This window comes from Aegilops tauschii, chromosome 3 (assembly GCF_002575655.3).
Source record: "Aegilops tauschii subsp. strangulata cultivar AL8/78 chromosome 3, Aet v6.0, whole genome shotgun sequence".
Classification (NCBI taxonomy): Eukaryota; Viridiplantae; Streptophyta; class Magnoliopsida; order Poales; family Poaceae; genus Aegilops; species Aegilops tauschii.
The window spans coordinates 151,628,746-151,700,834 of NC_053037.3; positions in this window are offsets into that span (position 1 = coordinate 151,628,746).

The following is a 72,089-nucleotide window of genomic DNA, read 5'->3' on the forward strand; positions in this document are numbered from 1 at the left end:
TGTAACCTGTGCAAAAAATAGAAATTTAAAAAATAAAAAAAAACCTAATATTCATACTAATGGCGCATCACATCATAGTGCGCCATTAGTATGCCAAAGGATACTAATGGCGCATCACTAAACAGTGCGCCATTAGTATGCCGAAGTTACTAATGGCGCATCCTGTTGTTGTGCGCCATTAGTATGCCAAAGCACCTGGGTATAGATGGCCTCCTGGGAGGCATACTAATGGTGCACTGTTGTATATACTAATGGCGCATCTGGGTGCGCCATTAGTATACCAGATACTAATGGCGCACCAGTGGTGCGCCATTAGTAAAATATACTAATGGCGTGGCACTAATGGCGCACCACTAATGCGCCATTAATGGCCAAATTAGGTGCGCCATTAGTAGGCCTTTTCCTAGTAGTGTGTGTGTGAGATGGAGTCTTAGTGTGTGTGTGTCTAGGGGGGTGGGTGCGTCTGTTTCTTGGGGGGGGGGGGTTTGCATGCGTCTGTGTGTGTGAAAGATGGAGTCTTAGTGTGTGTGTGGGGGAGGGTGCGTGCATGTGTGTGTGTGTGTGTGTGACGCGGGGTCCTCAGTGGCGGATGTAATTTAAGTGTGCGTGGCTTCATCATAGAGAGGTGATGTGTATGGCAGAGGTCACCAATGATGGGGTGCGAGAGAGAAAAGGCCCGTAGAGACGGAAGAGAAGGTGTGCGCGCGTGAGAGGAGTCGACATCGAGAGAACGTGTTTGTTCGAGAGACACCAAGGAAGACTACTATATATCGATGGTGCATGTAGGCGGGAATTAAACGAAGGGATGGTCTTATTAGTTTCGGGGATATAGGGGAAGAGTTAGAGGGTGGATAGCTAGAAGGAGATGTTAAGTGTGAGTGTGTGTTTTACCCATCCAGACGGAAGTTATGTGCACACAAGAAGAGAACGATTCGATGTGGCATTAGGGTTGAGGGTAATTAACTACGTATGGAGACATAGAGACCTTGAGCGTGCATGTGCGAGAGGTATACATGTATACATGGATGTGTGTGTGCGCGCGCGCGCATGATCGAGATAAAAGAAAGAAGACATAAGTCATAAGATCAACGAGATGGGAGAGACGGATCGGTATGACAATATGCATGCATGTGAGAGTGCAGGGAAGAAGGCCCGACAATTGAGCATGTGTTTTTGTCTTTAAGAGATAGTGGCGTGGGCTGGAGCATGCATCTATGGCGAGCAGAGGGAGTGAGACACAACGATTGTGCAAAAGAGATCAACCCATAAATGCATGTAAGGAGAGACATATATAGTGTGGGTCATAGGAAGCAAGAGTGCGTGCGAGAAAGAAATGTTGTCGGCGTTCTGGGAACGGGGGTCCCCACACTTTCCTGCCTGCGGCCCACGGTGTGGCTCCACCACTAGCCTTGTACGGCCCATCTTCACCAGCAAACACTCAAGACCCTCGCGAGGGGCCAAGCCTCGTGAGGCGGACGATGCAAGACCTCCTCAGGGACAGCCTCACCAGGCTAGGCTTGCGAGGGGCGGAGATATCAAGGCAAGGGGAACCTCGCGAGGTTCCCATGACATAAGCCATGACGACCAAGGCCAGGCGGGCGCCAGGCGGGGGCCAGCGCGCAAAGTGTCCTCGCTTCCTCTTTGGTGCTAAAGGGGCAAGCGCAGGCGAGGAGTCCCGAGGCATCAGGCAAAGGTTTCCATATCGGTGCAACAAGACCAAGACCAGAAGGACGAGAAGACGGAGGTCACCGTGAAGCCCAAGACGGCGTCATCACTAGAGCCTTTGGCAGGCGAAGACCACCTTTAGTCAGGATAGCTTGTACTAGTTGTCCCCCTTCAAACTGTCCGTTGTGGAATCCCTTCCCGCTCAATATTTGGGAAGAGGACCAGGGCCTCTATAAATAGGACTAGCCAACACCATAGAAGGCAACTCATCTGGGAGGAGAACCATTCCATCCATAGCCTCACTCAAGCTCACCGAGCACAAGAACACCTCTCCTCGCGAGGCTGTTCTTCCCTTGTAATTGTTCATCCTCAGCCCAAGAGGCAATCCACCACACCACACTGGAGTAGGGTATTACACCACAACGGTGGCCCGAACCAGTATAAACCTTGTGTCTCTGTGTTCTTTGGGTCCGTCGAGCTAGGCCGTGAGATCTTGGTGCGAGCGAGCGAAAGGGAGGAGAGATCTTCTTGCGCACCCCAGTGTTCGAACCTCAAGGGTTTTGCCAGAACCCGAAATCCGACATTTGGCGTGCCAGGTTGGGGTGCGCTGAAGCTTTCCTCTCGTCGATCCGCGTTTCGCCACTCCACGAAGTTCATGGCAGACGCTTGCCGGGCCCGCGCTGAGCGCCGGGCCGCTCTCGCCACTCGCGTCGCTCAGTCAGCCCGTGTCGGCGGGTCTCCCCGTCGTTCTCCGTCACCCGCCGCCAATGCCGCCACTGGTCACTCCAAAAAATACACTTCCATGATGATACGTGTTTGTCACAGTAGGTCACGTTTTCTGTCATGCATGTACATCCATGACAAATTTATGACAGAATCAAGATAGTCATACCTGTGCTGTCGTAGAAGTGTTCCATGACATTACCAAAATTATCATCACGGAAGTGTCCACTTCCATGAAGATAAATTGCGCGTCACATAAGTGCTTTCATCAAGGGTGACCGACACGTGGCATCCACCGTAACGGAACGCCGTTAAGCTATCGGGTCCGGTTTTGGATCCAATAACCCGTTAACAGCCCGGGCCAATGGGGATTTTACACATGTAAAATCATCATTGGCCGGAGGAAACATGTGTTGCCTCACTGTTGGGACATATGTCATCCACTCATTGGATAGGAGGCGCCTATGATAGGTCGACACGTGGCACGACCCAACAGTGGCCATTCCGGTGAAAAAGGCCGGCCCAGTAAAAAATAGCAGGCCGGCCCATATAAGGCCTACTTGTGTCAGGTCCATTTAAGCTCACGGCCCATATGAGATGTGCCAATTCGGCCCGTCAATGGCCCGTTAAAGATTTGACACCATTGCAGCCCATCGTCAGTTCGAGCCCGTTAACAGCCCGCTATATATTTGGGCTCAATATCGGCCCGATGAGATTTCGGCCTGTTAACGGCCCATTCAGTGGATGGGCCCATTTTCACGATGTACATCTTTCGGCCTTTTAGCGACCCATTTAAATGTTGGGCTAATTTCCGGCATGGTGTGTCTCTCAGCCTGTTGACGGCCCATAAATCAGTTGGGCCATTTGTAGTCGGACCTGAGTTTCGGCCTTTTAGCGACCCATTTAAGTATTGGGCCAATTTCCGGCCTGGTGTGTCTTTCAGCCTGGTGACGGCCCATATATCTGTTGGGTCATTTGTAGTCGCACCTGAGTTTTGGCCTTTTAGCGAGCCATTTAAGTGTTGGGCCAATTCCCGGCCATGTGTGCCTTTCAGCCTGTTAAAGGACCATAAATGAGTTGGGCCATTTGTAGTCGGACCTGAGCTTTGGCCTTTTAATGGCCCATGCCCTTCATGGTCCAATACCAGCCCGGTTTCTCTTTCGGCCTGCTAAAGGCCCACAACACAGTTGGGCCATTTACAATACGACCTGACTTTCGGCCACTTAGCGGCCCATGCTCTTCATGGTCCTGTACAAGCCCGCTGTCTCTTTCGGCCTGCTAAAGGCCCACAGTATAGTTGGGCCATATGTAGCCCGAACTTAGTAACGGCCTGTTAACGGCCCGTGAAATCAATTGGGCCCACCTGTTGCCCACTTTGATGTCAGCCTGTCAACGACCCGGGAGTTAAGAGGGCCGACCATTAACTTTCGGCCTGGTGATGGCCCATTAACTTAATGGGCCCACTAAAGTTCATACATGTCTTTAGGCCAAATTAGATAATTTGAGCCCATTACGACGAGCAATTATGCACAGGACCAAAACCGATCAAGCAAAGGTATGACATACAGGGAAAAACGTTGCACATCCAGCATATATTACAGGAAATTACATCCACTTGGCAATCAAAGATTGATGCCAGTGCAAATAAATGAACAGAACCTAACGATCTACAACGTCACAATCTGCAACCTCAGCACGGATGACGCCCATAAGCATGTGGGCAAGTTCTTGGTGCTTTGCTACACTTTCTCTGAAAACATTGATCAGTTGTTGTGTTGCACGACTCTGCACCTCTGATTCCTCCACCATTTCCATCATTCCTTCACCCATTAATTGGTTCACAAACATACATTTTTCCATTGCATTCGAGACAGAGGATACTGAACAGATTCAGATGGAGATTTTGGCAGGCTTGTATTATTGATAGTGGAGAGTGTCTCGATCACTGCATCATAACATAAATTAGGAGGGGAACCAAACAGATTAATCATGAGTTATTGGCATATTACCTGGCCTATATTTATTGGAAAGAAACAATGGGGTTGCCTTGCTGTTTTCAGAGTTTGTCTTCTTATCTTCAGCAGCCTGCACCAAATTAAGACACTAGCATTGCTATCATTGGCCAAGTCAGATAATAGGAAAGCAACATTGGCACAACGAACGTTTGGGCAACTAGCCAACACCAAATTAACACAATATGGCACAGCTATCATCAGCCAGGTAAGGTAATACGAAGCAACATTGACACAATGAATGAATGGGCAACCAGAGCAGCACTACAATTCAGTAATGTGCATGATATGAGATAGTACACTCATGCAGCTCAGTATTCAAAACTACCAGGAAATTTTCTTTACAAAAATCAACATTGGCGCCTTTAACATTTGGCTACAACTAATTTTAGATCAAATAAAGGTTGGATTCACGCCGATTAACAAAATACATGCTGATGTAAAAATATAGTGATATACAACAGGTACTTACATCAGCATTGGAGCACAGAGAATTCCCGCAAGATATTTTCCTCGAATACAATCCCAATGAATGAAGTCTTCTATCATTTAACCTTATTTTCTAAAAGAGAGATGGGTAAGAAACATGTAGAAAATATGATCAGAATGCTATAACATTTCATGATGCGAGGATACACACACGCTTCTTAAAATGGAGTTGACATTCTTTTGCTGGACTGGAGCGGACTAGTTCTTTGGCCACCGGAATCTGCTTATTATCAGTGGGAGTTGGGTTTCTCTGTGCTGGAGCAGTATCTATGAAAAATGGAGTTGGTTTATTATCTCCTGGCGTTTGGATCTTTTGCAAAGACCTGGTTTGTAACCCTTCATATTCAAACATAGCCGTCTTCCCCTTGCATGCCTTATATAGAAGAATGGTGCTTCAATTATAAAACATGCTACAGCAAAGATGGAAGAGGTACTGAAGAATAGAAAGGCATGACATATTGACATGTATTCCCTCCATCCGGAAATAAATGGATGTGTCTAGGCTTATTTCAGTTCTAGATACATCCAGTTTTATCCATTTCTGCGACATGTAATCCGGACGGAGGGAGTATGATGTAAGAGCTAGGGATACGACAGGACAACATAGTAAAAAACACTGAAAACACACTGTAGAACCAAAGTAATCAAACCGACTGATATAAGATAGTACACTCATGCAGCTCAGGATGCAAAACTACCAGGCAGTTTTCCTTACAAAAATCAACATTGTGGCCTTTAATCATACATTTTGCTATAACTAAATTTAGATCAGACAAAGGTTGGATTCACGCCGATTAACAAAATACATGCTGATGTAAAAATATAGTGATATACAACATGTACTTACATCTGCATTGGAGTACAGAGAATTCCTGCAAGAATCTTTCCTCACAGACGATACCAGTGTAGAAATTCTTCTATATATTAAGCTTATTTTCTAAAAGAGAGATGGGTAAGAAACATGTAGAAAATATGATCAGCATGCTATAAAATTTCATGATGCAAGGATACGCACGCGCTTCTTAGAATGGAGTTGACATATTTTTGCTGGACTGGAGCGGACTAGTTCTTTGGCCACTGGAATCTGCTTATTATCAGTAGGAGTTGGGTTTCTCTGTGCTGGAGCAGTATCTATAAAAACTGGAGTTGGTTTATTATCTCCTGGCGTTTGGATCTATTGCAAAGACCTGGTTTGTAACCCTTCAGATTCTAACATAGTCGTCTTCCCCTTGCATGCCTTGTATAGAAGAATGGTGCTTCAATTATAAAACATGCTACAGCAGAGAGATGGAATATGTACTGAAGAATAGAAAGGCATGACATATTGACATGTATTCCCTCCATCCGGAAAAAAATGGAAGGGTCTAGGCGTATTTCAGTTCTAGACACATCCTTTTTTATCCATTTCGGCAACATGTAATCCGGACGGAGGGAGTATGGTGTAAGAGCTAGGGATACGACAGGACAACACAGTAAAAAAAACACTAGTTGAATGTAAAACTGTATGCTAGCGGAATACGTACAGAAAAAACTAAGGCAACATACACGTGTATGATTGGGAAACTAAGATGGCATCGCAATAGAGCACTAGAACAGCACTTCAATGTAAAAAAATATGGTATGGTAGACAGATGAAGTACATACTGATGAATAAAAATGCATAAGATATTCAGAAGCATGCTATCCAAATTAAGCAGATGGCATTGCGATAGAGTAGAATGACAGTACTTGAATTTGAAAACATGTTATCATGAATGGAATAGGTACTGAAAAACAGGAAGGCATGACATATTTACATGCATGATCAGCATGCTAAGCACATGGCATTGCAACAGAGTAGATACATTCCAGGACATTATATGCATGTTGTACCCATATCACGGGCCAAGTTAGAGCAAGGACCTTGTGGGGTGAAGAGGATTCAACATCTTTCTGCAAGTCTTCTGAAGAACTACCTTTACATGTTCCATCATATTGGGTATCATTGACATCAAGTTTATTGGCCTTTACATTGCTCCGTGAGGTTCTTGTGGATATATCAGTGTGTGCAATTATATCTGACATGCATGGATGACAAGTAGTAGTTAGATTTATGTAATGAGTGCCTGTAGGTGACGACATAAATTGTAGGACTGGGGTTAACTAGCAGCAACAGGTCTCAAAAACTAAAGGGAGAACACAGATGAAAGCTACAGAATATGTATCGTTTGTACTCGAGATTAACTAGATGGCACACAAAAGTATTAAAGAACAACATAGGTAATACTAGAAGTGGTATAATACTATAATCACCAGCCTGTGGGATAGCATTGGTTGATGGATGATAACTATGGAACAGCGTTACCTAAAGGACAAGTATCTTAGCTGAACTATGGAACAGCGTTGACTCCTGAACAAGACCCGTAAAGAGATCAGCATGAATATAGAGTGAAATGTGATAATCTATTTTCCATGCTTAGATGAATAACAAAGCCATAAATGTTGCACACAAGTAAGATGAGGGTACAACCTATCTGGCCGCCATCCATAGGAGTGAGCATCATGTGCTGACTTGTCGATGGCCCTGCAGTTGTTGTCGTTGTCCATGTTGGGCACGCGCATTCGATCCAGGGAACTGTTGAGTGGGGACTATAGCTCCCTTCTGGTGTATGCGTCCCTTGTTGGAGCAGCTGCGGTGAGTCGGAAGACGGTGTGGCTGAAGATGCAGATAACGCATAATGTTAAGAACGACACATCTCTTTGATCTGAATAAATACACTAAGAGATCAACAGCAAGGTACGAGAGTGGTCACGCATCTGTTGACTGAAGACTAAATTGGGGTCACACGATTTTATTTTATTTTTGTACTGTCCGATCTACGCCGGATGACTTGATGGCCGTCTTGTGCCTCCTGGCTGACACTATTAGGAATCTTCCCCGAAGAGCCAACGACCAACGGCAGAGCAGCTTGCCTCTGCCGTCCGTGGCCCCGGCCAAAACCCCGCTCCCACCGCACTGTCGCGGTTGCGCCGCCCCCGGGCCAATCCACAAAGACTCCCCGTCATCCAGATCCAGCGGTGGCAGTACCTTCAACCCACGCAACTCAAAGGTAGCCATCTAAGCGCTGCTTCCGCGGCGAACTTGCAGCCCCGCACCCTTACGTTAGACACCAGACAATCGGTAGCCTAGGAGCTCCGCCGCCTTGAGGGGTGCTGCTTCCCATTGGGAATCGATTGGCCCAGAATAAAAATTCAGACAACTGACGCCTAAATAAATTGATTTGAGATGAGGGTGCGACCTATTTGGCGGCATGGTGAAGTAGGCAGGTCCAGCTGCCGAGTCGGTGTGGCTGGCGCGGTTGCGGTGGCCACCGGCGGCAGGGAAACAGTGATGTTCCGATGGTCGACGGCTATGGGGAAGCAGCGCCGGGACTCTGGACGGATCCGAAGTTGGAGCCGCTCCGGCGCCGTGAACAACAACGGGGGTGAATCGGCTCCGATACGGTTCACGCGGCCGTCGTCGAGGCAGCTCCAGCAGCACGGAGTAAGAGGCACATGGCCCAGTGCATGACGGCAAATGGACAGCGTCTCTGGCATTAGGGAGGAGGGCGGCTGTGAAATTGGTGCGGTGGGGGGCGCAATGGAGGAGGGGCTGAGGTTTCGCGGCTCGGGAGAAGGGAGCTTCCGGGGAGAAGGTGATTTGGCGCCCACGAGGTATGAATGGGGGGATTGGGAGGGGAGTGGAACCATGTTTTACGGACGCATTTGTTTGAAATGTGAGGGGGAGTTACAGTTCTACCCCTGCCTTTAGGCTTCTCGGCTTGGGTCTGTGTACTGAGGGTTGGGGATAGTAGAGTAACTTTGCTTCTCCCCAAATAGTGGGCGGGAGCAATTTCGGGCGAGGAGGGTGTGTTTTGAAATATAGTGGGCGCAAGTGATTTCGGGCGAGGAGAGCGTGTTTTGAAATAGTGGGCGCGAGCTATTTCGGGCGAGGAGAGCGTGTTTTGCCGACCATGATTTATGAATTATTCGGCACATGTCATTTCGGCCGAGGAGAAGGCGCGCTTGGATGAAGTTCCGAACCTACCCTCGATGTACAACGGGCCAATTAATGCGTCTCCCACATAAGACGGTAATTTCGCGTCTCCCATTTATTTGCTTGGGCGAATTCCACTGAGCAGAGGATGTTTAACAGTTCATTCAAAATTTGGGAGAACGGGCATCCACGTCTACCTTACCAAGTCGATTTGAATCAAATTTCGAAATATTGGCTTGCCACTTCTTTTTAGATGGAGAGATGATGCTCGGGGGTAATGTGTTTTTACATGCTTGTTGCTAGCGATTTACTATATGACAAATAGTTGACCCACTCAAAAAGGGAATCAAACCCAAAATGAAATATCTCGATTCAATGAAATAGCTCGTTCACCAGGTCAAAATAGTGAACTAAATCCAAAATTGAACACCTCAATCGAATAGCATGTTGTACAGTATTATAGTACTCCATGAACACGTTGAAAGTCAAATTAATGAACTTGTTTGATATACGCATATATCCGTTCATGTGTGGATTGCAGACAACATGTTCTCGAATTTAAATATTTGAATGCAAGTTTATATCGAAACATGGTTTATATCAGTCTTTGATGCATAAAACGCGACCTCCCCCTCTCCCAGACTCCTGCTCTCTCTCTCTCTCTCTCGCCGACAATCTTCAATTCTGTCGCACGCATCCAACATACAAACCTTGTTGGCCCCTCTCACTTTCTCTCCATATCTGTCTCTCTCTCTCTCTCTCTTTGTGTGTGTGCGTGGGGGGGTCTTTCTAGTTCGCATGCATATATACTCCATCTATAGGTCTCTCTCGCACACTATGTATGATTCTCTAGTCCAAGCTAGATATCTTGGGTGCACTCATCGTACGCACACAAATTCCTTGGCTCGTTGCCCGTAAGTCTCTCACGCACCACTCTGTTGTCTCGTAGCTCTTCCCCCTCTCTCTCAAACTCTCCATCCACCTGGGTCACACATACACATGCATATCTCACTCGCACTCGATAGGCCCATCTAAAACTCTATCTCTCTCCATCGTTCTCTCTCCATCTCACACGCACACACACACACACACACAATCTCATGCCTAGCTAGCCAAGTATGATGGTCTCTCACTCAATTGTACGCACACGCAGTCCCCCCTATATGTATATGACTAGCTAATCTTAGACTCCATCACAAACATGTGCATGGTCTATCTCGATTTCTCTCGGGGCATCTTTCTATCGCGCACGCACCTCCCTCGATCTCCCACCCATATAGTCCCCTCACGATCTCGAGGGGGTCTCTCTATCACAAACACACCCTCTCGCCCTCCCCATGCGTCCATGTTCTCCATGTGTCCCTCTCGACCTTTGTTCCTTGTTGGCCAGACCTCTATTGGACATGTGCTATAGGGGTGTCTCTCTCCGTTGCAAACAATCACACACTAGCTATCTTCGTGTATCTCCTCGCCTCGCTTTTCTATCTCAGCGATGCATGCGTTATATGTTCGCCTAAGAAACGAAAAAAACACTCTCTCTCTCTAATTTATCGTTTGTTGTCACTTTCTCTTTCACACACATACTCTTTTTGCACACTTACTCATTCTCCTTCACACGCACTTGATCCCTCTCGACTTAGGCACTCTCCTCGGTCCATAGCATATTGATTTATTGAAAAGTCAAACATCACAAAGTTTGACCATGTACATGGAGAAAAACAATTACATCTAGAACAGCAAACATATACCATTAGATTCACCATGAGATGTAGTTTTGTATGATGTATCTTTGGTATTGAAGATATAAATAACATTTGTGTAAACCTGATCAAAGTTTCCAAAGTTTGAATTCTAAAAAAATTACATGCACTGCATTATCGAGCGGATGGAATATCTCTTTCCCCCTCTCAGCTATCTGACGCACCACTCAGCCTTATCGGGGCTCCTCAATCTCTCTCAAACTTTATATCTCCCTAGTTCACACATACACATGTCTCGCTCGCGCTATACATATAGAAGCATCCAATACATGTCTCGCTCTCTCTATGTGACACGCACCCCCCTAATAAGTACCATAATCCCTCACTCCATCATAGGCGCAAGCACTCCCCCCCCCCTAAGTATGATTATCTCTCACTGGCCATCAGGAACACACGTATTTTCTCCTTCCATCCATACGTCTATCTCGATATCTCTCGGGGTATCTTCTATCGCGCACACACCTTGTCACTCAATCTCCCACCCATGTAGTCCCATCACGATCTCCAGGGGATCTCTCCATGACAAACATACACTCTCTCCTCCCCATGTCTGCATTTTCTCCGTACGTCTCTCTCGACCTCTCTCCCTTGTTTGTCAGACTCCTCTTGGCCACGTGCTAGGGATCTTGCTCTCTCGGTTGCAAACAACCACACACTATCTCCTCACCTTGCTTCCGTTGTTGAAGATGCATGTGTGATATGTTTGCATAAGACACACAGGTTTTTTCTCGACTTTTATCGAGTGTTGTCCATGTCTCTTTCACACACGCACACACACTTTTTTCACTCACTCTTTCTATTTCACTCTCTCTCTCTCTAGTTAGGGACTCTCGCACGTCCATAAGCATATGGATGTTTTGAAAAGTCAAACCTTAGCAAAGTTTGACCAGGTATATGTGGAGAAAAACATTTACATCTGGAAAGATCATTAGATTCATCACAACATGTACTTACTTCATACTATCATTTATCGTTGGTATTGTAGATATAAGTAATTTCTTTATAAACTTGGTCAAAGTTTCAGAAGTTTGACTTTTAAAAAATGTTGGAACTACATTATCGAATGGAGGGAGTAGCTCTTTCTCTCTCTACTATCTCTCACGGGCATCCCCTCTCACACGAACACACTATACCGATGGATATACGCTCACTGTGTCAGCGTATTGCTCCGTATATTGTTTAGTTGACCGGTCAACCAGTCCACATGCTGCCTTGTCAGCTCGTGTTCTGTATCTTCGTGTGCTGGCCCATGTGGCAGTGGGTGAAAATAAGTAAACTAGAGGCCCATCTGACACGCGGTGAAGTAAACAAAGTTGACACCACTCGGGGTAGCACCCCGCACGCTAGTAAATTGAGGGTGCATTGAGGACACACTTCTTTCGCGTGGAGGACGCGCTCGTGCACAATTCACCACTGCACGGCGGCATGCACAGAAGGACGCACTCGCGCACAGCCAGCACACAACACACACCAGCACACGTGTACACCGGCGTCGCCGCCGATTAAGATGGACGGCGAGGCAGCCAACAAGCGGAGGCGGCTCGAGCCAAAACCGCATCCAGCGAGCCTGGACTTCATCAGCAGCCTCCCCAACGACATGCTGCTCGTCATCATCGGCCTCCTCCCCACCAAATCTGTCGTGGACCGCCCTGCTCTCCTGGCGGTGGCGCCCCCTCTGGCGCCGCGTCCCCCTCAACATCACCATCAATAGCTGCCTCTGCCACGGGGATTGCAAACGCATGGCCATAGTCTCCAAGATCCTTTCATCGCACCTTGGGCCAGCCAGACGCCTTGACATCCGCATGTTCAGTACCAACTGCAAGGTCCAACCCAAGTTCGACGAGTGGTTCTTATCCCCCGCCCTAGATCAGCTTGAGGAGCTCAGGTTTGAAGCTAGACGATGTCGCTCTCTGCCTCCGTCTGCGCTCCGCCGCGCCAGCTCCTGCTATCTTCCCTAGATTAATGCCGCGCCCGCCCTTCTTCTCCCTCAACTCAAGCAGCTCGACCTCTTCGATGTTGTCATCTCGAAGAAGGCTATGGAGCACCTGCTCCGTAGCTGTACTATGCTCAAGTACCTTCGTCTTGAGAAGATCCACGGGTTCATTAGCCTCCACATCGCCTCGACGAATCTCCGATGGATTTATGTGTCTTGCTGGCCCCGCAACAAGACATCAATTGGGAAGAGATCACTCCAGCTGTTCCATGTTATGGTCATTGAGAATGTGCCTTTCCTTGAGAGATTGCTTGTATCGGATCTAGAAGGTCCAACAAAAATTAGGGTCATTGACGCGCCGAAATTGACAGCGTTGGTGCACTTGTCTGCCAAATTCTCTGAACTCTTTATTGGATCCGTAATCGTTCAGGTACAGCACTCATCTTCTTCTCCGTCTTCTTGAAATTCACATTTTTAAATTTCTTCTTGATGTATTTATGACCGTCTTCCAGAAAATGATTCCCACAAGCTTGACCTAGTCTATGCGCACAGTGAAGATCTTGGCAATAAAATCTATCGGCCCCAATCTGGATCAAGTTGTTGGATTCCTTACATGCTTTCCGTGCACGGAGAAGCTACTCATCGAGGTGAAACTTCTTTCCTATTAGTAAACGATAATCACAACGTAGCTCAAATTTTTTGTAATTTTCCCAAATTACGATGACAAGTGTAATGTTCAAAACTGCATCTACGCACTGCACCGAAAGAAATGTTTTTAGTATTTTTTCTCACGTGATCACCTGCATCGTTTTTTTGTTGTACTACTATAGTAGCCTAGGCTAGTCATAGTGGAAAGTAACTTAGACTACTCCAGTAACACTATGGTTACCCTAAGAGCAAGTACTACCTCCGTCCTGGTTTACTCTTCCTATTTTGTAGTATCAAAATTTGACCATATATTTAACTAACAAAATGTTAATGCATGTCACTAAGCACTATATCGTTGGATTCGTATTTGAACATAATTTCAAATGGTGTAATTTTTAGTGACATGCATTGGCATTTTCTTACATAAATATATGGTCAAAATTTTATACTAAATAAGAGGTAGTACAAAAGTGGGCTATAACGGCCCTCCACTATGTAGGCCAAACACGTGCCAAATTCACTTGTGATGCATTTGGCATCGATGCCCCTCCATTGCTCACCTAGTGCCCCAATCTGGATCACCTACTTTGCTCCGGTGCCAAATTAACTCACGCAATGAAAAAACACTTGCGTGGGAGAGAGAGAGGACTGAGGCAATAAAAAAACACTTGTTTGGGAGAGTGAGAGGCTGGTGTAGTTGGTTTGATTGATTTGTTTATACATGTGGGTCTGTGTGCACAGCGGTGCCAACTCTCTCACATCGCGAGAGCGGTGCCAAAATCTTTTGATTTGACATCGATGCATATTATGTGGCATAGTTTTGCGAAATATGGCATCGGCCACATAGTGGAAGGCAACAAATGCCCAAGCTCTTCACGTACTCCTAGGTAAATGAGAGGAAAGAGAAAGAGAGAGAGAGTGAAAAAATATCACTAGCCAGCCAACCCTATCGTGTGAGCGAATGATATTGGTACCTCTTGATGACACGGCAATCTTATACAGCCAGCTGCTCTAATATGTTCTCTTATTTTGCAGATAAAAAAGACCCGAAAGTGAAAAATGTGCTGCACTATAGCAATCTCATCAAATTCCTTGATCTCCATCTTACAGAAATTGATTTGATCGACTACCGAGGCAGCACATCTGAGATTAAATTGGCCAGGTTCTTTGTTCTGGAGGCAAGTGTGCTCAAGGTAATGAGGTTTGGCGTTCTCTAGCGCAACAATGAATGGCGTGCTGACCACCGCAAGCGTCTAAGCCTAAATGACAAAGTCTGCGCAGAAGCTGAATTTGTTTTTGAAACATCAAGTGGCCAGAGACTCAAAAACTTATTTGCCCATTAGTGACTTGTCAGGGCGTTGGATTTTAGTTTGTACGATAATGCTGCATCCACCTAAAGTAACGAAAGTTCTTACGTAAACTTCCTAGTAATTCCCTCTTCGTAGGTGCAGTTCCTAACATTTGTAATATCAGTTTGAAACTTGTAATATTGCCGTGTCCTATTCCTGCGTTTTCAAAATCCTGCGAATCAAACAGTACCTGAGTTGGTGATGATGTTGTGCCTGCCATCATTCACCAATAGCCATCGGATCTAGATCTGACGCATACAAACCAAACTTCTCCAGTTTTGCAAACAGATGCCCGCACTTGTTCCCTATTTACAAACAACTCGTTGTCTCTCACAATCAGCCTTATCTCCTCCCCACCACATCTAGAAGGCCATGGAAAAATCTGGCGCGATGGCCGCTGCCGGCGCCGTCCACCCCCCAATCTTGGTGTTCCGTGCAATGCACGGCCATCTACGCACGGGAAATTATGTCGAACATGGCTAGTTGTAAGCAGGCTAGGTCTATAGCCATGATGATAGTGACTGCAAACGGTGAGGCTGACTATGGTATGCCGAACATGGCGCCTATACTCAGGTGTCATCTCCGGCGTAGGGTCTTGTCACTTCACTGTGCGGAGCAGCACGTAATAGTTTGACCAACGGGTAGTACAGTGCTACTACATTGGTAGTACTACTACTACTAGTACTAGCACCACCGTCTGGATTTAGTAGTACTACACGTCCATCTAAATTTAGTATTTGACTAGCAATATCTAGTAATGCATGTCACAAAAATTGTACTACTCCCTCTGTAAATAAATACATGGTGTATTGTTTTATTCCTATCGGCGAGATAACTTAATGTCTTTTTGCTACTTAATAGGATTACATGCAATGAACTAACCACTGCATGTGATGTTTGGTAGTCTCAAGTCATTGAAAGCATGCACGGGCACGGAGGGGGATGCAGCTTCATTGACTTACTACACCTGCCTTTGGGTGTATGACACGTGGGCCCAACGGGTGGCTGGCCAACCTGTCATATAGCCAAAGGCAGGTGCGGTAGAGGGGCGAGGAGTAGATGGCCAACACGCACGTGAATTCAACGCAGTCTGCACTTCTCATATAAAGGCTCCCACCAGTCCAATCTACGAAATCCTAAGCACCTACGCACCCATGGGCAAGAGTGATCACTCCAATCGCAAGATCAGTTGACTAGAAGTAGACCCATGGAGGCGATGAGCGCGAGCATCAGCCAGCTGTGCCAGATGGTCCATGACGCCGGCCTGCGGCCCAGCACTGAGGAACGTCTCCAGGTAGTGCTTGAGGCCGCCAGGGCGAGGGGCCGCTTGGACGACAGCTTCGTCTCCTTGTTCGACGAGGTCCTCGTCGGCTTACTCGACAAGTTCACCGTCGTCAAGAAGCTCGCGGACGACCTTGACGTACGCCTCCAGCCCACGCGCCCAGGCTCTGTGATGCCTGCCACCCTCAACGGCCTCTATGGTGACAACCTCTTCGATGCACTGGTGGCCCTGCGACTGCCCGCCGTCGCACCGAAGAATGTCCACCTCGAGGTCGTGCTCACCGCACAGCGCCTGGCGCAGCAAGACACCATCGACATAATCACCCACGTGTACGCGCAAATCGTCCACAAGGACTACTGAATGCAAGAGGAGGACGATACGACACTGGCCTTCTTGGACCGCAGGGCAACCTTGGACGGCATTGTTCAGAAGCACGTTGAGCTTGCCGCAAATGCCGCTGCTCCTCACACGTCGGTTGGTGACCCGGTGCACTAGGGTGTGAGGATGTCGTTGATGGATCCGTATGTATCTTTATCTTTCTGTCAAATCCATGTAGTAGTATATGGTACTACTAGTAATTATCTTACCTTTCACATCAACTTCATAATTTTCCTATGTACTCCATGCATGAACCGCGCCAGAACCAAACTTATCATTACTCTAGGGAAAATCATTATTTCTATCTATCGGTCGCGCCATGGAGCAGAACCAAATTTTACAAGTTACAAGTTCAAAAGGAAAAGTCTGCCGTGTTCGCGTCGCACCCCCACATGGTTGGTCCGGCACGCTGCTCAAGGGGGAATGCGTGCTATGTTGCATTTTCACTTACAAGTGGGATCGCAGTTGAGCAAACCGGCTATCGGCAAACCCCCACCCCGCCCACCGCGCGATGGCTAAGAAAACAGGAGGGAGAAGAGATGGTTGTAGCACGGACTCCAAGAAAATTGGTGTCGGATGGGACTCATGTGGGTGGCGTGTGCCGTACTGCTAGACATGAATGCTAGTTATGGCCCATGCCACCCCACTATATCGAGGTGTTGGTTACGTAGAACAAATTTCCTGGAGTCCGTGCTCAGCCCTCCTCTATCTCTCTTCTTAGCCAGCCAGCAGACGCGCGGAGCCCATCGTCTGTTTGCTCATATGCGGTCCCACATGTCAGTGAAAATGCAAGAGGACCCACTGAACCTGCACATCTTTCACCTCGACGTGCTGGTGATGAAAAACAAATCCAATAAAGAACTTCAGTGGCCACTTTTGGAGTTACTCAAGAGTAGTAAGATTCTATTTACAGTTTAACCCAAGATGCACATCACGTGGCTTCAACTACCACTCTATTTTCTTGCATGACACGACCTGGATGCTGGATGTCCCACGTGTCGGCAAAAGGAGGAAGAACTCGACCAAATCTTCGGTTGTGCTCTCGGATTAGACTAGTTGTGCTAACTTAAAATTTAATTGTGTAGAATGGATGCAAGTTTTGGTATTGGGCAGAAGAGTACAACGATATATTGATAGAGCGCAATTTAGTAGATGTTCTAGCACTTTTAGCTAGCATAGAGGCTAGAGATGAGACTAGTGCACTTGTTGATAGAATAGAGGCTAGACACGTCTACTTCTTTACACTCGAAGAAGAAAGAAGCACGCAAGATTGAGCCTCCGCAAATCAACGATGAATGCATCGAGAAGGCACTAATCCAACTTACAGGAGAAGTTATGGAAGTTGGATATCTTCTCAAATGTATTCTTGTGGTTCTTGTTTTCTTTGGTCTTGCTTTTCTAGTCAAAATTTTGGTGATGTATTTCCATGTACCAAAAAATCAATGATGAAAAAAAGATATGTGTTTGCAAAGAAAAATGTACGCGGCCGGGATGCGTTCGCGCGTTCGGCGCACGGCCACCGCATCCGAGAAATGGCCCGGACATGACCCCATTGCCCTACCCAAACGGACAGAATCCGGGCAAAATGGAGGTCCATTTGGGGTCGTGCATTGGAGTTGGCCTTACAAGCGGGACTGCAGTTGAGGAAACCGACTATCGGCAAACCCCCACCTCGCCCGCCGCGCGATGGCCGAGTTAGAGAAACGACGAGGTTGAAGAGATTGCTGTAGCACGGACTCCAAGAAATATGGTGTCAGATGGAAGTCGTGCTGGTGGTGTGTGCCGTACTCCTGGACGTGAATGCTTGTTCCGGCCCATGCCACCGTACTACTCCTACTACTTATAGTAGTAGTATCGAGGATTCGAGGTGCTGGTTACGTACAGCGAACACATTAACATATGGCCCACCTCACACTGTGGCCAAATTTCCTGGAGTTTGTGCTAGGTTAAAAACTGTTCTTTGTGAGGATGGGTGGCTGGTCTCAAGTTTAAAACTTGTTGTATTACGTACGTAGACGTAGAGATAGTGCAGCATGCGAAGCTAGTACAAATAGTGTACTATTGTTTATTGGCCTCATCCGGTAACCTGTTGCACCGTCGCAGCACCCACTCAGAGAAGCGACTCAAAAGCCATTCATAAATTTAGTAAGTTTATCGCAGGCATATCATTTTATTACATACAACTGGTCATCAACCCACAACGACAACGAGGATACATTATAAATACTAAAGTTTTCATCACACAACAAATAACAAGCAATGAAATGAACTTCAACTCAACCAATCCTCGGCGTTGGAAACGCTTGCTTTGATCCACAAGCGATTCTCTGGGAAGAGCCAGCTACTATCAATCTCGAGACCAACGCAGGACTGATCATCTAGGCTGAAGCGGCCTACTATATCACGACTAGGGTAGGGAACCACCGCAATGTCCGAGGTATAGATACATTTGCTTCTCATAAATGGTAGTAACATTGTGTCAATAGTAGTTGGATTGCCTTTCACCATCATTGGATAGTTTTATCCAAGGAAGAGCGAGTTTGCTCCAAGACTATCAATACTATACCAGGGAGAAGGTGTTGGCGCTAGCACACTAGTATCCATCCCGAATACCATGCAACGGGTGTTGGAATAGGTCCGGAGAGTGTGACCATGGGAGACAACACCTGCTCCCTTAGTAGTAACATCAGAAGTGGGCTATATACAGACAAGAAGTGGTGATCCATTGGAATTAGTTGCCAGCCGCCAGTGAGCATATGGGACCTGCTCGTCCTCATGCTCGTGATCATCACCATCGTCATCTCCCCCTTGGTTATAAAATTTTTCAAGTATAGGTGGTGGAATGTTCACAGGACCTTGGAAACACAAGTAGAAGGTTAATTAGTAGAGAAGGGAAACTTGCTAACTCGCATGCATGTGGATGAAACAATTATAATTACGGTGGAAGACAAACATACCCAAACTACGAGGATCCCATGCAAAAACAGTGCCGAGAGTGGTGGCAGCAAACACAAGACCCTCGTATTCAATTGCATCACAGTACACATCCGTGTATAGAAACTGATTTTTGAGCAATATCCATCCAGTCGAACCACGAAGGACGGCAACAAGCTTGTCGAAGATAGCAACAACTTGATAGTTCTTGTAATTCCAAGAGCGGTTGGGAACTCGAGAAATTGCTATCTTCCGTAGACGACAGTCACCATGATCATATATTAACGTACGTAGATCATCTGTGTGCTCAACCTCAGGGCACTCGGAGATTTTTCGAAGTGGAATCCGCTGACGAGTGTACACATTCACAAGTTCCCACTCGCAATTGTAACCAATATAAACAACCAAATCTCCAGTTGCACCAGCCCAGGCCTTACCCTGAAGCGATGGCATCTTGACATCACACGTATCATTATCAAGCGGCATCAACTTGCACAAGGCGAGGCCTCCGTCGTCCGCGCCCATGCGAACAGGCTTATAGCAAAGAAGATAAGGGAGATCAAACCGCTCCTTGACCCTTGGGTTCCTTGTAATGATGTTATTAGTTGAGTAGAGAATGGTCTTGAACGAACCTGCCATGCTAGCCGAGGTGATGACGTCGAACCGATCAATGAGTTCCCCCACCACATCATCTTTCAGATCGGGGCAAGAATAACGGGGTCGTTTCCGGCATGTTCCCTCCATGGACAAGACGATCGAACAATGGCAGAAGGAAGGGTGAAGGCAAATGGAGGAGGGAGGAAGAGCGTGCGACAGCAGTTCCAAATCGAGAGGGAAAGGCGAAGAGTCGGTGGACGGTTGCCATTTTGCCACAGTACACGAAGAGGCGCCCCGGCCTACATGTCCTTTCAGAAATTGTACAAAAGGACTCGCGTCGTCTCACTGACATGTTGGAACGGGACCACATGTCAACGAAACATTTGTCGTGCAAAATGCGATCTGGCCGCGTTGGCCCGAGGTGCCGCGTTAGTTATCGACCTTTATTTTTTTAACATACAATCTGAGTGGATAGCTCCTGTGGTCATCACACGTGAGTGGATATATAGGTGGGCTAGGTGGGCAGGCAGCAACAATCTAAGTGCTAAAAGAGTTGATCTCGAAAAAAGAGTTGATCCAATGCTTGGTTTTGTTCGGATTTTCCAACTATGACCATTGGATAGAGTGAATCAATGGCTTACGTTCAAAGTTATTCTCATACTATAGAATGGTATAGGAACGTGGAGAGATTTGGTTGATTTTATATCGCTGAATAATATAAAATATTATGAGTGCAAACGCTCCACCCCGAGGTTTGTAGCTCCTTATCGGTCATCGGGAATCTATGTTCTTGCACTCTTTTGTTTAAGACATGAGCTTTGTTCATCCTGTTGCCGACACGCGGGACATCTATATGCCTCCATTTTACAAAATCATACTATATGCCTCCATGACACGCGGGGCATCTAGCATCAAGGTGGCGTGTCATGCAAGAAAATGGAGATATGCAGTGCGTAAGTGAGTCGTGCACTTCGATGGCACCTAGTACTACGCAATATTTTTCTCCTCGATGGCACGTGAATAGTGCACGTACTCAATGACAGAGCATGGGATGGTAGCCATGGACATGGCCGGCCCTTTTTGAAGAGAGTACTAATAAATACGTAACTTTGATGTGTCCCGTCAACTCGCAGAACAACAAGAAGCTTGCTTACTACGCCTTCTCCCTCGTCAATGCGTGCACGGTGGCTCACAGCACAAGGAGAAACTTTTGCTTACAAGTAGTGGACGTGCAGCAGTTCATTTGGTGTCAGCTTGCCAGAAGTAGTACAGTACCATCGTTATTGTTCGACTTCCGGAAGAGGAGAAGAGCCAAGCGCAAGGTCACCTACTAACCTTGTACAGTACTACTACAGCCAAAGTTGGTCCACCTTTTTAGAGCATGGTTAATTAATATAGGCGGCTCTTGCAGCGGCACATCATTTAGAGCAAGTACTCTCTTCGTAGGATCAAAGGAAGTGAAACAAAATTTGGAGTGGATGCTAGATTGCCAATTAAAACATGATTACATAGGGAAAAAATCCTATAGCATTCTATCCTATGAATCAAACGACCAATGTAGGAAAATTATGAGGGGGGTCTCTCCAACAGTGTTCCTCGGCTCGCACCTAGCATCACAGTGGTCGAACTTGGAGTCATTCATCTGGTACACGTGGCTTCTCATTTCTGGTACTCCAATTTTAGGTTGGCTCTATGTGATGTGGCAACTTCATATACTAACCGGATGCTGGCTATACTACTACGGTACTCACACTCCAAGAAGTGACTCGAAAACCATTCATAAATTGAGTCTATGACACACATTTGCAAATGTACCATTCATTACATACAACAAGTCATCAACACACAACGACAATGATGATACATGTTGGATCATAGATTATTTGCAAGAATACATTCCAGTAAATACTAAGGTTTTCATCACACAACAAACAACAAGCAATGAAATGAACTTCAACTCAACCAATCCTTGGTGTTGGAAACGCTTGCTTTGAACCATAGGTGCTCTGGGAAGGGCCAGCTATTGTCAATATCGAGAGCAACGCAGGACTGATCATCCAGGCTGAAGTGGCATATATCAGGAGCAGGGTAGGGAACCATCGCAATGTCCGAGGTATAGATACAGTTGCTTCTCATAAATGGTAGTAATGCTATGTCAACAGCAGCTGGATCGCCTTTAACCATCATTGGATAGTTTGGTCCAAGGAAGAGCGAGTTTGCTCCAAGACTACCAATACTGTACCAGGGAGGTGTTGGCACTAGCACACTAGTATCCATCTCGAATACCCTGCAGCGGGTGTTGGAATAGGTCCGGAGAGGGCGACCATGGGAGACAACACCTGCTACCTCAGTAGTAACAATCATAGTGCACTGTATACAGACAAGAAGAGGTGATCCATCGGAATTAGTGCGCAGCCGCCACTGAGTATATAAGTTCTGCTCGTCCTCATGCTCGTGATCATCACCATCGTCATCTCCCCCTGGTTGTAAAATTTTTCAAGTATAGGTGGTGGAATGTTCACAAGACCTTGGAAACACAAGAAGAAGGTTAATTAGTAAAGGGAAACTTGCTAATCCGCATGCATGTGGCTGAAACAATTATAATTACGGTGGAAGACAAACGTACCGAAACTATGAGGATCCCATGCAAAAACAGTACCACGAGTGGTGGCAGCAAACACAAGATCCTCGTATTCAATTGCATCACAGTACTCATCCGTGTACAGAAACTGATTTTTGAGCAATATCCATGGACGAACCATGGAATCAGTAATGACGGCAACAACCTTATCGAAGATAGCAACAACTTGATAGTTCTCATAATTCCAAGAGCTACTGGGAACTCGAGAAATTGCTATCTTCCGTAGACGACAGTCACCATGATCGTATTTGAACGTACGTAGATCATCTGTGTGCTCAACCTCATGGCACTCAGAGATTTTTGGAAGTGGAATCCGCTGACGAGTGTAGACATTCACAAGTTCACACTCGCAATTGTACCCAATATAAACAACCCAATCTCCAGTTGCGCCAGCCCAGGCCTTACCCTGAAGCAATGGCATCTTGACATCACACGTATCGTTATCAAGTGGCATCAACTTGCACAAGGCGAGGCCTCCGTCGTCCGCGCCCATGCGAACAGGCTTATAGAGAAGAAGATAAGGGAGATCAAACCGCTCCTGGACCCTTGGGTTCCTTGTAATGATGTTATTAGTTGAGTCGAGAATGGTCTTGAACGAACCTGCCATGCTAGCCAAGGTGATGACGTCGCACCGATCAATGAGCTCCCCCACCACGTCATCTTTCAGATCGGGGCAAGAATAACGGGGTCATTTCTGGCTTGTTCCCTCCATGGAGAAGACGATCAAACAATGGCAGAAGGAAGGGTGAAGGCAAATGGAGGAGGGAGGAAGAGCGTGCGACAATAGTTCCAAATCGAGAGGGAAAGGCGAAGAGTCGGTGGACGGTTGCCAGTTTGCCACGGTACACGAAGAGGCGCCCCGGCCTACACGTCCTTTCAGAAATTTTACAAAAGGACTTGCCGTTGTCTCACTGACATGTTGGAATGGGACCACATGTCAACGAAACATGGTGTGTAATTTCTCGTGCAAAATGCGATCTGGCCGCGTTGGCCCGAGGTGCCGCATTAGTTATCGACCTTTATTTTTTAATGGTGTGCCGTTCAGTTTTGAAGCATGACTAACTGGTACTGTTTGCAGAGAAAATATAAACTACTCTACCAATACTCCACCTCTAGTACTAGTAGTATAAAAAAGATATATAGGCTGGAGCTTTAGAGCTTTCTTGCTAAGGGCTGCCCACTTGCTTCTCACACTATCACCCTCTATCCAGATCTAAAAAAGACGGCCTCTCTCTCCCTCCTCATCGGCGGTCACAGATCCGCCGGGGAAGAAAAGGACGTGCAGCGTTGACGCACTCATCGTCGGTAAGCGAGGTCATGCACTGACGACAAGGCCGTCCTCTCAGACCTAGCGCCCTCGCGGGATGGCCTCCGTCCCCAAGCTCGCTGCCGTAGTGCGTGTGGAGGACGAAGACCATGAGCGAAGCCACTTCCCGCCGACCCTCATGTATGCTACCTCTTTTCGAACCATACCCTTGTTCTATTGCCCCATCTGCCACGTCGCTGCATGTGGATCTTTTTCCACTCCACCATCTTCCCAATTTGCTATCCTCTACTCTGCTGGTCACGCAGACGAAAGCCTTAATTTGCACTGTTAAAGGAAACCCTACTTCATGCAGACTAATCCATGTCTGGGTTGAATAAGGAAAGGAAGGGAGACTGCACTGTCCAACAGAGTAGGCATCGAACCCGCATCTAGGTTGAAAGAGGAAAATCAGTAGCTAAGGAACGAGTCTCGTATCTCTTGGTTGAAGAAGGGTAGAAAGGCATGACAACGCAATAGAGAATGACCAGGTCGATCGGTTTGTTGTCCTCACATAGGAAAAAGGTGGCTAAACAGAACAAAAATGGGACGTAATCCACATATGCTGCCTGGATATTTGTTGCTCTAGGCAACCATACCTCACTCACCACTCTATGCGTTCGTGGAGGTATATCGTACTGGTGCGGCCACTGTCCGTATGGGCCTCCCATGCTCTTATTGTCACTTTTTTGCTGTTAGTATAACGGCAGCAGTCAAGTCAAGCAATGCTATTGCTAAAGTGATGCCACATTTAACTAATGCCGCACTCAGTCTAATGCCACCGATAAATTTAAGCAATGCCATTTAATGTCACTGGATTATTTAAGGGTTTGATGTTGATTGTGGATGTATTAAAGATTTTTCAGCTAAGGCATTCTAATGTTGTTGCACAGCCATTATACCAACGATGAAACTTGTTACTACCTTTAGATTTTTGCACTATTAATGCTTATAGATTACATACCTCACTTTCATGAGATAAGTTAATTTTTTTGTACAGTGTCACCAAAATGCCAAGGCGCTGATGTCATATTATTTTGGTTAAACTGCACAAAAAATTATGAAGACAAGAGGAAAGGTCAAGAGTGGGCACCTCCTCCTCCGGTTGTTCTCTTGATTCGTTCGATCAAGTTTTTATGTTTGATCGATTATCAAGATTGGGATAGCAATTTTTAAGGTCCCTCCAAGTTCGAAATGATATTTACCTTGGAGGTACATGGTTTGCAATTTTTTTATACTGTCATTAGTTAATAATGTTAGTTACCTTCACACTTTCGTATTTGGTTTAATGCTCATGTACTGCTAGTATACCAATGCTGAAACGTGTTACCTTTACATTTTGTATTGTTAATTCTTATAGAAATCTTCCAGTGCTAGAGTTTATTGAAATCTGTTCAGTAAAACCTTTGTATTGTACCTTGTAATAAAATAACTACTCTACTGTTGCACTAGCCACTGGATTAGTGTATATTTGTAGTATTCGAAATTTCGAATGGTGTTGCATTAGCGTATGGACATAATTAAAGTGTGGCAAGCTTTCCCAGATATGTGCTCAAGAAAACTACTACTTGTTTTTCTAAATACTAGACGCTTGGGTACTTTAAATTGAACTGCAAAAACGTCTTATATTAAGGAACAGAGGGTGTAGAGTTCACTCAAATTGTCCCGGTAAAGCTAGTCACACCTTTGTTATTAATGTTCATTATGTTATGGGAGGAGGTCTATAAGTTTGTCTCTAATGCCTGTCGACTACATACCTGACATCATGATGTAATGTTAAGTCATTTCCTTTTGTACAGTGTCACTGAATTGTCAAGGCGGTGATGGCATTTTATTTTAGTTGAACTGCACAAAATATGCTTAAAATAAGAGGAAAGGTCAGGAATTGATCATTCTTTCAGAAAGAACTATATATGCCTTTCTGACATCAGCCATTGTTGCCTTATTTATTCCTTCAAACAGGTGGTTAGAAACAGTCTTGCTACCTTTACCCATTAATAAATTGGAATGCTTATATTTGTGAGTCTATGCTTCAACTAGTGCCACTATTATAGTAATCACACTTTCAATATCTATGCAAACAGGGATGCTCGATTTTAGTGGAACTGCACAAAAAGTCCAACTGGTTCAACATTAGGAGCATGTTTTCTTGCAAACCTTTATATCCAATTGGTGGCACTATGAGCTGTTCATTACGAAGGTACATGGTTTGCGACTATCTTGCTACTCTTTTTGTATTGTCATTAGATAGTAATACTAGTGGTTTGCCTGTGAATTTATTGGCAGGGTGGACCTACATTGGAGGTGCAGGACAGGATTCAATGATTGGATGCTCAATTTCGGTTGTATCCATTTCACCTCTTCCATCACTGCGAACATGGATATCCTTGGTCTGATGAAGAATATGCACTATATTTCTGCTCTGAACCAGCAAATCAATTCAGTATGAAATTGTCCAGGGCAAAACATGACTGTATCAAATTATCTAGTGCAAAACATGACAGATGCTAAGCGAAAGAGACATGTTTAAACCAAAAATACAAGGTGGGGTATATGTTTACTAGCTGCTTAATATTTGTGCAGACAGAGATGTCTGCCCCTTGCTATTTGGCAAACACACAAAGTGACCGCAATTTTGGTTGAACTGCACAAGAGAATAGTATAGTCACTGCATGCAGTGCCATTTGAAAATAGACACAGAAAGATTGGATAATCACTTCATGGACTGCAGAAAAGTAGTACTGTACTATTTATTGGCCAACACTAGGTGCTTCATTGCTTTGGTTTGATTATACAATGGGCATCATTTTGCCTAAGTTAAAGTTTGTATTCCGAAAATAGTCTCGCCGTGTGATCGAGAGAAGACCAAATCATATTGCAGTGGATGTTCCTCCATCATGTGTGGTTCATTCTCATGGTTCCAGCTGTTAGTAAAACCACTTACGTTTGCAAGAGGAATTGTAGACTTCACAAACAAATTTTTCTTTCAGTCTGTACTGAATGTGCCAAGAGAAGCATCCATGTTAGTAGGCAGAACAGATGTTTTTTCTAGATCTTTGCTTTTGGAGCCACATATTTGTATATGATCTGTGAATCATTGAGATGCATTAACATGTTGATCTTATGTATGGGAATCATACTAGTTGGTTTTAGTTCCAACGCAAGATCCGAAGTGGCTGATCTTTGCTTTTGGAGCTACATATTTGTATATGATCTGTGAATCATTGAGATGCAGTAACAGTTCCTTATTTCTGTTCGTTCAGTGTTTACAAGTTACTGATCGATCACTAGCTAGCCTACTAATGCGCTCCTGGCAGTTTTAGTTGCGACGCAAGATCCGAAGTGGAAGTTTTTTGAATGAAAATTCCTACCTCTGAAGAAACTGACAAGCTGCTCTGAAGAAAATGCCATGCGAATCTGAAGAAACTGCCAACGAAAACGTTCGCAAATGCCTTATCTCCCAGCTAAAGTTCATCAACTAATGCCCTCGGTTGCGACTCGTTGCATGCTTCTCCGCGTACTGGCCGCGAGTGATTTTGAGTGCCTGCATGCAGCCGACCATAATTAAGACAGCTAACTGATGCGAAAAAAGATGCGCTTTAATTGTTGCGGGCCTTTTAAATCTGTGGAATCATTATTGACAAGGAGGGAGATGATTCGAGTGCACTCGTTTGACCGTCATGCCGGTGTGTGACCCAGCACGGACGGGACGGGACGGCACAGTCATAATTTCAGTTTCTCTAGCTTTCCACGGCAAGCTGGCGCGCTAAGCCATGCCTGCTTAATTATGCATTGAATTTCAATGACCGTCGCGCTACCTTCCGCCTATAAGTACTGTTTCCCGGCCTTCTATGGTGGCACCATGACCCAACTCGTCCTATCCTCATAAGCCCCCACCGGACCGACGTCGCTCGCCACTTATCCTCACTCTCGCCACGTCCGCCATTCCCCCGCCCGTTGGAGCGCGACCGGAGGGAGGAGGCATTCTATCTGTCTTTAGATGGCAATGCGGAACTAGAGGACATGTTGGAGCGCGACCGCCTAGCAGAGGAGCAGGAGTTGTTGGAGCGCGGCCGCTTGGCGGAGGAGCAACGTATCGCCGATTTGCGCCGCCATCGGGACATGGAGCAGCAGCGCACCGACGCTCTGAGTCGCGAGCAGAGCGCCCGCAACTGGGCCGACTACGTGGAGGCCGGCTCCCAGCAAATAGCCCTGGAGGCCTTCGGGCACGCACGCGTTCGCGATGCTGATTTTTACTACCAGCTCATCAAGTGGGTTTCCCGCTGAGAAGCCGAAGCTTCGGTGGACCACGCCGGCATGGAAAGGGCCAACGCGCGCGAGCAACGCGCCCTATCGCACCTCTGGCAAGTCCGAGGCGAGGCGGAGGACACCGGTGCCGGCGTTTAGCGTGTACCGCAGATGGCGGTCGGCATCGTCTAGTTAGCTAAGTGTAAGTTAGTACTTGTATGGTACTAGAGTATTAGTGGGAGTAGATAGTTAACTTGGCTATGATGGTTGTCAACGTGGAAGTTCAGTACTCTATATGTGGATTGGACCTGTTACTTTGCTATGAATGTTGAACTTTCCGTTTGAACGTATGGAATGGGCTGTTATTTTTTTAAATGGGTTGTATTTGTCCTCCACGGGTTTAGAGGCTGACTTGTGGGCCTACCAAGTTGACGTGTACACAATCAGGAGATGATTGTACGAGGAGAGGATGACAGCAGGGACCCGCCAAGGTCATGGCAGTACGCAAGCAAGTGCCTCCTTATTTCAAGCCAATAAAACAATGGCTCCTCCTAATGGATTTCTGACATCTGGTACCCATGCCATTGTCAACGTAGTCAATAAACGAGAGAATTGCACAACGAGCGGCTGACACTAGGGACCCAGCAGCTCACCCAGTTATTTTTGTTTTGGGTTAATTTGATAAATGCCACTCCAAATCTGGTGTTTCTGAGAAATGCCACTGCAATTTCTAAACTTTGAAAATTGCCATTTCATGCCATTTCCAGTGGCATTTTTCGAAGTCTGGAGTGGCGTTTTTCAAAGTATGCAAATTGCAGTGGCGTTTTCCAAAGTTTGCAAAAATTGCAGTGGCATTTTTCAAAGTTTGGAAATTGCAGTGGCATTTTTATGAATCGCCATAATTGGAGTGGCATTTATCTAATTTGTTTTTGGGACGGAAGCAGGGTGTCAACTGGGCTGTGCGGGGCACTCAGGCCTGTCTAGACAGCCTTCTCTTTTATGTTTACCACAGACTAGCCCAGTATTTTTTTTTCTTTCTGAACATGGCTAGCCTAGTTTTTTTTGATTTGCCAAGTAAGTCTCTTTGTCAGGCCTGTTGGGCTGCAAATCTTTGAAGACGAGGAGAGCTTCATTCGGCTGGCCGAGAAAATGGCCTATCAGTAATGAGAAATGGGTTGTACATTTTTTAAACACACCAAACCGGCTATTAGTTTCAAATTTCTTTTTTTTCATTTCGAGATTTTAAATTGCATGAATTTTTATGCATGGACAATTTGTTGGATTTTATATTGATATACATTTATTTTTAAAATCAGTTTGAATGTGACTCAAAATTTTGGGATTAAAAATAGTTCGGACCGTACCGAAATATGCAAAATTTCGTATAATTTTTTAGCCATGGCCACAATATGGGCTGTAATGCCAACAAAAAGAATATGGGCTCCAAAAACACCTTAAGAATTAGCAAATGGGCTGTAAATTATTAGAAATAATGGCAGATGGGTTGTATGATGTTTTCCACATATTTGAGGCTTTCCTAAAAAAAGGTTGACGCACAAGTAGTGACTGTTGGATGTCCATCCAACAGCCGTCGTGCTTCTTCAATCTCTGCTCTTCCTGCTCCAGCCGCTGAAACAAGCGCCAACGGGACTGCCTGCTCTCTCCTCCCCGCGGTCGGCTGTGCTGCCGCACAGGCCTCACCGCCCCACTGTACTCCCATCACTAGCCTAGCCATCCCGCTACTCACCCACACCTGCTGTTATTCTCCGGCGACGGCAAACGAACCAGTCAACCCTCGTACAGTCGTACTCCCCTCCGCGTGGGAAACAACTACCGAGTCTTCCCTGCCTCCATGTCGTTCCCTTCCTAGGCCTCGCCGTCGTCCACCGCCCTGGTGCTCTCGGCGCGGCCTGGTCAACGTGGTCAACGACTGACATGCATCTGAACTGGACTGTACGTGGAGAGGCTGACAGCTGGGTCCACGGCCGCACGCAAGGAAATGCCTCCTTATTACGCGCAAAATAATGATTCCTCCACCTGACATCTGGGACCCACCGGAAGGGCCTCTGTATTTTTTGAAAAAATGTTACCGCCGCTGACAGCTCGGACCCACCAGCTATATCTTCGCACGCAAGGAAGTGCCTCCTTATTACACACACAAAAATGAATACTCCCCCTGCTAGCTCAGACCTAGTATAGTGGCAGGCTGACTTGTGGGCCTACTAAGTTGACGGGGATGGAGGGCTTTGTCAACTTAGTCAATATGCGCGATTCTAGCTCCAGTGACCGTACGATGTCCATCCAACGGCCGTAGTGCTTCTTCAACCTCTGGTCTTCTTGCTCCAGCCGCCCAAACCAGCGCCGGTCGTGCCTCGTGCTCCTGCCTCCCGTGGCCGGCTGCGATGCGGCGGAGGCCTCATCGCCCCTACTACTCCCACCGCTGGCCAGGCCATCCCTCTACTCACCCACACCCCCTGTTATTTTGTGGCGACGGCAGCCTCACACCGCAGCGAACCAGTGAACCCTCATACTCCTCTACGCAAGGGCATCCACTGCCGCGTCTTCCCCGGCTCCATGTCATCCCCTTCCTAGGCCTCACCGTCGTCCACCGCCCTGGTGCTCTCGGCGCGGCGTGATCAATGTGGGCCACCGTATTAGGCGGAAAAAAAAGTTTCCCCCCTGACTGCTGGGACCCATCGAACGGGCCACCGTATTTCACGTAAAAAACGTTCCCCCGCTGTCAGCTCGGACCCACCGGAAGTGCCTCCTTATTACGCACAAAAAAAGGAATACTCCCCCTGCTAGTTGGGACTCACCTTGGTGGGTGGCTGACTTGTGGGCCTACTAAGTTGACGAGGATGAAGTGCTTTGTCAACTTAGTCAATATGAACGATTCTAGCTCCAGTGACAGTGCGATGTCCATCCAACGGCCATAGTGCTTCTTCAACCTCTGGTCTTCTTGCTCCAGCCGCCCAAAGCAGCGTCGGTCGTGCCGCATGCTCCTGCCTCCCGTGGTTGGCTGTGCTGCCACGGAGGCCTCACCGCCCCCTACTATTCCCACCGCTGGCCAGGCCCTACGGCGACGGCAGCCTCACACCGCAGCCGAACTAGTGCACCCTCATACTCCTCTCCGCGCGGGCTTCCACTGCCGCTTCTTCCCCGGCTCCGCGTCGTCCCCTTCCTAGGCCTCGCCGCCGTCCACCGCCCTGGTGCTCTCGGCGCGGCGTGGTCAACGTGGTTAAGGAACGACTTTCATTGGAAGAGTACTATACATTGAGAGGCTGACAGATGGGTCCACGGCCACAGCAAGGAAGTGCCTCCTTATTACGCACAAAATAATTATTCTTCCACCTAACGACGGGGACCCACCGGACGGGCCACCGTATTTCGTAAAAAAACATTTCCCCCTGACTGCTGGGACACACCAGCTACATTTTCGCATGCAAGGAAGTACATCCGGGCAAAAAAAGAACGATTCGCCCCCCTGACTGCTGGGACCCACCAGCTACATCTTCGCACGCAAGGAAGTGCGTGACAGTCGGGACCCACCTGGTCAAAGCGTACGTAGCGTTGTCATTCTGGTCGCGAACGTGTACGTACATAATGGTTGATTTAGAGGCGCGCACGTGTCGTAGTAGAGGCGCGCACGTGTCGTAGTAGAGGCGCGCATGTAGCATGTACACGTACGTACAGCGGCCAGTGTGCAAGAAAGAAAATACGGCCACGTACATACATACGAGCAGGGTCTCAAACGCCTACTCGCGCATATGTACGGCCAGGGCTCGTGTACATGGCTGGGTCGGGACGGAGAAACTGCGTCGTCGTCGTGTTCATGGGGAGCCAACTGGCTGGGTCAGAACGAAATGCGTCGTCGTGTTCATCGGGAGGGCTTGGATGGAACAGCTGATGGAAACGAGGCATGTCGTACCGCAGAACGGAGGAAACGGCCTTGTGTTCGACCGGCCACGGTCGAAACGGGATCCTATTCATCGGGAGGGGTCTGGCATACCGCAAAACAGAGGAAACTAACCTCGTATGGTCGAAACGGGGGTCCTGTTGATCGGGAGGGGTGTGGCGTACCGCAAAACGGAGGAAACGGACTTGTGTTGGAGCGCTACGGTCGAAATGGGGGTCCTGTTCATCGGGAGAGGTGTGGCGTACCGCAAAAAGGTACTCACAGGATACTGTTCATCTCCACCATCGACCCCCTCCAGCCTCCACGGGCTACTGTTCATCCACCATCGACCTCCTCCAGCCTCCACCTGCGACTGTCCATCCACGGGCTCCTGTTCATCCAGCCTCCACCGGGCGCTACTCCACCGGCTACTGTTCAACCAGCCCTCTCCACGGGCTCGTGTTCAACCAACCCTCCATGGGGTACTGTTCATCCAGGCCTCCACTGTCTACTGTTCATCCATCCCTCCACAGGGTGGTCCTGTTCATCCAGCCCTCCACGGGGTCCTGTTCATCCAGCCCCAACCGGCTCGATCGATCGGGGTCCTGTTCATCCAGAGGCAACACCACGGGGTCCTGTTCATCCACCCCCACCGGGAACTGTTCATCCAAACCCCCCAGCAACGCTCACTGTTCATCCAGAGGCAGCATCGATCGACTTCAGTTAGCAGCAGTTATGAAGGAATCGCTCGATCGGGTTCAGTTAACAGCCATCGATCGATCGCTCGGGTTCAGTAACGCGTAGCCTGCAGTGCAATCGCTTGGGTTCAGTTAGAGCCCAACGCCTCGCACCCACGCGCGTGTGTGTACGAGAGAAACGCGCATCGCTCGGCCCCAACCACCCACCGTAACCGGGAACACCCTGATATTTTCCTCGCCCTCGCTTCTACCATGGTTTTTTCCATCATAGACGGCCCAAAGAATGTCATGCAGCTGTGTCTCCGACCCGCCCAGGACGAAAAGCCCATTTTCTGTCATGATTTTTTGTCATAGAAGTAGGACCCCACCACATATATGATGATACTGGGTTTTGTCACAATTATCATCGTAGAAGTGTCATAAGTATCAACAACAACAACAAAGCCTTTAGTCCCAAACAAGTTGGGGTAGGCTAGAGATGAAACCCATAAGATCTCACAAGCAACTCATGGCTCTGGCACATGGATAGCAAGCTTCCACGCACCCCTGTCCATAGCTAGCTCTTTGGTGATACTCCAATCCTTCAGGTCTCTCTTAACGGACTCCTCCCATGTCAAATTCGGTCGACCCCACCCTCTCTTGACATTCTTCACACGCTTTAGCTGTCCGCTATGCACTGGAGCTTCTGGAGGCCTGCGCTGAATATGCCCAAACCATCTCAGACGATGTTGGACAAGCTTCTCCCCAATTGGTGCTACCCCAACTCTATCTCGTATATCATCATTCCGGACTCGATCCTTCCTCGTGTGGCCACACATCCATCTCAACATACGCATCTCCGCCACACCTAACTGTTGAACATGTCGCCTTTTAGTCGGCCAACACTCCGCGCCATACAACATTGCGGGTCGAACCGCCGTCCTGTAGAACTTGCCTTTTAGCTTTTGTGGCCCTCTCTTGTCACAGAGAATGCCAGAAGCTTGGCGCCACTTCATCCATCCGGCTTTGATTCGATGGTTCACATCTTCATCAATACCCCCATCCTCCTGCAAGATAGACCCCAAATACCGAAAGGTGTCCTTCCGAGGTACCACCTGGCCATCAAGGCTAACCTCCTCCTCCTCACTCCTAGTAGTACTAAAACCGCACATCATGTACTCGGTTTTAGTTCTACTAAGCCTAAACCCTTTCGATTCCAAGGTTTTCTCCATAACTCTAACTTCCTATTTACCCTCGTCCGACTATCGTCAACTAGCACCACATCATCCGCAAAGAGCAGACACCATGGGATATCTCCTCGTATATCCGTTGTGATCTCATCCATCACCAAAGCAAAAAAATAAGGGCTCATAGCTGACCCCTGATGCAGTCCTATCTTAATCAGGAAGTCATTGGTGTCGACATCACTTGTTCGAACACTTGTCACAACATTATCATACATGTCCTTGATGAGGGTAATGTACTTTGCTGGGACTTTGTGTTTCTCCAAGGCCCACCACATGACATTCCGCGGTAGCTTATCATAGGCCTTCTCCAAGTCAATGAACACCATATGCAAGTCCTTCTTTTGCTCCCTACATCTCTCCATAAGTTGTCGTACCAAGAAAATGGCTTCCATGGTCGACCTCCCAGGCATGAAACCAATCTGATTTTTGGTCACGCTTGTCATTCTTCTTAAGTGGTGCTCAATGACTCTCTCACATAGCTTCATTGTATGGCTCATCAGCATAATTACATGGTAATTAGTACAACTCTGAACATCCCCCTTGTTCTTGAAGATTGGTACTAATATACTCTGTCTCAACATAGCCGGTCCCAAGCCCGGGTAAAGGAGGAGGGTTGTGATAGGCTTGGCGAGCCAACGTAAAAACTCAGCTACTCTTATGGAGATGAAACCCAAAAGAAGTGTCATAAGTATGACAGAAAAAAATCGTTCGGCCCAAAATATCACGGATGTGTCTTTTTTTGTAGTGGGTCCCGCGGGAAACGAGCAGCAGGCGTCCTCTCTGCACCCCTCCGTGCGGCGGGATGGCTGCACCGCCACTCCATCGCTGACCCCAGCCGGTTCGTCGTCTCACGCTCGTCACGCTCCCGCAGACGTGCAGGCTGCGCTGCTCATGGCGCGCGAGCTCCTGCGCTACCGCCCCGTCGATGACCTCTATGTGGCCTGGCTGGACCGCCTCACTGAGCTCGTCAGCGCTGCAGGGGGATCCCCTGCACCATCCCTCTCGCTGCCTCGCCCTCCGCCAGCTGCGGGCGACGCAGCTCATGGAGCGCCTCCACCACCTCCGCACCAAGACGGCCTTCTGGCGCCAAGGCGTGTGGTCCCCCGGCGAGACCCACCGCGCCGGGTGCCCGCGCGAGAAGAAGAGCTGGCAAGAAGTTCCCGGACCGCAATAAAACGCTCCACCACTCCTAGCACCGCCATGTCAGGACCGCTTGCCACGGCAAGGCCATGTGCCACTTGCCGTGGCAGCGCGGGGACACCAAGATCAAGCTCCACTCCCTCAACAGGCCCCAGTGGCCACGGCCGGCTGCCGCGCTTTCACCCCTGAGTTGTGTGGCGTCGTCTGGCCGGGCAAGTTTAAGCCGGACCTGCCTCCCTGCTACGACGGCACCCCCGACCCCGCGGAGTTCTTGCAGCTCTATGAGCTGAGCATCAAGGCGGCTAACGCTGACGAGAAAGTCATGGCGAACTGGTTCCCCATGGCTCTCAAGGACGGTGCTCACTTGTGGCTCCTGAACCTTCCCCCGGGCTCGATCTCCTCCTGGGGTGAGATGCGTGACCGCTTCATCGCCAACTTCCAAGGCACTCGCGACCGCCCCTTGGCTGCGGGTGACCTGCGCCGTATCAAGCAACAGCCAGGAGAGACCCTGCAGAAGTACATCCAACGCTTCAACAGCGGTCGCGTCAAGATCCCCAAGGTGACGGACGAGGCCATCATTTCGGCGTTTTCTGACGGTGTCCCCGACGTCAAGATGAAGGAGGAGCTCGCCATCCACGAGGAGTTGTGCATGGCTCTGGAGCTGTTCAACCTGGCGACCAAGTGCGCGAGAGCTGAGGAAGGGCGCCTTTCCCTCCTCGAGCTCCCAACTGCTGACCTGGAGGAGAAGAAAGCCAAGGCCAAGGATGTGAAGCGCAAGGGGTGGCCGTGCTCGTGGCGGAGCCGGACACGAAGCGCGGCCGGGATCATCCCGAGTCATCCAAGAGCAGCCGACCGTTCTGCGCCTTCCACAACGTACACAGCCACAACACCAATGACTGTCAAGAGCTCAGGGCCATTCGAGAAGGACGCTTCAGTCGACGCCCCGAGCGCAACGACCGGGGCTACAGCCGAGGAGGAGGACATGGCGGAGGATGCTGGGACGACCGTGGCCCCCGCCAGGAGTGGCATGACCGGCCTCGTGAGGACCGCTAGCAGGACCAGCCTCGCAAGGAATCCTGGAGGGATCAGCCTCGTGAGGACCGCCCTCAGGGAAACGCTGGTCTTCCTCCGCTGCCGCCATCGCCCAGAAGGAACGACGACCACCATCAGGACGAGGGGGCTGGGGCTTCCAGGAACCGTGTGCCATCGTCTGCATCTTGGGCGAAGCCCAAGCCCCAGCATCTCAGCGTATCTTCAAGCAGTTTGCTCGTGAGGTGAACGCGGTCCTTCCCAGGCTCGAGGCCATGCGCCTGCTCAGGTGGTCCAAGTACGCCATCACCTTCAGCTCGGCGGACCAGCTCAAGTGCGCTGCGACCGCTGGTGCTCTCCCAATGCTCTGCTCGTCTGTCATCAGCAACGTCCAAGTCACCAAGACCCTCATCGATGGTGGAGCAGGGCTCAACGTCCTGTCCATCGACACGTTCGATCGCCTTCAAGTACTCTATGACCAGCTACAACCAACCAAGCCTTTCTCAGGAGTGACCGATGGTTCCACCACCCAGATTGGGCAGGTCCGCCTTCCTGTCACCTTCGGCGGGCACGACAACTACCACACCGAGCTCATCGACTTCGACCTCGCCCACATTCGTCTGCCATACAACGCCATCCTTGGGTACCCAGCGTTGGCCAAGTTCATGGCAGTGACCCACCACGGCTACAACGTCCTCAAGATGCCAGGGACTGGCGGTGTCATCACAGTCACCTGCGAGGAGAAAGATGCGGTGTGCTCCCTCGAGTGCGCCTTCCAGGCCGCAGCAATCGAAGCCCCCGACAATGAAGGAATCTTATAGCCTCCTGAGGCCATCCCCAAGAAGACGAAGCAGCTGCTCCGCCAAGGGCCTCAGGAGAGCGGCGTCACTAGCAACACCACCTCAAGACCTGCACCCTCAGATGGGGCGCCTCCCTCCCGCACATAGGAAGGCACGCCTGGTGCCCTCCTTGGGCAGGGCTCGGGGGCTCTCTTCTGGAGGGCCTCACACCTTGCCAACATCACGAGGGAGGTGCTCGGGCACCACCTGGAGGTGTGCTTTGCGACACGTTCCCTCAGGAGGGCGCCAGGCGGGGAGTGCCTGGCGCTCAAGATTTCATCACCCAGACTACCGAGGAGCTTCAAGAAGTAAGATCCATGCGCGGTGACCGCCGCCTGCCTGGCGCAGCTCCCCATCCAGACGAGGATGGCGGGCTGCGCATCTGCATCGACATCCAGGGCTCAACAGGGCCGCATCTCAGGAGCTTTTTTGGCCTACGCGCGTGGGACGTTGCGAGGGCCCGCCCCATAGCTACATCTGCATGCCGTTCAGCCTGCCGAGCGTGGCATCCGCCTTTCAGCGCCACCTACGGAGCGTCCTGGCGGCTCGGGAGGCCAGGCACCATGCAGTCTTGGAGGAGATGGAGACGGTCCTCAAGGAACCGCCTGGGCCTCCAAAGCCTCCCGAGGCTCAGGGTCCCTGTGGCTCGTGCGGAGCAACCCCATCGCCACGCGTCCTCAGCTACCACAACACCCCTTCAACAATGGAACCAGGTGACATTTTCCAAGTTTGTTTAGTTGGGAGCGCCCGTCGGGCTGCATCATTCCCAGGTCGCATGGGTCCGTCCTTGTGGCATGTATCCCTTTTTTATGTCTTTAGCTTACTCTGCTGGGGGCGCCCCTCCGACTGCATCATCCCCAAGCCGCTCGGGTCTAACCCAGTAGCATGTATCGTTCTTGCGTTTACCTAAGCTAGCTTGCTTTCCATGCGCATTTTGTCTATGGTTATCACCTTCTTGATTGTCACCCACCATGGAAGCCGTGCGCCGATCGTTTTTTCTTCAGGATCCTTCGCATAAGAAGGCTAGGCACGGCATCTGTGCTCGGGCCCGTCCCTACAGCGTCGATAAATCTAACGGCTAAGCTCTGTCTGGCGGGCCGGCCCCGTTCACGCCACCTCTTGGGGTCGTTCGTGCTTGGCCTTCTCATGTGATAACCTCAGGAGGTTCGTTCGGCGCAGGTTGACTAACCATCTTGCAGGAACACCACAGCTATCAAGAACCAAGACCAGGCGCAACCCGCCTTGAGGTAGGGCCTCGTGAGTCCCGCGCTGGCTCACGGGTGCCCAGACACACCTCGTCTAGCCCTGTCGTGCAAGCCACGTGTCAGGGTGGGGCTGTACACGCCCCGGGGGCTCTCCGCAGTAGGGCGTCCCCTCCCACGCACCTCTGGAAGCACCATCCTCCACACTGGAAGTCGACACTACCGAGGAGCGATAATGCCCGTGCAAGTGCGGAAGTGCTATCCTCCGCGCGGGTGATAAACAACTGAGGGCGGCCCCTTGGCCGCATCAACCTCAGGGAGCCCTTGAGCTTAGTGTCTAGCCTCATCGCAACGCCTCCCCTCGGGAGAGTCGCGCGAGGGGGCTGGGCACGGGGGCTACGCTTGGGTCACGCCCAAGCATACACCGCCCTGCCAGGTCCCCAAGACCTGGTCGTCGCGCGCCCCTCCCGAGCCGAGCCTCAGCGAGGGAAAAGGTACGAAAGTTATTTGAGCGTCAAGGGGGACTCCTGAGCATCACGACTCAGGAGCCTAACTGACCACGTAGCCCCTCACTCCTTGGTCCCGTCCTGGTCTCCGGTCGGCCCAACGGCGGTTGAGGTATGCGCGGGGTCGGGCCCTGCCAATGTAGAACACTAGACCAGCCCCTGCGTCTCCTCCCCGTAAGTTGTTTGCACGTCAAGGGGGACTGCTGAGCATCGCGACTCAGGAGCCTAACTGGGAACGTAGCCCCTCACTCCTTGGTCCCGTCCTGGTCTCCAGTCGGCCCAACGGCGGCTGAGGTATGCGCGGGGTCGGGCCCTGCCGACGTAGAACTTAAAGCAAACGGGAGGAAATAACAAAATCTCAGGCAAATATTACAAGACATATTGTTCTCCCAATACCAAACACAAGTTTAAATGCCTCCATGAGGCATGGTGCATGTTGCAGGAGTTAAACAGGAAAGGAGCCGCCAGCAGGTCACCTCGTCATCCCTGGACGCCGTCGTCACCTGCAAGGGATGCTTCTCCCACAGCAGCGTCGCCCTCACCCGTGCCGCCTGCTGGTGTTGCAGGCTCAGCAGCACCACCAGTTGGGGTGCAGGGTCGAAGGAGCGGAACTTCTTCAACAAAGCTTCCACCTGGCCTACACAGCCTCGGCAGCAGCTACGCGGCGCTCGTCATTCACAGGCTCCAGCAGCTCGTCGAGGTTGGCGGTGGGATCGCAAAGATGGAGGTCGCTGAAGACGCGCGTCAACGCGGCTGAGGAAAGAACACAGGCTTCAGCCTCTGCCATGGGGCCGATACCGCTCACGACTTCCTCAAGCGCCTCGACCAAGTAGGGAAGCAGCTGGGCGGGGCCTTCCTCGTCGGTGGTCAGCGGCTTCTCCAAGCCCTTCTCGTGGAGTGCCTTCAGTGCCATGCGGGACCTCTCCTCGAGGAGCGCGAAGGCCATGCGGTCCTCGGCCAGGACCTTCGCCTTGGCGTCAAGATCGGCCTTTTCCGCCTCCACCTTCTGCTCCAGCTCCTCCAGCCGGCTGCATTCTGCGGCATGCGCCTTTGCCAACTCTTCCAACTCGGCGTCGCGACCCTTGGCGGTGTCCTTCCAAGCCTTCATATTCTCCTCCTCTACCTTGCGGCCACGAGCTTCCTCCACACGCTCGTTGCGCAGGGTCTTCAGCCCGGCCTCCAGCACCCGGCAGCGATCCCGGGCGGCCTCGACATCCTTCAGCGCCACCTTGCGAGCAGTCGTGGCCTGGGCGGTGGCCTGCTTCTCCTTCTCGGAGGCTACCGCGGCCTAGCTCAGCGTCGCCCGAACGGACGCGTCAGAATGAAGCCAGCCAGAGACCAGCTCCAAGCGCCCGGCTACCAGGTGGGAGTCGGCGCCCTGGAGATCTTCTCGCAGCCGGGTAATCTCAAAAAGAGCGTGCTCCAAGACATCAGGGGAGTCGGAAGGACCTGGAATCAGCGGTGCAGCAGGAGGAGGAAGAGGCGACATCGTCACCATAGCCTGGGAGACCGGAGGCTCCTGAGCTTTGGGGACCTCACCAGTCGCGCCAGACATCAGCGCCTCCGAAGCCAGCGGGGCCACGGGGCTGACTCTTCACGAGGATGCTCCTCTATGCCTCACGAGGATGACCGGGCCGGGGAGGTGCGAGCGCTGTCGCTCCCCTTCTCCACGGAGGGAGGTGTGACTGCCGCGGGTGGATCGGTCCCGGGCAGTGTCTCCGTATCCTCCTTCCCCTTCTTCGCCGCAGGCGGCGGCCTGGCCAATCAACGGTGAATGTCAAGAATCAGCAGCATAATCGAGAACAAGGTGGAGCACAAACACTTACTACTCCAGCACGGTGTAGTCCACCCTCCGCATGCTAAGCTTGAAGCCTAAAAGCCTCACAGCCTGAGGCGCGGGCGCGCGAACCCCAGAGGCAGAAGAATGAGCAGCGGATGGGCGAGAGGCAGCTCCAGGTGGACTCAGAGCAGGAGCGTCATCTCGGGAGATCAGCGCCGACCTGCCCCTCGTCGGAACCGCGGACGGAGACCCCTGCTGGGGGCTGGCCCTGGACATCGTTGCGCCCCCAGCTTCGGGCGGTTCCTTCCTCGCCCAGCGGCCATCAGCACCATCATCATCATCGGGCATGGAGCTGAGGATGTCGGCCTTGCGTGGGGGAGAGGTTTCTCCTGCCCCCTCATGGGTCGCCTCCGAGTTGTGCTCCCCATCTTCCTCCTCCTCTCCCTCCCTGCGGGACTCGTTGGAAGACACGTCCACCAGCATCGTTGCCACCAGGGGCCCAGAGGGTGCCGGCGGCACCAGCCCGCGCCCGTCAAAGGTGGGCATGGCGGCCGTGACCTGCGCCCCGTCCTCGCGAAGGAACAGAGGAACGAAGATGCTCAGCGGATACCCGACCAGGAGGCGGAGACCACAGCTGCTCCTCTTTGGGCAAGGCCGTCAGACTCAGGCGAAGCTTGTCCTCCGCGCCCCCAAGCGTCCACAAGGGGAGCGAGCATGCCTGGAGCGGGGCCACGCGTAGCATCAGGAACTCCCTTAGGAGCATGGCCCCCGTCAGCTTCGCCGCCTTCGCGTTGCCCGGCTTCCGGTCGGCAACCATCTTCTCCAGCACGGGCTTCGCCCGATCATCAGTAAGCTTGGCACAAGACCACCCTTCGTCGGACTGGGGCATCCCCGTCGGCAGCGCCAACCGAGGATGGATGCACTTAGCATCCATCATGACCCACTTGCTCCTGAAGCCATCGGCCTTCTTCCCGGCCTTCGAGATTGCGTTAGCCTTGCCGGCCACGATGAAGTTGGCGCACCCAGAGGTATGACCGTCGTTGATTCGGAGGAAGAAGAAGTGGCGCAGCAGAGCCACGGACGGCATCACCCCGACATACGCTTCAGAATAAAAAGCGAAGATCGACAAGAGAAGAACGGAGTTGGGATGGAGATGAAGGGCCTGCAACCTGTAATGGCGGAGGACGGCATAGAAGAAGTCGGAGAAGGGGGGACCAGGCCCACGATGACGCTGCTCATAAAGAAGGGGTAGAAGGTGCTGCCCTCGGGCTCCGGCTCGGCGGAGCCGCCCCGGAGCTTGGTCTCCCCCCTCTCGTTGCTCTCCCCCGCCATCAGCAGGCGCGTGGCGGTGAGGTTCTTCTCCGAGACATTGGGCGCGTCCATAGCTGGCTCATACCAGCCGGGCGACGAAGCAGCCTTGACCTTGCGGGGCACCATTGGACGGAAGCTCGGAAGGGATTGAAGCAGATCTAGAGGATTCGGGGGCAAGGATCGAGAAAGGGGATCTGGAGCAAGGCAAAAGGAAGCAATGAAGGCAAGCGTTGCCCGCGCCAGTCTTTTGTCAGGCGGGCAGTTGCCGAGGCAGCGTGGGGAAGCGGAGACGCCCACGTCCAATCAATCGCCACGCGTCGGCCAAGGCCGCAGGCTATTGGGGCCCGCGGCGCTCCGCACTTGTCCTTTGGCTTTGCCCCAAAGCCAAGTCCGAGCGCGCCTTGGGCACGGAGGCTACTGTTGGTGTTCTGGGAATGGGGGTCCCCAGACTTGCCTGCCTGCGGCCCATGGCGTGGCTCCACCTGCGGCCCTGTACGGCCCATCTTCACCAGCAAACACTCAAGACCCTCGCGAGGGGCCAAGCCTCGCGAGGCGGATGACGCAAGGCCTCCTCGGGGACAGCCTCACCAGGCTAGGCTCGCGAGGGGCGGAGAGATCAAGGCAAGGGGAACCTCGCGAGGTTCCCATGACGTAAGCCATGATGACCAAGGCTAGGCGGGCGCCAGGCGGGTGCCAGCGCGCACAGTGTCCTCGCTTCCTCTTTGGTGCTAAAGGGGCAAGCGCAGGCGAGGAGTCCCGAGGCATCAGGCAAAGGTTTCCATATCGGTGCAGCAAGACCAAGAACAGAAGGATGGCAAGACGGAGGTCACCGTGGAGCCCAAGACGGCGTCATCACCAGAGGCTTTGGCAGGCGAAGACCACCTTTGGTCAGGATAGCTTGTACTAGGTGTCCCCCTTCAAACTGGCCGTTCTGGAATCCCTTCCCGCTCAATATTTGGGAAGAGGACCAGGGCCTCTATAAATAGGACTAGCCACCACAATAGGAGGCAACTCATCTAGGAGGAGAACCATTCATCCATAGCCTCACTCAAGCTCAGCGAGCACAAGAACACCTCTCCTCACGAGGCTGTTCTTCCTTTGTAACTGTTCATCCTCAGCCCAAGAGGCAATCCACCACACCACACTGGAGTAGGGTATTACACCACAACGGTGGCCCGAACCAGTATAAACCTTGTGTCTCTGTGTTCTTTGGGTCCGTCGAGCTAGGCCGTGAGATCTTGGTGCGAGCGAGCTAAAGGGAGGAGAGATCTTCGTGCACACCCCAGTGTTCGAACCTCAAGGGTTTTGCCGGAACCCGAAATCCAACAAATGTTGACGGAGAAACTACAGATAGATACAGAGATGGAAATGCTAGCTAGAGGGACATCGGCTAGTTTGAGTGTTGGAGATGACCACCGGGTGGTTCAGAGGGTGAAGTTATGTGTGTGTGAGAGAAAGATAAAAAGAGGGCACTTGACTGCATGTAGAGAGAAACATACATAGTGTGCATGATAGGAACCAAGAGTGAGGGCGAGAAAGAAGGTTGATGGAGAAACATATATATATATATATATATATATATATATATATATATAGAAAGGTAAAGATGCTAGCTAGTGTGCGTTAGGGATAGGAGTCGAGTGGATTAGAAGGCTAAGTTATGTGTGTGGGTGTGAGAGAGATGGAGAAAGGGTGCATGTGATTCACATACAAACAAATATCGAAGAGAAATGAGATCCCAAGAGATAGAGTTTTGTGTCTGCGAGAGGGAAAGATATTTCACAACGAGAGTGGTAGCTAGAGAGACATATGAGGGAACGCAAGATATATCTAGGGAGAGAGAGTGTGTGTGAGCGACATACAAGAGAATGGTGGAGAGATATGAGACCCTGGGAGACAGAGTTTGTGTTCGTGTGTGAGAATGAGATATTTAAGAGGAAGAGTCGTAGCTTCTCATACCTAAGGAGTGAAGACATGTCTGTGTGAGAGGGTGTGTGCGAGTGGCACACAGGGGAATATTAGAGAGAAATGAGACCCCGGGAGACGAAGTTTGTGTTTGTGTGAGAGAAAGATATTTCACATGGAGAATCATAGTTAGAGACACATAGCAGGGAACGAGATATACTTAGAGAGAGATAGAGTGCTGGAGGTCGAGGGAGAGAGTACCGTCAGTGTGTTACGAAGATAAAAGATCATTGTCGATATACAGGTAGCACGAGAGATACCTGAGAGACGATGAACGCGTATAGGTCTAGAGAGATACTCCTATATAAGCATGAGTGATAGCTATATGAGACGAATATCTGGATTAAAGGGGACTCAAATATTTAAACTGGAGATGATCACGACATCGATAATATCATAACGCAAATTGGTGTATCAAACATGCATATTCATTTGAATTTGGGGACACTGTAATGATATATAGTTTATCAATATTAGTGATCCATAGATTCTTTAATTAGAGACAATGCATGGTTTATATGCAATTAATGTCTAAACGGGATTACACTATATGTTGCGTGTGTGAAACACATTATACATGTTTGAGAAGTAAAAAATTAAACCCGCATGAAACACACATTAATTGGAGACAGTTAGCGAGGAATGCATACATTGGATTTCAACATAAAGTGGTTTCAAATATTTGAAAATCCAAATTAAGATGGATACAGCCTTATGAATCTGAGATCATGCCATTTGTAAACCATATTTATGTATAAAGGGTGTTGTGCTTTTGGAAGTATATATATAAAAAATGATGTATATAGAATTTTATTCCAATCAAAAACGGATCCTGCCCGAACAAAAATAGAATACAAACTGGATTTGAATTGAGTTGGCACGGTAAACGTGCACTCTTGCTCTGCAAAAATTTGAACGAAGCGGGGAAAGTCGCAGTAACCGCCCGAAACCAAAATCTGCGAGATGGAAATTACTGCCTATACCTGCCACGCAAAGCATATCGGCTCGATTTCTATAGGTTTCGAGAGGGGTAGGTTTGTAATTTCACTCAAACGTGACATAACCGCCTCTCACCCGGATTCATACACGGTGGGCGCCAAAACATGAATATTAAGTCTAGTACTACAGTACATGCAAATGTTGTGTTTAATTAGGTGGAGCTATGATTGTCGGGGGTCACCCCCTCGACCTTAGATAAAATTGTGAAGCTCTATTTAGGGTTGTTTAGATTATATTTGTCCCCACCCTCCCAACCACCGATTGGTTGTGCACCCCCCACCCCTCCTCCCTGGGAGAATATCATGTGCCCCCATACCTTAGAGGCTATATGCCGATACGAGTTGCTTGGAGCTTGTAGATCTGAGATATAGCAGCTCACATGATGTCTTAATATTTTTACAGGAAACCTTGATGAGTTTGAGAATTGCACACAATTTGTACAAAAACTACTCAGATGCCCTTGGATCCCATATCCAACGACCTCGAAGCTAGTGTCACTGTAGCATCTAAGATGAAGGAGGACATCATATTCTCCTGTATGTAAGAATATCATGTGCTACCACACCTTAGATGCTTTGGTGATACAAGCTCTTCGAAGCCGTTGGATTTGTGACCCAACGCCTCCTCGGTGGTTCGAATGGTTTTTTGCAGAAAAGCCCCCAAAGAGTTCAGCCACTGCTTACAAGCACAAAGACTGCTCAGGTGCCATTGGATCTCAGATCAAACAACCTCGAAGCTCGTATCACTATAACATCTAAGATGAAGGAGGACATCATATTCTCCTGTATGTAAGAATATCATGTGCTACCACACCTTAGATGCTTTGGTGATACAAGCTCTTCAGAGCCGTTGGATTTGTGACCCAACGCCTCCTCGGTGGTTCGAATGGTTTTTTGCAGAAAATCCCCCAAAGAGTTCGGCCACTGCTTACAAGCACAAAGACTGCTCAGATGCCATTGGATCTCAGATCAAACGACCTCGAAGGTCGTATCACCGTAGCATCCAAGCTGCGAGAGCACCTTATGTTTTCTCGCACGGGAGAATATGAGGTGCTCCCGCACCGTAGATTCTATGGTGATACGAGTTCACGGAGATCTAACGGCCCAAAGTAGGAGATTTGAATGTTTTTGCAATATACGGCTGAGAGAGTTTAGGAATTGCGCAGAAAGTACAAGTACGACGCATGTGCCATCTGATCACTGATCATATGACCTAGATGCTCATATCACCGTAGCGGGTAATTAAGCTACGGGGAGCACCTAATATGAGCAACGGGAAGCCGTTGGATCCAAGATGCAGCGTCACACACGAGACCTGAATGTTTTATTTGCAAAAAAACCATTGGAGAGTTTGGAAATTGCGCATAATTACAAAGACTACTCCCAAGCCATTGGATCTCACTTCCAACGGTGTAAAAACTCGTATCACCATAGCATCTAGCTGCCGGGTGGATGTGATATTCTATGCCGCTGTCATTTTTGTTCGTAAACTTGCAAAATACGTGTAACTTGTGTCGTTACTTGTCTAACCGCGCAAAGTGTTTGTTAAAAAAACCATCCTACACTGAAATATCGGAACAACACACGGGGGTCCCACTTGTCATTAATCAAATTTGGACCTAAAACTAACAAATCTGAAAGACGAGATTCGGACTGGCAACCTGGACTACAAAGCATAAGTCGATAGCCTGAAACAACAACGGTTGTTGGCTTTGTCCCATAACTTGATTTTATACAGTATTACGTTGAGTAGAGTAGAGGAAGTGCCTCGTCTACACGTGCATGACCGTTGACTCACTTACTGGTGGGTCCCAGGTCTGCGATCTCTCTCTTCTCTCCATCCTCTAACCTTTGCACGGGTACACACGAAGAGCGGCGCTAGCTTGCCGTGGTGTTATTACAACTAAAAAAGCTTGGAAAATAGAAGAATCGCCTAGAACAAGAGACGTTGTGGCTGGTCGAGTCGGAGCTAACCACACCTATCCTCCGTGCCATGTTAGCATGATGAAGCTGTGTGCCTAGTGGGGTGTTTTCGACCGACTGGCTGGGTCCCGAGGTCGAACCATCGGTACTACGTCTGATACAGTAAATTTTTACACGCACATTTTTCCTCCGTGCCGAGACATGGCACACCCTACCGCGTAGTTTCGGGGTCCTCCCGGGTGGTGCACGCATATATTCTTCCTGACGTGGGACGCCTTACCGCGCCTTTTCGCTGAAGCAACTAAATAAATGAGTCGTCAAATCACGAAAGACCACTTTTCCCGCCGAGTACATCAGTGAAGCACGGTGGCTAGCTAGTTGGGCTAGTTCGACCGATTAGCTAGGCCGCCGCCACATTTGTTTTCCCCCCTTTTTTATCTACTTGCCGGCAGGTAAATTTAAACATCCACCGCGGCGTTGCTCTGGTGTTTGAGTGCGGTAGGATTTTTAATTTTTTGATTGATGGGAGCAGCCGCGGCAGGAGTTTTAATTTTTTGATTGACGGGAGCAGGCGCAGCAGCAATTAGTCACGATGACTCCGCCTGTAAACCCACTGCTCCCTGATGTGAGAAGTCGTCGACTGGTGTTTTACCATGGTGAAAACCAAAAGATCCCCCGCTCCTCGGCTGGCTCCCTCCGCCTTCCCATAGATTGCATTGCCTTTCAGCCGTTTCGCCCCCTGCATCACCAACGTCGTGCGCCTCGAGAAGCAGAGGGACTTCGGTGGTGTTTAGGCGCCCTCTGCATGGGCATGTCCATGTCGCGGCGCAACATGACCATTGGATCAAACTCAGACGGTGCAGATCAGTCACTGTAGCACAAAGCGTGTGGGTGTGTTTGGTTGCATTCTCATCTCAATGTAGTGTGTAAGTTACCTTACGAAAACCAAATAATCCCAAAACACTTAGGCACGGTACATTAACTCCCTCCCCGTTTCTTGTTTTGTGACATATCAACCAATAAGAGACATGGGCCGTGCATGCTTTCAATGACTTGAGACTAATAAACATGACATGCAGTGGTTAGTTCGTTGCATGCAATGCTATTAATTAGCAAAAAGACATTAAGTTTTCTCGTTTTACTCTCCGCCTTGGTCGTAGTGCACAACGTAAGATGACTTACACACCTAGACGGAGTAGTTGTTTCCTCTTCGTGTATTTGTGTTAACCTACTAGTGTGGACTCATGCACCCTTCATGCACTCTGCCAAACACCCAAAATTGGGTCGAGAAGGAAACTTTTGCTCCCATCCTGTGCACCCTTCATACACCCTGCCAAACACTATTCGTGCTTCATATGGTTCATGTTTCGTGGAGTACTGTAGCACCATACTCTCCGTTCGCTGTAGACCTAGTTCTGTTAACATTGACCTCACCGTTCATTCTCGACCGGACAGTCGAGAAAGCGGTACTATGTTACTAAATTACTGTTCATATAGTTGACATGCGCACAACATCATTTGTCGTCGTCATATATTACTACACTAGCAACAAGATTATGTAGTACTGACGTATGAACCACTGCACATGCCTAGTAGTAGGAGCACTGTGTATGTTCAAGTGGTTGCCGTGTTTCGCACTCCTCCGTCGTAAGAGTGGAAACGCTTGCTGTAATCATTTTTTTCTTCAGAAAAACAGTGGACACGCTCTACCGTGCGGATCCTCCTCCAGCCATGCACTAAATTACTCACTTTCGCCGACGTGTGGGACAGCCAGCATCGGGGTCCACCAGCCATGCACTAAATTACTCCGTAGTAGAGTGACGGTAGACTACCCCGATCGAAGCATCGCAGTAATGCCCAATGAGCCGTCAAATCACAAAACTCCCTCCTTTCCAGCAGTAAGTTGGACGGATGAAGCAACCATCATTTCACTCTTCTCTCTCAGCTTCCTCTCTACCCAACCCTCGCTTCTCCCTCATCTTGTTCCTCATTTCTTCAAGAAAACCCCGACCTGCTTCTGCCATTGTTCTTCTCTCCCAAAGAAGGAAAGGTGAGCGCATCAATGGTGTTGATTTTCTCCAAGGCCCGGTCTTGCAACCCCGAAACTGATCCTATAACTCCCTCTCTTTTCTTCTTTTGGGTTTGTGATTATGGTTTCTTTTCTTTTATTTCTATTTGACAGTTTCTTGATGGACGCTGGAGCACCGGCCCAAGTGATGTCTATGGCTCTGGCCAAAACGTCGAGGCTCATGGTACGAAGAAGTGCAAGCACCCCGCCGAGACTACCGCAGACAAGCTCAAAGCCATCGCCCTGTCCAAGCCCCCCTCTCCGGAGTCCCTCATTAAGCAAGTCCAGGTAATATCTCTTCTTGACGATCTTTTTCTCGATCTTGATCGTGTTTTTTCATCTAACATGCAGTACTAGTACTAGTAGTACAACTTTCTGGGTGATCTTGCATGTGATTTTTGTGTGCCAAATGACGGTTCTAAATTCCTATTTTGACCAAAACATGCGAGAGGTTGACACTGATTTCTTATAGATTACTTTCAACTACTCCCTCTGTCCCAAATTTCTTTTCTTAGATTTGTCTAGATACAGATGTATCTAATACTAAAATGTGACTTGATACATCCGTATCTAGACAAATCTAAGACAAGAATTTTGGGATGGAGGGAGTACTTTATGAACATCAATGCTACCTTTGAAGAGGGCATATTTGCCTCAGTAACTTGTGTTATGGATATTGCAAGTAATCCCTCTACTCTCATGCCTTTGAAGACATGTTCTAGTGTCTTTGTTCACTCATTTCTGTGCGTATATGTAGTCATATATGGAGTATAATATCGAAAATCATCTTATATTTCTGAACGGAGGTAGTAATAAAATATGGTTTCTGTTTGAATTAGAACTAGGTCCGCGGTGGAGATGAAGTTCTCAAAGTCATGCCATGTGAACTGGAAGACCTGAGGATGAGTTCTACTGCTAAACTATCCAGCTGTTGTGTCCTTGTCGCCACATGTCCTGAACTAGTGTTTTCCTATAGCATTGTTGTCAGGCGTGTTCTCGAGTCTGTACTTGACCACAACAATGTCCTGGTTGTGCCTTCGATTACGAAGGGTGTGGTTCTTGTAAAGCTTTCCAACAAATCTGATGCGGCCTGTCTTCATGATCATGTTTATGAGTGGAAAGACCACTCTGTTAGGTTCTCCAAGGTTGACAAGATGGTGATGGTGCATGTAGACATCTCTCACGAAGTCCATGGCCTAGTCAGTTATGCGGGGTTCATCCCGTAGGTCGGTGGCAAGAATAGTCTGCAGAGTTTAATTAGTGCAACTTTGCTTGTCTGTAGTAAGTACTATTGTTCAGTGCTTGATTTGTGTTTGTGAACCCTGTATTGTTTATTAGTATTGCCGCTTTTGGTGTGTGGTCAATCCTGAGAACGGTCTATGTTAATGTCTGTCCACTCAATTCAGTCTGTATATTTTGAAGTATCCAGATCATCTTTTTTGTGAGGACGGTTTATCAATTATGGTTACACTCCAATATCTGTATGCATTGCAGGGTTTATCGCACCCACCAGGATTTCTAGTCCCATGGATGTTCGGTCCATACGATTTGTCACGACCTTTGGACTATCCTGCTTGTGGGAGTAGGCGGGGCCCCTGCATGCCACCCGTAGTTGGACGATCAATCTTCTATTTAGTACTTCAACATAGTGATTTCCTGGTAAGGATTCACTCGTGTCACATCAAGTAAATCTTATTGATTTACTGTCTAAATCTTATTGATTTAATGTCATGTTTTCTTTCTTTTCCTGCAATTTTATGATGCAGGTTTTGCCATGTGGCATTCATCATAGAATAAACCGTTTGGTTTGCTCTACGATGGCTATTTTTGCAGGTTTCACTTCTTATGTCGTGTCAGTAACGAAGGCACTGTCCATCACTTATATCACTGGAAAAAATTGGGTCAGTCTGTTGTCTGAGTACAAGTTGAATCCCTATGATGAACTGCAGTTTGGTTTAACAAAAACGCCACAATTAGTCCTTCTCGCATTTAAAAGAAATCAAGAAAAAAAACTGGATCACGGTCATGAAGCCTAGTCAAGTTAGAAAGCTGATCATACTAGACCAGACACGATCGCCGCTGTCTCGCACATCAGTACCACCTTCAGCAACGGATCGAGCACCGGCAGTTGCTCTAGCACTAACAGCGGTAGCAGCTCAGTCTGATTCAGCTGAGGATTGGGCACCGACCACGTCAGCGGATCAGGCTGATCTACCGCAGGATCGGGCATCGACACCGGCACCTGCTCCGACACCGGCACCAGCTCTACAAGGAGCACCATATCCGGCAGCGGTGGCGGCTTCGGCACCTGCACCAACACTTGCACTTGCATCTGCTCCAGCCCGTGCAACGGCAACCGAACGAGCAGTTGCACCGGCAACAGACTGGGTTGCAGTTCGCACTTCATATACCAAAGTCCTTACAAAAACCGACATGTCCACCTTCTTGGTAAGCATTGGCCGCTCAAGGGTTTCAGTCTTTTTTATTTCCATGTTGTTTCGCATGATTCACTGTGTTGATCTAACTGTTTGGGTATGTCTTCTTGTTTGCAAACAGAGAATTCCTAGAGCAACGAGGGAGTCGTTCAACAATCCGGGCGACAGTGGCCAAGTTTCTCTTACCATGCGCAACCTTGGTGTGAATGAACTTGCTCAATATACCGTAAGTACAAAGGATGGTCGCATGATGATTGATGCTAAAGGATGGTCAAGGTTCAAATCTAAATCATATCTTGCGGTAGGGGATGATGTCAAAATCGAACTTTCTCGGCAAGGAGAGCTGGTCCAAATCAACTTTGAAATTCTTCAGTACTGCCGAACTGATCTATCCGCCGAGAGATTTTGAGGTAATACTCTGGCATGGTGAAACAAGTGTCCTGTGTGTATAAGTAGTACGACAGTATCATTGATAGAATTGCAACTCTGATTGCTGGTTAGGAACCGTCGTTTGATTTCATTCCAACAGCTGCTGTGCTTCATTCAATTTTGTCTATTCGCCTTGCGACAGCATCTAAAACCAATGCCGTACCGACCGCTTGCAATATGAAAAGCGCTGAGGTAGAACACATGGCCCCCAAATATGCAGGCCCACCGGCCTATGGCCCAAAGTCCAGAACCATGAGCCTGTCTGAGTATTTCTCAGCTGAACCCCCATAATGCCCGTGCGTTGCACGTAACATCAAGATGCATTTGTATGAGTATTTTGTCTTGTGAGAGAAAAGGATGAACGAGGGAAGGCCTTAATTGCAAATGCGGAGAGGTGTGTGTGTACCTTTTTGCAAAATTGCCATAGTTTCCTTCCTATCCGTCAGATATAAATCGTACGGCCTATATTGCAGGATGAAAAAGCTTTATTGCTATCTCTAGAGGTAATCCACATTGATGTAATGAAAGCGAAGGACCCACAACAATGACAGAACGCCCCGAGTAATCGACCCGTTTCCCAAGCAGAGTCTCGCGAAACCTTCCCTCTTTACCTTCAATTACATCTGAAAGTGATTTGTATACTTTATTGTGACCATCCCTCGTCGGTTGCCCGCGGGGCCCACTATCAAGAAGTGTATCCACGGCTTCTTGTACCAATTTTTCCTGGCACATTACTAAATCTACTGGCGCTAATTCACTTCTTTTTAATATATAGGCAAGATTGTTGTTCCGACGGATAACTCTCTTATAAAGTTCATTAATGTCTGAAGTCACTACTTTATCTCTAGACCTATAAACAATAGGTCTCAATTCGGGAGGAAGAACTGGTAATAAGCACAAAACCATCCATTCTGGTTCTACATTTGTTTGAATAAAATGTTTCGCCAATTGCATGCGTCTAATCAAAAAAACTTTTCTTATTCGTCTTTTTGTATCTTCCCACTCATCTCCACTATACCCCTCGTCTTATAATTCCTTCCATTCGACCAAAGAATTCTCTATAATAATTCGCAAATCCAAATCTGCTAATTGTTCTCTAATAGCACCTGCTCCTGTCGCAATTTCCCGATTTCAAAATGTTGCAAAGCCTGGGGTAGAAAAAAAGGGAGAAATGTTGTGGTTACAGGATGCAATTTCCTCTTCGAATAAACCTCGTAATCGTAAAAAAGTGGGTTTTTTAGTGATGGGCCTAGCAAAAGAGAAAACGACGTATACTAGGCCCTCCAACTTCTTAAGAGGTTTATCTAAAAGATTCGCGATATAACTAGGAAGACCTTTCAAATACCACACATGAGTCACGGGTTCCTGTTTCTAGAACATATGTGTACATGATGAGCACATCTCCCCTACTCCACCATCACAGGTGCTAGCTCTAACTTGGCACTATTATATGTGGTTGCATGTTGCGTATGATGTCTAGCTTGTATTGCTTCTAACTTTGTTGAATTGTATCTGCTTACTTTACACATAATGCATGTGAATATGACACGTGTTCCTGTTTCTAGGACATATGTGTACATGATGAGCACATCTCCCCTACTCCACATCACAGGTGCTTGCTCTAACTTGGAACTGTTATATGTGGTTGCGTTTTCCTTATGATGTCTAGTTTGTATTGCTTTTGATTATGTTGAATTGCATCTGCGTAGCTTACAACTTATACCTGCAACGATCACTTACCCATAAGACACATTTAACTTGGGACTATGATGTAGGTTGCATCTTGCATTGTCTTCTAGCTTGTACTGCTTCTAATTTCTTGAAATGGCACTTACGACGAGACACTTTTTACCTGATAGAGTGATATTGGTTGCATGTTCATATGGTGCCTAGCTTTCATATCTTCTAATTTTGTTGAAATGCCTTCCGCTTACTGTTTTTTCATACATATTCCATCCTCCTATAGTACGTGTGAATATGAAACGCTGTCTTTTTTTGTATATATTCCATCCTCCTATCCTGCGCTTGCCTTACATCAAAGTAGTGTTCGTCTGTATCATGCATCAACCAGTTATGCAGAGCTAATTTTATTCATCTTATTGTGGTTTTGACTTGATAAGGCGATATCAGAAAATAGGAAGGAAAAGAGTAAGTTAGGGGATGTTGGTGGTCCTCCGCACCGATGCAAACAGAGACTCTCTAGATTTGCCACTGCTACTGCTAATAAAGTTGAAGTCCCAAGTCTACATGATGAGTTCATCTCCCGTACTCCACCATCGCAGGTGCTTGCTCTAAGTTGATAGTGTGATAATTGGTTTCATGTTGCATATGTTGTCTAGCCTGTATTTCTTCTATTTTGATTAAATTGCACCTGCTGAGTTTATACGTTATACATGTGCATATGATATGGCGTTCTGTGTCTAGAATACACTGCATCTATCTATCATACCATGTTCTTACATCAAAGTACTGCTGTTGTGTATCCCGCATCAGTCACTCATGATTGGACGCTTTTAACATGGCAGTTTGATAGTGGTTGCATCTTTCATTGATTTATAAGTTGTACTGCTTCTAATTTTTCGAATTGCCACTTATGACAAGACACTTTTAACTTGGCAGAGTAATATTGGTTGCATCTTTCATATGGTGTCTAGCTTGCATTACTTCTATTTTCTTGAAAATCCTTCTGCTTAGTTTACACATCGTAGCTGTGAATATGTCTTGCCGTCCAGTTTTTCTTACATATTCCATCCTCATACGGTTTTCTTACATCAAAGTATTGCTTGTCTGTATCATCCATCAATGAGTTCTGAAGAGCAATTTTATTCTTTTGTGTTGTGGGTACGGCTTGACATGGCAAAGTCAAAAAAGAGCAAGGAAAATAATATAGTAGGGAGTGGTGTTACTCGTCGGGTGAAACGGAAAAGGATCTGCCGTCCAGATTCTGCTGGTACTTATAATGCAGTAGAAGGTCCAAGTCCACCGGCTAAATCTACAAACACAGTATCACCTGCTCCACCAGCTGCAGCATCCGCTTCAACTGTACCAGCATCTCAATGAGTTACTTGTTCGTTTGCTCCGGAACTAGCCAGTTCCCAAGCTGCCTTCACACCTAACACTACTTCCGAAGCACTGCTGACACAACAAGACTTAGCAAGGTCAGATGAACCTCATAAGCATCAACACCAAAACGGTACCTCACCGAGTCAAGTTGCAGTTGCATGCTCCTTTATATGTACTCTCACAGTTTGATGTACACTAACACTTTCCATATTCGTTGTTGAACTAGCACCACGGCGCAAGCGGAAATAGACATCAGGGATAATGCTTGACAGATTAACAAAATCTAAAGGAGGAAGAATGGAGATCCATTTTGAGGCAGGTTTAAAAAGGCCACGTGATGCTACAGAGCCAGCCAAGTTAGTATCAGAGGCAGCCGTTGTCGTTAGGTGTCATGCACGTATCCTCCCAACATGGATCTAGTACAGGAATGAGAAAGACAATACCCAGTTTAACACCTTCTTTGACCATTTATCCATAAGTAATGTTATTCATCGCAATTATTAATATTGTCTTGCTCTGTCCCATACTTTCTAGCTTCCTCCTAATAAGACTCACATTCTTTTTTCAACAGATGAGGTTCAAGTTGGATCCGAAAGATGATGCAACTAAACAAGCATGCACTTATGTTTTTCAGTCTGCTCTGCGACAGTATCGGTACCACCTTATAAAATCTCACTTTGAAGGCAAGGCTAACAATGAAATTGCCCAAACATCTCCAGTGGAATATATTACAGATGAAGACTGGACAGCCCTCGTTAAACACTGGTCTGATCCAAAGTATCATGTAGGCTATATGTATTTGATCAGACCACATATTGAACTTGTATTTATGTATGTACCTTACAAGTGTATCTTCTTCTAGGCTAACTGTTTGAAGAAAAAGACCAACCGTTCTAAAGTGAAATTCCAATAGACAACAGGATCTCGTAGCTATATTGCACACTGCGAGGCTCTTGTAAATAGTTGCTACTTCCTTATTTTTTCTGTGCCATATTATCGTATCTATATTGACTTGTTCCAAATACAGAGGAAAGCCTGTGCGGACCAAAAAGAACCAGAACCGAACGCAGTGCAAATCTTCAAGGATTGCCACACCAGTTCAAGTCACTGTTGTAAGTCCTTACTCCTCCTGCCTTTGAACTGATTGGTACTGTGATGTGTTCATTTAACTACTTGGTTTGCAGCCAATGTCAGTTACTCTGTTCACTTTCATACACAGTTGTCTTAACGTATCGTTTCACCTTACATGGTTTAAAAGAGATGAAGGATATTCTTTTGGTCTTGATTTGTAATCTAGTTGTTATGTTCACGTGCGCACACAATGATAAAATAGCTTGTTTGTTTTATATCTGTTTGCCCATGATATGAATGATGTCATAGTATGTTCATCCTACTTTTAACCATGTCTCTTTATCCTTAGATGTCAATGAATGTGAGGAAATAGACAATACAGTAGGCATGCTACATGGACATATGTTCCGAAAGTGATTTTATTATGTAGTTGGCACTACAATACATGCTAATGTATTACAGTAGTTCACCAAAATAAGTTATGTATAAACGTGTAACCTACTTTGTTTGTTTTTGTCTCATTAGTAACTTAGCTGGTACACTAATCTACAAGTTCAAACTTTCAGGAAGCTATGGAACAAATGATTGAACAACCACAACCACCTGAAGGTGACGAGGCTACCACAGGCACAATGTCATCTCTTGCTGCAGTGCGTCAGTATCTCTCCACTAACAATGCAAAAAGCACCTTCCTGTGTAATTCTGGGTTGGTTGTCAAGGTAACCTCGTCCAAATCGCATACTGAACAAAATCTTCCTGCTAGACAGAGTGATATATCTATGCTCCAGACACAAGTCCAATACCTAATGGACGTCGTTTTGGAAACAAGAATAGTGGTTGACAAATGTCGTCAAGATATGAATGGTTTCGAAACCAGACTATCAGACATTCGCATCGTTGTTCAAGAGCAATGGCGGAAAAAGGTGAAGATCGTGCTGCTCCATCAGATTGTACAGCATGAAACATTAGCACTCAGGTCAAATGATCTGTGCTTCTATACATCTGATGGTGCTTTTATCTGCAGGGACTATAAACTTTATGCCAACAGGCCTTTTGTTGTATGGTTGGAATTTATTTTGTCGTGATACAGCATTTATGATGCTGCCAAAGGCTGCAATAATTACGACGCTATTTTTGTATAGTGTAGGTTTATCTTAGTAATGTATTCGGTCGAAAGCTTCGTAGGAGCCCAACATGCCAACATTCGTCGGGCCCATTCAAATTGGGCTAAAAACGATTATGGGCCGAAATTTGCATGTAGCCCACTAAAAATATCTGGGCCTAAATCAGCATAAGCTTCCATATTTTTCTGGTAGGCCTGTGCCCATAGTGGGCCTTTAACAGGCCTAAACATAATTTGGGCCCTCGGTAACAATAGGCCGTTTATAGGTGTAAATATCTCGAGCCCATAAAAAAACATGGGCCTTTAATAGACCGAAAGTGAGATTGGACCCTGATTGTGCCAAATAACCCACTGGTCTTAGCAACCGAAATGGTGGCCCATTTACGATGCGGATCTTTCACAGGCCAAAATTCGGACGGGCCGTAAATGCGCCGACCTAATACACGGGCCTTTAACAGGCCAGAAGTTTGGTCGGGCTAGATTATCATCATTTTTATATAGGCCGTTAATGGGTCCGATGTGACGTTGGGCCACATATGGCCCATGGATTTCGTCTGACGTTAATAGGATGAAAATCACAATAGGCCAAAAGTGGCCCAAATCTATAGTGGGCCTCTAACAGGCCGAATGTCAGACATGGCCGAATATGACCCAAATCCTTCACGGTCATTTATGGGCCAAAAGTTTCAATGGCCTGTAAATGGGCCCAAATGAAGCAGGACCTTTAACAGGCTGGAAATACACCAGGCCGTAATTCGGCCCATATACTTAGCGGACTGTTAACGGGCCAGAAGTGACCATGGGCCGCGATGATGACAAGTTTAGGACAGGCCGTTGACGGGCCGATTTGACACTAGCCGTAGGGGCCTTAACTGAGAATGTTGGGCCTTTAGCTGGGCCGGCCCATTATGGTCTGCAAAATCTTGTGGGACTTTAGCTGGGCTGGCCGATTGTGGTCCGCTAAATATTGTGGGCCATTCGCTGGGCCGGCCCATTATGGTCGGCAAAATCTTGTGGGCCTTTAGCTAGGCCGGCCCATTTAAACTTTATGGGCCACTTTTGGGCCCGTCCACGTGTCAACATATCATAGGCCCATCTCGACCGTTGGATGAGTGACACCTGTGCCAACGTGGAGCTGACGCGTGGTTCCGTCGGCCAGTGAGAATTTTACACGTGGAAAATCAGCATTAGTCGTGGCTGTTAGCGGGTTATCGGATCCAAAACCGGACCCGATAGCTTAACGGCGTCCCGTTACGGTGGATGCCACGTGTCAGTCACCCTTGACGAAAGCACTTCTATGACGCGGGATTTATCGTCATGGAAGTGGACACTTCCGTGATGATAATTTTGGTAATGTCATGGAACACTTCTACGACAGCACATGTATGACTATCTTCATTCTGTCATAAATTTGTCATGGATGTACATGCATGACAGAAAACGTGACCTACTATGACAAACACGTATCATCACGGAAGTGTATTTTTTATAGTGTGGCTTGTCTGTTTTTTGATATCTTTGCTATGCTAGATCATTGCACATCCTGGTACACCACCGGAGGCATTCATATAGAGTCATATCTTTGTTCTAGTATTGAGTTGTAAGTAAATAAAAGTGTGATGATCATCATTATTAGAACATTGTCCCATGTAAGGTTATCAAAATAAAAGAGGCCAAAGAATCCCAAATAGAAAAAAGAGGCCAAAGAAGCCCACCAAAAAAAGAGAAAATATATATAAAAAACTGAGAGAAAAGAGAGAAGGGACAATGTTACTATCCTTTTACCACACTTGTGCTTCAGAGTAGCACCATGTTCTTCATATAGAGAGTCTCTTGAGTTATCACTTTCATATACTAGTGGGAATTTTCATTATATAACTTGGCTTGTATATTCCGATGATGGGCTTCCTCAAATGCCCGAGGTCTTGATAAGGAAGCAAGTTGGATGCACACCCACTTAGTTTCCGGTTTGAGCTTTCATACACTTATAGCTCTAGTGCATCCGTTGCATGGCAATCCCTACTCCTCACATTGACATCAATTGATGGGCATCTCCATAGCCCGTTGATTAGCCACGTCGATGTGAGACTTTCTCCTTTTTGTTTTCTCCACACGACCTCCACCATCATATTCTATTCCACCTATAGTGTTATGTCCATGGCTCACGCTCATGTATTGCGTGAAAGTTGAAAAGGTTTGAGAACATCAAAAGTATGAAACAATTTCTTGGCTTGTCATCGGGGTTGTGCATAATGTGAATATTTTGTGTGGTGAAGATGGAGCATAGCCAGACTATATGATTTTGTAGGGATAACTTTCTTTGGCCATGTTATTTTGAAAATACATGATTGCTTTATTAGTATGCTTGAAGTATTGTTGTCTTAATGTCAAAAGATAGACTATTGCTTTGAATCACTCGTGTCTTAATATTCATGCCATGATTAGATTATGTGATCAAGATTACGCTAGGTAGCATTCCACATCAAAAATTATCTTTTTTATCATTTACCTACTCGAGGACGAGCGGGAATTAAGCTTGGGGATGCTGATACGTCTCCGTCGTATCTATAATTTTTTATTGTTCCATGCCAATATTATACAACTTTCATATACTTTTCACAACTTTTTATACTATTTTTGGGACTAACATATTGATCCAGTGCCTAGTGACAGTTCCTGTTTGTTGCATGTTTTTTGTTTCGTAGAAAATCCATATCAAACGGAGTCCAAACGGAGTAAAAACTGACGGAGATTTTGTTTGGAATATATCTGATTTTTGGGAAGTGGAATCAACGCGAGACGATGCCTGAGGGGGCCACGAGGCGGGGGGGCATGCCCTAGGGGGGCTAGCGCGCCCCTGACCCTCGTGGACACCTCGTAAGGCGGTTGGAGCCCTTCTTTCGCCGCAAGAAAGCTAATATCCGGATAAAAGTCGTGTTCAAATTTCAATCCAATCGGAGTTACGGATCTCCGGTTATAAAAGAAATGGTGAAAGGCCAGAATCAGGGAGCGCAGAAACAGAGAGAGACAGAGAGACAGATCCAATCTCGGAGGGGCTCTCGCCCCTCCCACGCCATGGAGACCATGGACTAGAGGGAAACCCTTCTCCCATCTAGGGAGAAGGTCAAGGAAGAAGAAGAAGGAGGGGGGCTCTCTCCCCCTCGCTTCCGGTGGCACCGGAGTGCCGCTGGGGCCATCATCATCACCGCAATCTACACCAACAATTTCACCGCCATCATCACCAACTCTTCCCCCCTCTATGCAGCGGTGTAACCCCTCTTTTACCCGCTGTAATCTCTACTTAAACATGGTGCTCAACGCTATATATTATTTCCCAATGATGTATGGCTATCCTATGATGTTTAAGTAGATCCGTTTTGTCCTATGGGTTAATTGATGATCGTGATTGGTTTGAGTTGCATGTTTTATTATTGGTGCTGTCCTATGGTGCTCTCCGTGTCGCGCAAGCGTGAGGGATTCCCGCTGTAGGGTGTTGCAATACGTTCATGATTCACTTATAGTGGGTTTCGTGAGTGACTGAAACACAAACCCGAGTAAGGGGGTTGTTGCGTATGGGATAAAGAGGACTTGATGCTTTAATGTTATGGTTGGGTTTTACCTTAATGATCTTTAGTAGTTGCGGATGCTTGCTAGAGTTCCTATCATAAGCGCATATGATCGAAGGAGAAAGTATGTTAGCTTATGCCTCTCCGTGAAATAAAATTGCAATAATGATTAACGGGCTAGTTATCGATTGCCTAGGGACAAATAACTTTCTCATGACAACAAGCTCTCTACTAAAACTAACTTAGTTGTGTCTTTATCTAAACAGCCCCTACTTTTTATTTACGCGCTCTTTATTTTCTTGCAAACCTCTCCAACAGCACCTACAAAGTACTTCTAGTTTCATACTTGTTCTAGGTAAAGCGAATGTTAAGCGTGTGTAGAGTTGTATATCGGTGGTCGGTAGAACTTGAGGGAATATTTGTTCTACCTTTAGCTCCTCGTTGGGTTCGACACTCTCACTTATCGAAAGAGGCTACAATTGATCCCCTATACTTGTGGGTTATCAAGTATAAGAGCATATATAGGCGAAAGAAGTACGTCGGTGGAGCTACGAGGGGCCCACGAGGGTGGGGGCGCGCCTACCCCCTTGGGCGCGCCCTCCTGCCTCGTGGCCGCCTCGTGGAGTTCCAGACTTCGACTCCAAGTCTTATGGGTAGGTTTTGGTCCAAGAAAGATCATCGTGAAGGTTTCATTCCGTTTGGACTCCGTTTGGTAGTCCTTTTCTGCGAAACTCTAAAATAGGCAGAAAACAGAAACTGGCACTGGGCCTCCGGTTAATAGGTTAGTCCCAAAAATAATATAAAAGAGCATATTAAAGCCCATTAAACATCCAAAACAGATAATATAATACCATGGAATAATCAAAAATTATAGATACGTTGGAGACGTATCAAGCATCCCCAAGGTTAATTCCTGCTCGTCCTCGAGTAGGTAAATGATAAAAACAGAATTTTGATGTGGAATGTTACCTATCATAATTATCAATGTAATTTTGTTTATTGTGGCATGAATGTTCAGATCCGAAATATTGAAAACAAAAGTTTAATATTGACATAAAAATATTAATACTTCAAGCATACTAATAAAGCAATCATGTCTTCTCAAAATAACATGGCCAAAGAAAGATATCCCTACAAAATCATATAGTCTAGCTGTGCTCTATCTTCATCACACAAAATATTTAAATCATGCACAACCCCGATGACAAGCCAAGCAATTTTTTCATACTTTTGATGTTCCCAAACTTTTTCAATCTTCACGCAATACATGAGCGTGAGACATGGACATAGCACTATAGGTGGAATAGAATGGTGGTTGTGGAGAAGACAAAAGGATAAGATAGTCTCACATCAACTAGGCGTATCGATGGCTATGGATATGCCATAAATAGATATCAATGTGAGTGAGTAGGTATTGCCATGCAACGGATGCACTATAGCTATAAGTGTATGAAAGCCCAAAAAGAAACTAAGTGGGTCTGCATCCAACTCGCTTGATCACGAAGACCTAGGGCATTTTTAGAAAGCCCATCATTGGAATATACAAGTCAAGTTCTATAATTAAACATTCCCACTAGTATATGAAAGTGACAACATAGGAGACTCTCTATCATGAAGGTCATGGTGCTACTTTGAAGCACAAGTGTGGAAAAAAGACAGTAGCATTGCCCCTTCTCTCTTTTTCTCTCATTTTTTTATTTGGGCCTTTTTATGGCCTCTTTTTTTCTCCCTTTTTTCCGTCCGGAGTCTCATCCCGACTTGTGGGGGAATCATAGTCTCCAACATCCTTTCCTCACATGGGACAATGCTCTAATAATGATGAACATCACACTTTTATTTACTTACAACTCAAGAATTACAACTCGATACTTAGAACAAAATATGACTCGATGTGAATGCCTCCGGCAGTGTACCGGGATGTGCAATGAATCAAGAGTGACATGTATGAAAGAATTATGAAGGTGGCTTTGCCACAAATACGATGTCAACTACATGATCATGCAAAGAAATATGACAATGATGAAGCGTGTCATAATAAACGGAACAATGGAAAGTTGCATGGCAATATATCTCGGAATGGCTATGGGAATGCTATAATAGGTAGGTATGGTGGCTATTTTGAGGAAGGTAAATGGTGGGTTTATGGTACCGGCGAAGGTTGCGCGGTACTAGAGAGGCTAGCAACGGTGGAAGGGTGAGAGTGCGTATAATCCATGGACTCAACATTAGTCATAAAGAACTCACATACTTATTGCAAAAATCTATTAGTTATCGAAATGAAGTACTACGGGCATGCTCCAAGGGGGATAGATTGGTAGGAAAAGACCATCCCTCATCCCCGACCGCCACTCATAAGGAAGATAATCAAAAAATAAATCATGCTCCGACTTCATCACAAAACGGTTCACCATACGTGCATGCTACGGGAATCACAAACTTTAACACGGGTATCTCTCAAATTCACAACTACTCAACTAGCATGACTCTAATATCACCATCTTCATATCCCAAAACAATCATACGGAATCAAACTTCTCATAGTATTCAATGCACTTTATATGAAAGTTTTTATTATACCCATCTTGGATGCCCATCATATTAGGACTAATTTTATAGCCAAAGAAAATTACCATGCTGTTCTAAAAGACTCTCAAAATAATATAAGTGAAGCATGAGAGATCAATAATTTCTATAAAATAAAACCACCACCGTGCTCTAAAAAGATATAAGTGAGGCACTAGAGCAAAATTATCTAGCTCAAAAGATATAAGTAAAGCACATAGAGTGTTCTAATAAATTCCGATTCATGCGTGTCTCTCCCAAAAGGTGTGTACAACAAGGATGACTGTGGTAAACTAGAAAGCAAAGACTCAAATCATACAAGACGCTCCAAGCAAAACACATATCATGTGGTGAATAAAAATATAGCCTCAAGTAAAGTTACCGATAGACGAAGACGAAAGAGGGGATGCCTTCCGGGGCATCCCCAAGCTTAGGCTTTTGGTTGTCCTTGAGTTTTACCTTGGTGCCTTGGGAATCCCAAAGTTTAGGATCTTGCCACTCCTTATTCCAAAATCCATCAAATCTTTACCCAAAATCTTGAAAACTTCACAACACAAAACTTCAATAGAAAATCTCATGAGCTCCATTAGTATATGAAAAGAAACCACCACTTTAAGGTACTGTAATGAACTCATTCTTTATTTATATTGGTGTTAAACCTACTTTATTCCAACTTATCTATGGTTCATACCCCCCGATACTACTCATAGATTCATCAAAATAAGCAAACAACACACGAAAAACAGAATCTGTCAAAACAGAATAGTCTGTAGCAATCTGATTTGTTCGAATACTTCTGGAACTCCAAAAATTCTGAAATAAATTGGTGTACGTGAGGAATTTGTCTATTAATAATTTGCAAAAAGAATCAACCTAAAATCACTATCCAGTAAAAAATGGCAGCTAATCGCGTGAGCCCAAAAGTTTCTGTTTTTTACAGCAAGATCACATAGACTTCACCCAAGTCTTCCCAAAGGTTCTACCTGGCACGAACACTAATTAAAATATAAAACCACATCTAAACATAAGATAGATGAATTATTTATTACTAAACAGGATCAAAAAGCAAAGAACAAAAATAAAATTGGGTTGCCTCCCAACAAGCGCTATCGTTTAACGCCCCTAGCTAGGCAAAGAGATTTCAATGATGCTCACATGAAAGACAAGAATTGAAGCACAAAGAGAGCATCATAAAACACGTGAAAAGCACATCTAAGTCTAACATACTTCCTATGCATAGGCATCTTATAGGCAAACAAATTATCAAGGCAAGCAAAAACTAGCATATGCAAGGAAGCAGAAAGAAACAATAGCAATCTCAACATAACGAGAGGTAATTTAGTAACATGAAAATTTCTACAACCATATTTTACTCTCTCATAATAATTACATGTATGATCATAAGAAAATTCAACAATATAGCTATCACAAACATATTCTTAACACGGTCCACATGTATGCAAAGTTGACACTCTTCCAAAATAGTGGGATTAACATTAACTAAAGTCATGACCTCTCCAAACCCACTTTTATCAAAAACTTCATAAGATTGAACATTCTCCAAATATGTGGGATCTAAAGTTGACACTCTTCCAAACCCACTTTCAATATTATTGCAAATATTATTATCAATCTCATATTCATCATGGGGCTTAAATAAATTTTCAAGATCATGAGAAGAATCACCCCAATCGTGATCATTGCAACAAGTAGTGGACATAGCAAAACTAGCAGACCCAAGCTTAGGGTTTTGCATATTATTAGAACAATTGGCATTAATAGAACTTATAATAACATCATTGCAATCATGCTTTTTATTCAAAGATCTATCGTGAATCATTTCATAAAGTACTTCATCACAAGTTTCACATTCATGAATTTCAAGAAAAACTTCATAAAGATAATCTAGTGCACAAAAATCACTAGCAACTGGTTCATCATAATTGGATCTCTTAAAAAGATTGGCAAGTGGATGAGGATCCATAAACTTTTAGCAAGCGAAGATGCAAGCAAAAAAAGGCACATGGTAACACAAGATCGAACGGAAGAGGGACAAAGAAAAGGCGAATCTTTTCGAAAATCATTTTAGAAGTGGGGGAGAGGAAAACGAGAGGCGAATGGCGAACAATGTAATGCGAGGGAGAAGAGTTTATGGTGGGTACTTGGTATGTCTTGACTTGGCGTAGATCTCCCCGGCAATGGCGCCAGAAATCCTTCTTGCTACCTCTTGAGCATGCGTTGGTTTTCCCTTGAAGAGGAAAGGGGGATGCAGCAAAGTGGCGTAAGTATTTCCCTAAGTTTTGAGAACCAAGGTATCAATCCAGTAGGAGACAATGCACAAGTCACCTAGTACCTGTACAAACAATCAAGAACCTTGCAACCAACGCGATAAAGGGGTTATCAATCCCTTCACGGTCACTCGCAAAAGTGAGATCTAATAAAGATAGTAAAGTAAATATTTTTGGTATTTTTGTTGTATAGATTGGAAAGTAAAGATTGCAAATTAGTAAACGAGATGTGATGTAAACAAAAGCGATGCAATATAATAAGAAAGAGACTAGAGGGCCATAGGTTTCACTAGTGGCTTCTCTCAAGATAGCATGTATTACGGCGTGTGAACAAATTACTACCGAGCAATTGATAGAAAAGCGCATAGTTATGAAGATATCTAAGGCAATGATCATGAATATAGGCATCACGTCCGTGTCAAGTAGATCGAAACGATTCTGCATCTACTACTATTACTCCACACATCGATTGCTCTCCAGCATGCATCTAGAGTATTAAGTTCATAAGAACAGAGTAACGCATTAAGAAAGATGACATGATGTAGAGGGATAAACTCAAGCAATATGATATAAACCCCATCTTTTTATCCTCGATGGCAAAAATACAATACGTGCCTTGCTGCCCCTACTGTCACTGGGAAAGGACACCGCAAGATTGAACCCAAAGCTAAGCACTTCTCCCATTGCAAGAAAGATCAATCTAGTAGGACAAACTAAACCGATAATTCGAAGAGACTTGCAAAGATATCAAATCATGCATATAAGAATTCAGAGAAGAACCAAATAATATTCATAGATAATCTTGTTCATAAATCCATATTTCATCGGATCTCAGCAAACACACCGCAAAACAGTATTACATCGAATAGATCTCGAAGAACATCGAGGAAAACTTTTTATTGAGAATCAAAGAGAGAAGAAGCCATCTAGTTAATAACTATGGACCCGAAGGTCTGTGGTAAACTACTCACGATTCATCAGAGAGGCAATGGTGTTGATGTAGAAGCCCTCCGTGATCGATTCCCCCTCCGGCAGATCACCGGAAAAGGCCCCAAGATGGGATCTCACGGGTACAGAAGGTTGCGGCGGTGGAAAAGTGGTTTCGTGGCTCTCTGCGAGGTTTCTAGGGTATAAGAGTATATATAGGCGAAAGAAGTACGTCGGTGGACCTACGAGGGGCCCACGAGGGTGGGGGCGCGCCCTCCTGCCTCATGGCCGCCTCGTGGAGTTCCAGACTTCGACTCCAAGTCTTATGGATTGCTTTTGGTCCAAGAAAGATCATCGCGAAGGTTTCATTCCGTTTGGTCTCCGTTTGGTATTCCTTTTCTGCGAAACTCTAAAATAGGCAAAAAAAAAACTGGCACTGGGCCTCTGGTTAATAGGTTAGTCCCAAAAATAATATAAAAGAGCATATTAAAGCCCATTAAACATCCAAAACAGATAATATAATAGCATGGAACAATAAAAATTATATATACGTTGGAGACATATCAACTGCACGATGTCCATCTTTAGAATTCAGGCCACAAATGTTCCAACATAGAACTTTCCTATATCTAAAGTTGTACTGATTCATTACAGACCAAATGAAAGCAACAGCAAAAGACTACCATGCGATGGCAGATCCATTTCAACCTTACAACAACATTAAAGTTCAGATAAAACATAAAACATAATGTAAGATAAATGGTTTTAACAAGGGTTAACCATAAACCCCAACAGAGCAATGATTTAACTATCATCAGAACTGGAAGAAGCAAACGTAGACTTGCATGAAGTAGCATTAAGCTTCTCCTTGGTCAACTTCTCAGATGCAATGCCAAGATGAAGGCCCACGCGTTGAAGAACATCGATTGGAGTAGGAGGCGGAACTATAGCCTGAGCTTCATCATGATGATCCACATGTGGCTGCTGATCATTGGCTTGAACCTTGCGCTTCTTAGGTGGTTTAGCTGCAGGTTTCTTCAGAGAAGTAGGCTTGGCCGGAGAGGAGTCCTTAAAGCCATCACGCAGAGCAGAGAGGCTAGCACTGCATCTCACCTCAGACTCAACAATCACCGATTTTGATTTGCGAGCACGAACTGGGCGTGCGGCCGGAGCATCAGAGAAACTAAATGCATTCATCTCAACATCAGACAAAACTGCATCATCCATAGAGCAGTCCTCAATAATAGAGTCAAAGCAGAGAGCACATTGGTATGCGTCGGTCCTAAACAAACGGTTTTAAACCACTTCCCACGACGGCATTTGGAACCGTCGCCAAGTGAGTGTGGGCGATAGGGGGGTCCGTCCCACACGACCCAGAAACCGTTGGGGATAGGGCCCCTATAGTACTCCTACTCGTTTCTTCTCACATTGCCATCGCAATCGGTATTCTATGGTGCTACGTTTACGATACGCGGCCCATCACAAACGGTTCACTATTATAGAACGTGTATGATGCGCGGCCCATCACAAACAATTCACTGTTAAGAAGATTAGCTAATCGTCGTACGAGTGTCGGAAAGGATTACGAAACATTGGACCGTGGTAACATCGTCGTACACGACAACTATCACACACACTATTCTGTGGTGCAACGTTTACAATGCATACTTCATCAAAAACAGTTCATGGTTGCGAATCATGTACGATAAGGCAACTAACACAAACGTTTAGTTTGCCCGCACCGTTTGTGATATTGTCTGACATCGCACACGCTTTGCAAACGGCAACTGTGTGCATGCTTGCACATGTTTCCTCTCTGTGAACCGTCTCGGATTATGGTGCATATCGCAAACGTTTGTGTTTTACCAACCGTGTGTGCCATAACAACCTGGAGAGCGTAATTTCACCGTAATTTAATTGCCGCCTTTTCAAATTGTACTGGATTTGAATTTGAATTTGAACTTGAATGTATGCTACATCTTTATTCATATCCATCAGGTTCAAACAACCAATGCATTATTCGATTCATAGGTAAATATGTTCAAGAATTACATAAGAACCAAATAAAAGAATGATGAACCACAGTTGTATACTTGTAATATTAAAGACGGTAAAGAAAGAGGCGAAATATATTCTGGTTGCTGAACAAGGTGAAGCGGAATGCCCATATTGTGCCCTCCTCCATGCAGAAGGCACACACGACTCTAGTCCAACCACTTGTGATGGCCGACCGCCCATCCTTCACAGTCTTCATGAAAACATCTAGATAATCATCGTGTTCTGGTAGAAATACATTAACCTTTGCATGCCCACCAATCATGTAGTTTGAGAGGTAATCTTGAGTAAACTGCTCTAGCAACCACTACAAAGGAAAAAGATTCAGACATTATCATCTAACACAACTCATTATGGGCAGTAAAAAGAAGGCTGCAGAGTTCTTACTTACCATCCTGCAGTTCGCTGTTGTCTTGGATAAAGTGTAAACAAATAGTTTAATTGCCATCTTTGGACCCATTTTACTAACAATCTTTATCAACTTCCTCACTTGATGCTGGTTCATCGATATCTCATTGCCCCATACGCAGAAAGGGTCGAAGCACGGATCTACCAATGACATATGTACCTAAAAGCACCAAGTTAATATTAGAAGCTAAACGGCAATTGCATAATCATGTAGTACAACACTCTTTTATAATATGTCTATATACATCCGTATGTGGTAGTCCATTTGAAATCTCTAAAAAGACAAATATTTAGGAATGGAGGGAGTATCTTATAACATCCAATATACTCACATATTAAATGAATTAACATCTTATATTATGGGCCGGAAGGAGTTTAGTGCATTCTTACAAATTATTGGCTGATTAACTGCTGCTGTATCCATGGGTTACAGTTAGTTTGAGCTAGTTCTGGCTCAAATAGCCCTAAAGTATATCTAAACATGAGGGCTAGTTTGATCTAGTTGCATCTATAACCCACCCAAAAAAGCTATCCAACCCAAGAGGTGCTAATTGGAGCTAGTTCTCCTAGTGTATTTATTGTCAATCTAACCCTGCCATCCAAACAACTCTTTGGATGGACTTAGTTCAGGGTTAGTCATGAGCTAGAAACTAACTCTAACCTCTAGCTAAGTTGAGTATCCAAACAGGGCTTTTCTGTTGTTGTTGTTGTTGTTGTTGCTGCTGCTGCTGCTGCTCTTCTACGTATATCTAGACATCATTAGAACATTAATGTAACACTCTTCCTTGTTGCTATGTAGCCTAGGATTGCATATTTAGACATTAAGTACAGTGCATGTTGCTATGTAGCCTCAGATATATTACATATGGCCCTAGTTAACCTAACGAAAAATGGGTTGCAAATATATTCAGTTAAAAGTCCGATTCACCGATTAGTCCCTTAGCAGCCACCGGCCTATATGGTACCAGCTACCGATATCCTGAACAGTGAGCAGATATAAGCCATGGGATGAAACTAACGTCAATGGAAAACAGCAGTCGTTCCCAAAATTGTCCTGTGTAGGTACATCGAGAAGCATGTGAAGCACAACAGGCTAAACATCAACCAAAATTATACATGGCAGACAAAATAATCTCCAAAAGATAGCTTCAGTGTGCAGGTTTAAGCATGCTAGTAAAGCAAAACAAGTGGAAAGGTGTGCTAACTGCAACAGGCCTAACATTTAACAACAAGCAAACATAGACATTCAAACTGGTATTGTGCCGGTCTAAGTACACTGGTTATTGTTCAATAAAAATGGAAAGGCGTATTAACTAGAAGATGCAGCAACAAAATGTAGTCATTCATAGTGGTATTGTTGAAACTGGTACTAATGAAATTGAACTGCACAGTCATACTTGCACATATAGAACATCACATTGTGAATAACTAGAATAAACAAGGCATACTACGAACAACCAAAGATGGCATTTGAAACTGGACATATGCTAACTACAAACAACCGAACAATCAAAAACTTCAAAAGAGGCATATGCTAGCTATAACAGGCTTAACAACAAGCAAATATATGCATTCCTATCGGTATGTTTAAAACTGGATTGATGAAATGTACTGCACAGTAAATACACTACAAAAAAATACACTTCCGTGATGATACGTGTTTGTAACAGTAGGTCGCGTTTTCTGTCATGCATGTACATCCATGACAAATTTATGACAAAATGAAGATAGTCATACCTGTGCTGTCGTAGAAGTGTTCCATGACATTACCAAAATTATCATCACAGAAGTGTCCACTTCCATGATGATAAATCGCGCGTCACAGAAGTGCTTTCGTCAAGGGTGACCGACACGTGGCATCCACCGTAACGGAACACCGTTAAGCTATCGGGTCCGGTTTTGGATCCGATAACCCATTACAGCCCTGACCAATGGGGATTTTCCACGTGTAAAATTCTCATTGGCTGATGGAAACACGTGTCAGCTCCGCGTTGGCACAGGTGTCACTCATCCAATGGGCGAGATGCGCCTATGATATGCTGACACGTGGACTGACCCAAAAGTGGCCCATAAAGTTTAAATGGGCCAGCCCAACTAAAGGCCCACAAGATTTTGCGGTCCATAATGGGCCAGCCCAGAAAAAGGCCCATGAGATTTTGAGTATCATAATGGGCCGGCCTAGCTAAAGGCCCATGAGATTTTGCGGGCCATAATGGGCCGGCCCAGCTAAAGGCCCGCGGGATTTTGCAGGCCATAATGGGTCGGCCCAGCTAAAGCCCCAAGAGATTTTGCAGACCATAATGGGCCGGCCCAGCTAAAGGCCCAACATTCTCATTTAAGGCCCGTACGGCTAGTGTCAAATCGGCCCGTCAACGGCCTGTCCTAAACTTGTCATCATCGCGGCCCATGGTCACTTCTGGCCCGTTAATAGTCCGCTAAGTATATGGGCCGAATTATGGCCCGGTGTATTTCCGGCCTGTTAAAGGTCCTGCTTCATTTGGGCCCATTTACAGGCCATTGAAACTTTCGGCCCATAAACGACCGTGAAGGATTTGGGTCATATTCGGCCATGTCTGACATTCGGCCTGTTAGAGGCCCACTATAGATATGGGCCACTTTCGGCCTGTTGTGATTTTCGGCCTGTTAATGTCGGACGAAATCCATGGGCCATATGTGGCCCAACGTCACATCGGGCCCATTAATGGCCCATCCGAATTTCGGCCTGTGAAAGATCCGCATCGTAATGGGCCCAATCTCACTTTCGGTCTTTCAAAGGCCCATGTTTTTTATGGGCTCGAGATATTTACACCTGTAAACGGCTTATTGTTACTAAGGGCCCAAATTATGTTTAGGCCTGTTAAAGGCCCACTATGGGCACAGGCCTACCAGAAAAATATGAAATCTTATGCTGATTTAGGCTCAGATATTTTTAGTGGGCTACATGCAAATTTCGGCCATAATCGTTTTTAGCCCAATTGGAATGGGCCCGACGAATGTTGACATGTTGGGCTCCTACGAAGCTTTCGGCCGAATACATTACTAAGATAAACCTACACTATACAAAAATAGCATCGTAATTATTGCAGCCTTTGGCAGCATCATAAATGTTGTATCACAATAAAGGGCCTGTTGGCATAAAGTTTACAGTCCTTGTAGATAAAAGCACCATCAGATGTATAGAAGCACAGATCATTTGACCTGAGTGCTAATGTTTCAGGCTGTAGAATCTGATGGAGCAGCACGATCTTCACCTTCTCTCCGCCATTGCTCTTGAACAACGAAGCGAATGTCTGATAGTCTGGTTTGAAAACCATTCATATCTTGACAACATTTCTCAACCACTATTCTTGTTTCCAAAACGACGTCCATTAGGGATTGGACTTGTGTCTGGAGCACAGATATATCACTCTGTCTAGCAGGAAGATTTTGTTTAGTAGGCGATTTGGACGAGGTTACCTTGACAACCAACCCAGAATTACACAGGAAGGTGCTTTTTGCACTGTTAGTGGAGAGATATTGACGCACTGTAGCAAGAGGTGACATTGTGCCTGTGGTAGCCTCGTCACCTTCAGGTGGTTGTGGCTGTTCAATCATTTTTTCCATAG